Genomic DNA, 72,089 nt, shown 5'->3' on the forward strand with positions numbered 1-72,089 from the left:
TGATCAAGGGGAGTAACCAAGCAGTCAAGGAGGGGACCACAAGCTTCCAAAAGAAGGACATGCGAGGCAATGAGCTGGATGGTGCGTAACATTCTGTTATCAAGGACAACGTTCTAGAAAGGGACACGTGCTGCTATATGAGACGCAAGGACTGAGCCGAGTCATGAATCTGTTACAGAAAAGCGTCGTCATTCTAGAAGGAAAGCACGTAGCAATCAATGAGTCGCTCACTCTCAGCATGAGCGAATATTCCCTGCCAAAATCGTTATCCAGCTGGAGGTCGTGCCGAGCCTATAAATAGAGGATGTGCTTGAAGGGGTTGGCAGCGGAAGTGTGCAGAAATTTACCGATCATATAAACTTGATCTATTTAGCAGATTATTTAGACAAATTCTATTCGCATAATTATCACATGTATCATGCTCATAACTTGAATTAAAAATATGCTTTAGCACATAAAATCCCTAAAGCATGCTTACTACGGAATTAGCCAATTTACCTCGTAGATTCAATCAAGAATCAATGATGGCTTGCTCCGTCTCCACGTGAAGATCTTCAATACAAGACCTCGGATCTTCTGACTCGTGTCCCGGACTATACGCTGATATTTGTGTGGGCAAATCTCACCAACGTACTAGGACTCGAATAATGGAAAACAGAAACTGCTCACGGAGAGAGTACAAATTTCGAGCTCTCTTTTTCTAGAGGGGGACGAAAATTTTGTATATTAAAAAGTGTATCTTCTGTCTCCTTTATTCTCCTATTTATATAAGTCACATATTGGGCCCAGTCAGGGATCTAAGGAAGAATTTGGAACAGGCCTCACCCAATTAACTTTTTACTAATTAAATTGAATCCACAATTTAATATAAGCTTATATTGGAATATTACGAGCAGCCACTACAGAAGTAATATTGCACTGCCTTCCAAATCCGAAATTACAAGTATTCCGGGTTTCCTTTGGCAGACAAAAATTTAGGTGATGTATATAGGTTATGTGCACCGACAGTTAAAAACAAATTAGGTGGAAGAAAATCATCACCGTGAATACTCAAGAATAATTAATTGTATCTACTGCTCCAATTTCATGCGCTGAAAAATAGATCCCAAAAAATTGGGGAGAGATTAAACGGGCAGAGTGAGGAAAAGAGGAGATGAAACGACGAACTTTTATGAAATAGAATTTAGGTTGCTGAAATTTTTATGAAGTATAATTTAGGTAAAAATTTGAAGGGGGTAATTTAGGCAATTGATAAATGATTAGAGGGAAATAATATTAAAAAAGAACATAAATAAGATAAAATATCACAAATCCCTTATTATGGAGAATACGCATGCCTCGATCCTAAATTACGAAAGGCCAGTGAATTGAATCCCTAATTACGAAAGGTTAGCGAATTTAACCCCTTATTCCGAAATTTCTCTTATTTTTAGCGCTCCGCGTATCAATTCTCTACTAATAGAACATATATATATAATACAAAATTAATAATATATATAATATTATATCGCAGAATATATTAAAAGAATATATATATATATATATTATTTAATATATAGTAATTTGGTTATTGGCCCGAACCGAATCGAAAAACCGAATCGAATTTTAAAATTTTGGTTTGCTTCGGTTCACATATTCAGTTTTCGGTTTTTTTTGCTCGCCCCTAAACTTCCTACTAATAAGTTTTTGACCAATGAAAGCATATGAGGTTCCATTTTCAATTAGATATACTCCCTCCATACCACTATACGAGTCACTCTTGTTGTCGGCACAAGTTTTAAGAAAAGTAAAGAATAGTAGGTTGGAAAAGTTACTAGAATAAGAGACTCACTTTTTATACTTAATTTTATAATAAAATATGTGTGAAGTGAGTTAGTGAAATATGGTACCTACTTACTATTTATGGTAAAATGTGAAATGTAACTCTTATTGTAGGACGAAAGCATATAAACTATGAAAATATATCTATTTTTTAAATAAAAGACGTTATGTGTGATTGTGTCCCTTTGTGTGTACCCATGTGTCTATGATTTTGTGTGACTATTTGTGTTGTGTGTGCTTTATTTTAGGGGTGTCGAAACGGGTACTCGCACCCGATTTCACGGGTACCCAAACCCGAAAAACACATTTTATGCTACCCGATACCTGACCCGCAAGGCATTGCGGGTATCCCGATACCCGCATCAAGAATATTTTCTATGTTTTCTTTAAAAACTATGTTTGGATTTTATTGATTTAGTTCTTATGTTTTCTATATTTTCTTTAAAAATTATGTATTTAGATTATTTCATCATGTGTAACAAAACTCATAGAATTCTGAGGATGTGTTTGTAACGACTTTGGTTTATACAGTTCTTATTATTTATTCATTACTTTACTTCTATTCTAAGTGTTGGATAAAGAATCATGTTTGAGTGACACATTATGATCTATTGACGTGCAACAAAATTGTGAGAGGAGGTTTGCATGTTAGAAGAGTTTCGTTGACGTTACAATTAATTATCCTTAAAACTGCAATGTTAATTGAGAGCGAGAATATTAGGAGTCTTAAGAGCTTTTAAGAGTTACAAAGTGTCTGTGATCTACTTTGTACCGCATGGATAATATTTATGTGTTTCGTTCTAGTAAGTACGAACTGTGCTAGTGTGTTGTAGTTGGAACTTGTATAAATCATAACTATGAAAGCACATCTCTGGAATTCTCTTATCTCAAATATTTATCTCCGTGATTTTATCTGCATTTGTTTACTTGCTTTCTTTATTTTACAAATTTTACTTCTCAAAAACTAAAAACCTTTGTTTTTCCAAATAGTAGACAAAGTTTAGTAGAAGATAGATAGTTTGTGATAGTTTTTCCCGTGATCGACATCTGATACTGACCTTTAGCTATACTAAATACACTTTGTATAGTTGTAGGCTTATTTAGTGATAATAAAAAATGCATCAGTAGCATTTACTTGTTTTCTTATATTGTTGCCCTCTATGAGTGGCAGATTTTAGGGATTACTCCCAGTTAGTTAGGGAAGCTTGTAAATATGAATCCATGATTGTGTTTTGATTGCTATCCGTATTTTGGATCTTGACTATGTGTTTATTTCAATACGTGTTGGGTTTTGCTAGCAAACTTAATCCGGTAATAGCCCTAACTTTAATGTTTCTTTCACTTGGAGTAGAGAGCTAACATAGATAAGAAATCTTAGGGCTAAAACTGGTCAGGGGATAGTCCGAGTGGATCTTGGGTGTTAAATGTCCATAGACGCCAACCTCGAGCTTACTATGCATCTTGCGGGAATGAGGATTGGTGAGTAGAGCCTAGGAGACGTGATCAGCTTATCTTAGGTGTAAAATTCTACGATCAATGATCAGTTGCGTGAGAGCATAAATCAACACGATCCCGATTATTTAATGAAAATTAATTAGACATTAGGATTCATGTGAACAAGTGACCTGAAACAAGCTAGGAGCAGTCTCCTCTCTTTATCGTGATTTCCTTGCATTTCGCTTTCTCGATTCGTCCTTTACTCGCCTTCTGATCAAAAACCCAAAATCTAATAAATTTACTACTTTTTAGTTTGATTTTATAGCTTTATCAATTATCATCCCATGTGAATTCGACACCATTTATACTATATTGCACGTCTGTATACTTACAAATATAGTGTTTTTATTGAATTAAAACTTATTTTCTAAACTTAATTTGCATCCTAAAAATCACAATAACAAATAAGAAATAAGATAAGCAACTACTCTTACTTATCAAAGAAAGACCTTTTATGCAAATTATTTTTATGGACGTGTACTTGCAACTCTCTTTGTATTACCAGTTTGATTCAACCTTGAATCTTATAGTTATAGTTAGTTACTACTCTCTCCTTTTCCAAAGAATATGCACTTTGGGTTTAATATAAATTTTAATGCAAAATTGATAAAGTAAGAGACAGATAGAGGGAAAAAGTAATAAGTATATTATTAATGAGGAATGGATCCCACCTTATTAGAAAGCACATAGTTTTCAAAATTGAAAAGTGCATATTCTTGTGAGACAAACTAAAAGGAAAGAGTGCATATTCGTGTGGGACAAGCAGTGGCTGATCCAATGTATAACAATGGGGTACAACTGTACCCCCAAATATTTCCTATTTAACAATATATGGAGACATACTTTATACTCAAACTGATCTGGTGCAGTGGTTGTCGACCTCTAATGTTTGATCAGGGATCCAGGATCCAGGATAAAGTATGAAAGATAAAGAAAGAGTAAAGTATATGGTGAAATTAAGTAAGAGTGATTGAATATTTTATTTTTTGTTAAAAAAGAAATGAAAATATTAAATGAATTCACACCTTTAACAAATAATTTATGATAGTTATTATATTTCTCTTGATATAAAATTGGAAAAAATTTAATTTTTTTAATTATATCTGGTTCCTTTTCACATTTTTTTAAAATTATGAAACTTTGCTCAAATATTTTGTGTTCTTTCAAAGTAATTTTTTTATTTTTTTTAAAATTTTTACGTTTATATTTGTATAAGACATTCACAACTACTAAATATATAAGATATTTACAACTCACAATCTATTATTGTAAAATATTTAAAAACAGTAAAATAGAAAAAAATGATTAATTTTAAACTTTAAAGCCCTATGTCTCTACAGTTAAATATCGTACCCCCGAATCAAAATTTTTGGATCCACCATTGGGGATGACGAGGTATTACTCTAAAGTTCGATTATTGTAGCCAATAATTTATCAAACTTCTAATTCCAGGGAAGAGAAAAATATCATAAGATGGAGGACAATTTTCGAAATATCCTATGTGGGAATTTTGATTTTGTGACATAATATGGATTATTTTGATTTTATTCTATTCTTCTATTTATTATGTATTGTTGGATATTGCAACTATCTAATGCTATTTTGACACACGTCATCCACATAATTATCTTATTATCTTCCTTTATTCATCAAAGTCTTTAAAGATTATTAGTTAGTGCTACTATAGTGATTAGTATTGATTTGTCGTCTAACTTCATATTACAAAATTTGGCGTACTTAATTTAATTTACTTTTGTTTTTATGTTCATAAATAATTCGAGTACGTTGCTAGTTTAATGGAGTATAATTAATTTCGTTTTTCAAAAAGTGCAAAGACTTATATAGTATTATAATAAATTATCTTTTCTTTGTTCTAAAGGATGATTCATTTTTCTTTTTGGTTTGTTTAACCAAAAATTATCTATTATTAAAAATAAAAATATTTATATCCATACTTTATTCAATTTCTCTTACTTTATTCTTTCTACCTAACACGCAGAATAAAACTGCATAAAATCTCGTGACACCAAGAAATAGGGCATCTTCCTTCGGAAGGATGGAGTAACTAGTTAGTTTTCTGTACAAAACAACTTTATCAAAATATCTCTTGGGAAAATATCGACTTTAGAATTGACGAGACACAATTTTATATAAAGTATCAATAGTAGCTCTTCTCGTATGTTGATCCCCGCTAGTGATGTGAAGCTCTTCTCGTATGTTGATCCCCGCTAGTGATGTGACTTTATATTAGCATAAATCAGATGATAAGAATGAGATATTGAATCACGGGAACAACTAGTCAATCTGAGATCAATTCATAGTTATTAAAAATCAATTTATTGTAAGACAAATTTATGGGAACCATATTCAATCCCTTAATTATTTATCAAATAAAAAATTCAGTCATAATTATCATTTAGTTATTTTATTTTATGTTTTAACATAATTATCTCACTAGTAGATAGGTAGATCTATACTTTAGACAAAATGATTATCAAAGAAAACTTAATTAATATAGTTATATCCACAAGTAAGGATTTTAATATATAATTTTATTCCAAGATTAGATTAAAGGAAATCATAGTTTTACGAAAACCTAAATACCCAGTAGCTAGTTGTTGAGTTACAACACTAAAAAGTGTCTATGACCAATGGTCATCTAATCATGTTAGCTATAATCAATCTTGTAGGTGTAACATTGCATACATCAATTGAAGTCGTAACCCGCCAAAAGTATTAAGAATCAGAATAATTAAAACAACACTTAAATAGACATAAATAAGTAATTAAAATAACACAAAAGTAAATTACTTTTGAAACATATTATTTCTGTCCACCAACGGAAGTTTCATTTATTCCTGATGCGAGTTTTAATAATGTTGTTAAGAAAAGTGGGTGAAAGAAGGTTAGTATAAATATTAATTTTAAATGATATGAGTTGAAATGAATTAGTAGAATGTGAGGTCTTTTATAATTTATAGTAATAATGACGAGACTTCTATTAGTAGACAGACTAAAATAGACGAACCAGACTCATATTCTCATACGGAGGGAGTATAATCCATGATAAAAATTGGTTATGTTATGTATAGATAATTACACGGAAAATATATTTCAAAGATAGATGTATTCAGATTCATATGCTAAATAGTGTTCAAAATTAAAACACTTGTAGTCCATTGTATCTTGTGATCTAACGGTTAGATTAATGTCACGTGTCATCTAATAATGTAGATTATCTAATAATGTAACTTATCTAATAATGTACTATTTTAGTAAAATAATATAGCATTTTAGTATAATAGTGTAGCTTGGCTAATAATATAACATCTTAGAGCACTCACAACGGTGAGCAACCCACCGTCCGTCCGTCCGTGCCAGCGGCACGGAGACGGTGTCTGCCGCTGGCACGACGCTACTCGATGCATCGAGCATGTCCGTGCCAGCGAGCAGGCGATGTGGCAACGTGTGATTGGCCAATGGCATATTCGTTGGAAAATCTTTTTTTTTAATTTTAAAAAATCAAAAATAATACCAAAAATAAAAAAAATATTTTTCCAATCCCAAAAAATGCCCGTTTTTTGCCCATTTTTCTGTATTTTTTTGATTTTTTTGATTTTTCCCCCAAAATCATCTATAAATACACACATTCATCATCCATTTTTCATATAAAATCATCTCTCATTCATCTCTCATTCATATTTTTCATACAACTTATCTACACCTCCATCTCTCACTCAAAACCTCAAATGGATTTCACCCATCTCATTGCGGAAGCGGAGCGCGAAGAACAAGAATACTACGAACAACTTCGTGCCGCTTATGAAGCATATGTCGCAGCGAATACCCCCGCCCCTCCTCCTCAACCAACTAGATCAACTCGCCGCTACATCCATCGTGACCGGGAGGGAACCCACGAAAGGCTCGTTGCCGACTATTTTGCTGACCCGCCGCGGTTTCTGGCAGATTACTTTAGGCGTCGTTTTCGCATGTCAAAGCGCTTGTTTATGCGTATTGTCAACACATTATCCGCCCGTGTTGAATTCTTCCAAACAGGTCCAGATGCTGCCGGTCGACAAAGTATCTCGGCGTTGCAGAAGTGAACGTGTGCCATCCGATAACTTGCTACTGGGCAAACAGCCGACCTCTTCGACGAGTATTTGTATGCCGGTGAGCCTACTAGAATCCTTTGTCTGAAAAATTTTTGCGAGGGCGTTCGTACAGCTTTCGGTGATGAATTCCTTCGGGCACTCACCACCGATGATTGCCAACGGTTGCTTCGTCTTCACGAATCAGTCCATGGCTTTCCCGGAATGCTTGGCAGCATTGACTGCATGCATTGGAGGTGGAAGAATTGCCCGACTGCTTGAAGGGGGCAGCACTTAAGCGGCCACAAAGGCGGCGGCCCAACACGTATCCTTGAAGCGGTCGCCGACTACCTCCTATGGATTTGGCATGCATATTTCGGCTTTGCCGGATCCAACAACGACTTGAATGTGCTCTATTCTTCACCCCTTTTCAATGATGTGTTGAATGGTGTAGCACCGGCGATTGACTTCACCGTCAACTGAAATACATACCACATGGGTTACTATCTCGCCGATGGTATCTACCCAAGGTGGTCGACTTTCGTGAAGATGCTCAGCAACCCGCAAGACCCAAGATGGGTTCTTTTTGCGCAGCGTCAAGAGTCTGCACGGAAAGACGTCGAAAGAGCCTTTGGGGTCCTTCAAGCCCGATTCAACATTGTGAAGGCCCCGACTCGGCTGTGGTAAGTGAATAATATCACCGACATCATGTACACGTGTATTATCTTACACAACATGATTATAGTCGACGAAGGACCGAGAGCGGCTAGCTTCTACGACGAGGATGAAGCCGGAAGCTCAACCGCGAGGTCTCCCCCACGCCGAGGTGTGCATACGACGGTGGGTGAGAGGATCGAAACAAGGCACACAATGCGCGATACCCGAACCCAATGCGCGATACCCGAACCCACGTTGAGCTATAAGAAGACCTAATCAAACACATGTGGGTGAAATTCGGCAAAGAGTAGTGGATTTTTTTAATTTTACGAATTTAAGTATGTAATTTTTAATTTTTAGGAGTTTAATTATGAAAATTTTAATTTTTAGGATTTTAATTATGTGATTTTTAATTTTTAATGTATTTTGTAATATTATTCCGAGTATTTTTAATGTATTTTAATTTTGTGGGAATGTTTTTATTTAAACTGAATAATATAATGGTGGGACCCTTGTGCTCGTCCTTGCGGAAGAGCACAGCTGTGGGTGTTGTGCTCTTGCCTAAGAGCAGGCAGAAAAAGTGGGACCGGGCCCACAACCGTACTCGTTAGCAAGAGCACGGTTGTGGGTGCTCTTAGCCTAATAATGTAGCTTATCCCAACCATCCAATCCAAGAATCCAACGACTGTGATTTATTTGATGCTTAACATTAAGGAGTTGTGAGGACCCTAATACACCCCTATAAACATAAGAACAAATAATAATATCCGAAATGGATAAATTTTGCTTTTTTTCGTTTATATTCCTTGTTTTTCTGTATCTTCCGGAGATTGAGTAATGTGGTAGATTAATACTTCATCCGTCCATCAATATATGTTCCATTTTTGACCGGCTCGGGTTTTAAAAATTGTTTGACTTTGTAAAAGAAAGTGGTAGAAAAAGTTAGTGAAATGTGGATCCTAACTTTTTATATTGACTTTATAATAAATTTTGAATAGAATGAGTTAGTGAAATATGAGGAGCACTTGCTATAAATGGTACAAATGAAACAAGATATTTACTGACGGATAAATAAAAAAGAAAAAATGAGACATTTAATGACAGACCGATAGAATGACAGACTGATAGAGTAAATGATAAAATATCATAATAATACATACATTGGACAATAAATCCTTGTACTATTTGACACTTGGTCTATTGAACAATTATTTTTGGATGTGATATGATTCCAATCTGATAAATTATACTCCATGTTAAAATGAAAATTCAGAATAAATTGGAAAGAACTCAAGATTATTTTTGGATGTGATATGATTCCAATATGATAGATTATACTCCATGTTAAAATAAAAAATGAAAAGTGCGAGTATATGGAACGACGGAGGGAGTGCATATTTTATCAAAATATCGAAATTGTAGTCAACATTTCTCTTGACATCTGACTCGCCTGAGTCACTCTTTGGATTGATATTCATAATTTTTTTACATAACTCCAATTATAAAATATTCATAATTTCTTTTCATAGCTCCAATTATAACTCCAATGGATAGGCGCAAGATATCTATACAAAGATATTTGGATTAAAATATATCCTACCAAAAGTCTCCATCAATATAATGGAGCTAAAATTACATTATATCCGGGTGCGTTATAATGCTAATTTTTCTTAAATTGCTAACTTCCAAACTCATCAACATAGTATATTAAAAATGTCAACACGATCATATTAAAATGTCAACACATATTTGTGTTGATATTTTAATAACCGTGTTGACATTTAAATATTAATGTCAGCACAATGCATTAAAATATCAACTTAAGTTTATGTTGACATTTCATTATCATCGTGTTGACATTTTTAATACACTACGTTGATGAGTTAACAAGTTAGCAACTTAAGAAAAGTTAGCAACGGATCACACCCTATATCGCTATAATATACTTCATTTGTTCCATAAAAATATTTATTTTTTATTTTTTTCCAACCTATAAAAATAGTACAGTTGTATTTTTGGTAATTCTTTTTTCTCTAATAAGGTGAGCCTCATTCTCCACTAATTATACCTGTATTATTTTTCTTTGTACATCTCTTTTACTTTATCAATTGTATATTAAAATTAATAATATCCCAAAAATTTATATTTTTATTAGATGGAAGGAGTATAATTATTATTGTGAAGCTGGGTAGGCCCATGCATAACTTGTTTTAGTTAAAATTACGTCGAATCACTTAATACTGTTTAAATTACTAATCTAGGATCTAAAAAACATTTTCAATCCAAACTATTCAGCATTTGTACAAAAATGTACTGTAGTATTTTCGGGTATATCAAAATGGACGACTAATTAATTAAACAAATTGTATTGTGATAGGATGGATCAATCCTTACACATCGAACCTAAATTTATAGAACTGCCATTAAAATTATTGATTCGAAAACTCTTCTCGTTGGGGCGAAATTACTTTTTTTCTATATAGAGGGAATTGTTGCAATGAAAACTCTCTTAACTATAGTCACCATTTTGTAAAAGAAAAAAAGTATTTGAAACGTATTTCATATTTGATGATAAACAAAAGAACTGATGCTAATATTCAAACGGAATGTTGGAGTTCACATTCACATATTTTTATATATGAAATTGATAAATAAAAATAAAATTTAAGATATTATCTTGAAATCATTCTTATTACTAATAAGATCATGAAACTGGGGTGGATTACAGTCCTTGGTTCATAATGCAACTTATGTTTGTACCAATTCATATCAAAATTTAGGATGATCTCCCTCCATCCTCGAATATGAGTCATGCTTTTCCATTTTTACAAGTCCGCGAATATAAGTCCTGGTTCATTTTTGCTAGAAATGATAATAGGGTCTCACATTCAACTAACTCATTCAACTCACATTTCATTTAAAATTAAAATTAATATATACAAGTGAGACTTATATTCCATTAACTTTTTTCCACACACTTTTTTTAACATTTCGTAAAACCCATGTCGCCAAAAAATGAGACTCTTAATGGCGGACGAGGGAACGTTAATTAGAAGTTGTTAGGGTGATATCCAGTTCAATCTGAAGTAGTAAATGATACGAATTCATGCAGATATATATTTGTGGTTTTTTTTTTCTGATCGTGAAATAGATTATGTCAGTGTAAAGTAAAATAGTCTGCAAAACTGTGAACTGTAATTTTGTAAATTGAAATAGCAATAACTCCATTAAATTTGATGAGAATACAAAAGCTCAGACGGATTTTACTGACTCGATACATAAGTAAAAACAGAGATAGGAAAGTTTTACTTTCACCCCAAGGTGAAAAAAACTTACTATTTATTTTAAAGAAACATTAACGTAGACAACTCCTTCAAAACGATCTCTTCCAAATTCAAATTCAAATTCAAATTTACCTCACCCTGCAGCAACAACAACAACAATCAGTCAACATTTCTTTTTCGACACGAGATTTTATATAGGGTTAATAATAATTTCCTTTTTTAGAAATGTGCGACATATTGTTAAAAGGACAATGTGTCACTTTAAATAGGACAGAAAAAATTACTTGGCGCAGTCAGTGGAAGGGCTAATCTTGTAAGGAATGTTGACACCGCATTGCTTAGGGAGTCCGGCGGCCTTGTTGAGGTTGACACCGGAGTAGGAGCCCGCGAGAGATTTGAGGCACGTGCACGTTGCCTGGCGGTCCGGGGTGGTCTTGGCGGCCGAGTAGAGGCTCTTAACTCCGCCGCAACAGCCGCCAAGAGGGCCCCGGTTGGTTACATAAGGGAGGCAAGATCTCAAGTATGAGATCACCTGGCCACACCCGAGGGCCGCCTCAGCAGCTGGTGCGGCCGAGGCCACCAGCACGGCCGCGACAAGGGCCACGCACAATGCCTTGGTCATGGAAGCCATTGGTTGATAATTGATTTGGTTTTGTTTTTGAGTGATGAGAAGGTGAGATGGTTTGAGTGTGTGGAATTGGAGTGGTTTATATAGGAAAAAATGGTGATGAATTTTGGGGTGAAAAATTAAAATTATTTGTGGAAATGGGAAAGGTGGTTGTGTGGAATTAATGCTGCGTTTATTTTGGGGTACAAATTCATGACTGCAAAGTCCAATTTTGAGGCCCTGACATTGGATAAATGTGTGTGTGCCATACAATTTTATTAAAATTGGCTATTATTGATTCTTTTGAGATAACTCATATCCTCAATTTATTGACTTGTGGTGGTAGATTTTCAATCGGTGCGTGGAAATTGTTACGTGTTAGGCTTTTCTGCACTAGTTGTGCTGGAATTTACTATGGGCATATACTAGTTCCTTCGTCCTATAATAAATACTACTTCTGTCTCGTATTTGGAGTCACATTTACTTTTCTGCACTTCTTTACGATATTTGCTCTCTTACTTAATTATTTGTATACTTTAATTATTTATTAATATCATTTTTATAAAACGAGCAGAAAAGTAAATATGACTCCTTATGCGGGATGGAGGTAGTATTACATTTGGATAATAGTCGAAATTTTAAAAATTGTTATTTTGTTTATTGAGTGAGAGGGAAATAATATACTTATACTAATCTGACTGGGAATTTTTTAAAAAGGAAATGTGTTGTTTTTATTGAAACAAATAAGAAAAGAAAAGTGACATTTATTATAGAATAAATGGAGTAATGGTTTAATGTTGGGTAAATGTCGCAATTGTTATGTTAGGCTAACAAACATGTGACTATGGTCTAATTTTTTTTAATCTTCTGTCGGTGCAGAATAATAGTACTACTGGTTAAATGTGTCATTTTTTTTACCAAAAAATATAAATAAATAAATGAATAAATAGAAAACAGAAGATGATGGCTGCATGTGAGACCACATTTAATATGTCGATTCGGCATTTTTTTTGAGTAAAGGCCAAAACTGATCCTGGATATATGCTCATTTTATGATTTTAGTCATATACTTTATCTTTTGAATTTTTGCATCCTGAACATTTTAACTCGGATCACAATTGGTCCTACACTAACAATTCCGTCAATTTTTAAACAGTTTTAACCCGATTTTGACCGATTTTGATGGTTTTAACAGTCCTATTAGGGTTTAAACCGTTTAAAAATTGCTCAAAATCGGGTTAAAACCTTGTAAAAATTGACGAAATTGTTAGTGTAGGACCAATTGTGATCCGAGTTGAAATGTTCAGGATGCAAAAAAATTCAAAAGATAAAGTATAAGACCAAAATCATAAAATGGACATATGTTCAGGACCAGTTTTGGCCTTTATTCTTTTGTTTTTTAGATGGGCATGGGATGGGGTGAAGATTATATATATTCAATTTTAATTTAAAAGAAATGTAAAATCATTTTTTTTGCCATTTGAAAGTTAACATATGCGTGCTCTGGCAGCTACTAATTGCTTCTATATTCGACAAATTGGGACAATTTTAGTTAATTTATTAGAGAAAATGAAAAATGATCAACAAATTAATCAACGGTGTGAATCTAATAAATATCTTACGTATATTAATTAGTAGCTACAAAAATAGTCCAACTACAAAAATTATTAGTCATCGGAAGATTCAAAAGTAACTAATGCGTTTAGTTGGAAATCAGAACTAGATTGCTGTATATATTTATTACTCCATACCTAACAAATTATTGAAAATATATTTTTATTTATCGTTCGATGTATTTCCCATATATGTGTAGCGTAGCCTGTAATGCTTGAGAATTTGGGGGAGAAAGCATAGAAATTTGAAAAAGAAAACCTTGGGCTGATGCATTTTGTTTTGGACTATTTTATACTATCTTCGTCCTCGAAAAATAAAAACTTTTAGAACGACATGAGTTTTAGTGCACGATTGTTAAAGTAAGAAAGAAGAATTGGTAAAGTAAGATTGATGAATTTTTTTTTGGTAAAGTAAGAAACCGGAAGAACAAAAGTAATGGAAATAGTGTTAGTGGATTGTGAGATCCACGTCCTAAAATAGAAAAATTCAAAAGTTTCTATTTGTAAGGGACGACCCAAATGGAAATAATTTCTATTTTTAAGCGACGGATGTAGTAGTATTTAAGTTGTATGGAATAATTAATGAATCCCTTAAAGCCAATTCTCCTCCTCTTTATTCAAAAACCCGTGTCTTTGATAACGACACGAGTTTTAATTTAAAATTGATAAATCATGAGAGGATAGAAAGAACACACGTACACACAAACAATTTGTATTCTTAATCCTGCAATACATACACATATTTTCTCATAATATTTGAACAATTCAAAATTCGCTATATTAATCCACCTTAGGCCACCCACAACGCATCACGCTGGTGGCCCGTATTCCGTCACGAAGGAACGAGACTGCGGCGTGACGCGTTGACGCGCCCCGTCTCGTCTCTAGCCCATTCCGTGTTCCGTCACGGCGTGACGAATGGCGAGACGTCTCGCCCCGGCGCCGAGGCGACGTGGCGCGCCCCGGCGCCATGCGTGACGCCCACTCGCCGGCCCGCGAGTGGGCATCGTCAGCTGACGCAATAATTCATTTTTTTAAAAAAATTCGAATTAAATAAAAATATTAAAAATTAAAAAACGGTAATATTACCTTTTATAGCCATTTTCTATTTTTTTTACTCTATAAATACTCCTAATTCATCCTCATTTCACACACAACTACGCATTTATTCTTCCCAAATCATCTCCATTTCCTCTCCAATTTTCATCTAACATCTCATCACAAAATGTCCAGCGACGGAAACTCCGGCGGTGGCGGCTCCGGCGGGTGGGATCTCAACGCGTTCGGCGACTGGGGGAGCATGCACAATACATTGGGTGGTTCCAGTTCGTCGACGCCGGACACCCAGGGTTCGTCGACCCCGAGGGGTACCAACCACCCAATTTTGACGTGGATGCATACGCCCGTTCCTCCGCTCCGCGGTATTCGCAGTGATTATCTCAGATTCAGGAGGATTATTCCGTTGAACCCACTTCGGAAGAAGGCCGAGGCGGGGGAGGAGACCGATAAGGTGGAAGCTCCAGGGCGGAGGCGGAGGAGGAGGAGGATCTAGGCCGGCATCCGTACGGCCCAAAGAAAATCTGGCGGTGTACAGCGTCTCGTACGATCCCATAGTACGAAATCAATAACCCCGGATGTGCTTCTGAGAAAAGGTCACCTAGGCCTACCACCAGATTAAGCCGAAGGGGTCCCACCGCCGCACATATAAGATGCTCCGCGCTCACTTTGACCAAGTCGACAGGGAGGTCTAACGATTCTGCGCCATCCACAAGAATGAAGCGGCTCATTACCAAATAGGAGCCACGGGAGCCGACATTCTGAGGTCGGCCTTGCGGGTCTACTTCGACGACATCGGGAAACAATTCAAATATGTCGATGTTTGGGAGGTCATCAAGAACGAGGAAATGTGGGCCGGCGGTGTGCGGTCGAGCACAGGCTCGACCTCGAAGCGCACGAAGCACACGGGGAGTGGCCAATCTCGTCTGGTTAGGGAGGTTCGAGCAGCGGGCCACAAGAGTTTGCCTCGCAGGAGGTTGAGACCCTGACAGACGATGCTGGGGGGTCCTCTCGTGGGTGCCGTCGGCCGCAAGGGAGAAATGCGGCGAAGGCGGCTAGAGGGAAGAGGGGCCGAGCCGAATCAAGCCAGGCGGGCTCGGGCTCGGGGGACCCCCCAACTTCCTTATGGCCATGTATATGGCCGCCACAATGGCGGACACTTCCCGCATGACGCCCGCCCAATACCAAGCCTGGGTTAACGGAATTACGTTTATGGCAGCTCAACTTGGCATTCCGCCTCCTCACGGCTTCAGTGCACCTCCACCGCATTCGGGGGATGATTTGCCGGCGGAGTAGTTTTTTTATTTTCTATAAAATTGTATTTTAAATTATGTTATTTTTATTTTTTTAGGATTTGAATTAAGTCTTTTTTTTTTATTTTTTTAAATTTTAAGTTGATTTTTATTTTATGTTGTAATTTTATTTTATTTTTAATGAAGTGTGTTTTTTTTAAATGAATTTGGTTGGAAATAAAAAAAAAATGAAATTGAATGAATAGTAATTTAAGGGACAGTTAAGGGACGGAGGGTTGCAGGTTCCGTCCCTTAGTTAAGGGATAGAGTAAAAAAGTACAGTGAGGCCCGCGAATAGTAATTTAAGGGACGGTTTAGTGACGGCGTTGTGGATGCCCTTAAAGGCCATTGATAAGGCTCATTTCATGCATCGGTTTAAGGGTAAAATATACTCTACTTGATCGGTTTATCACGCAAAGCAAGTGTTAAATGTGCAGGAATGCCGCTTGACCAAGGCAACAAGGCCCAACTGATCAAGCGAGTACAATAGGCGAAAAAGGCCAGATTTCGGGGGAAGTTGATCAAGGGGAGTAATCAAGCAGTTAAGGAGGGGACCACTGGATGTCAGAAGAAGGACACGCGAGGCTATGAGCTGGATGGTGCGTAGCATTCTGTTATAAAAAACAACGTTCTAGAAGGGGACACGTGCTGAAATATGAGACGCAAGGACGGAGCTGAGTCACGATTCTGTTGCTGAAAAGCGTCGTCATTCTAGAAGAAGAGCACGTAGCAATCAATGAGTCGCTCACTCTCAGCATGAGCGAATATTCCATGCCAAGATCGTTATCCAGCTGGAGGTCGTGCCAAACCTATAAATAGAGGATGTGCCACCAGATGAAAAAAAGAATCCGATCATTTACTTTCCTAGAATAGCTTAGCTTAGCTTAGATAAAGTAATGCTTAGTTAGAAAGGGCGATCGAAGGAGCGCTGCAGAATACTTGATATCGGTCGGCGTTTTCTTAAGTTTTCCGCCGAGGATCTCCTCGGTTTTACTTGCTTTCGTAATTTCCAGAGTGTTAGCTTAGTTTAAATTTCACGTTGTACTGTTCTAGTTTAATCGAAGTTGTTTTCGTTTTCATCATCGCATTTACAGCTTTAGTTTCAATTTCGTTACGATGCACATGACCAGTAGTTAAATTTACATTGTTCAAGTTAGCCAGTTTATTTCTGCCTAGAGTAAAATCAGTAGTTAAAAACTCCCAAGTTAAAGCGTGGCAGCAGCCAACCCCCTATTCACTATTCACACACTTGATACACCAACTTCTCTGTGGGATCGACCCTGAACTTGCCGCTTTACTGTTAAAGTAGTGCAAAATTGGGAGTTATAAATTACTTTAATAGGAATCGAGTGAGAGCGAGATTGCATTGATCAAGTGGCAACGACATTTGCTAACTGATCCAACCGGTTCGGTTATCTTCCATATAACTTGATCCATTCACGCAACCTTCCGTTCGAGGCCTTCCAACCATCCTTCAAAATGTGTAACACCTAATTGAGAGCTAAGAAAAGTGGCATATTTAAGGCACTAGTTCCCAAACACAAACTTATTTTGGGAATTTTGGCGCAACATAACATGGATTGACATTTTGTAGAATGCACACAACCACCCGTTGACTACGCAATGAACCCTTGCGCAATTTCTAGGCATTTTAAGTTCAATCCCCTTTCCCACTTCAGATATACTCGTCATAATTCAAATCCTAGCATATTAATATGTTCTTTTAAAAGAAATGTATTAATATAACAACTCTCTTTATTCTAACACTATACTATAATTTTAGGCAATTAGATCTAAATATCATGAGATTCTCAAGCTGCCATGTGGTAGCCTATTTTAATTATATTGGAATATAAAAAAAATGCTATTAGACAAAATCGGTATTATCAAATTTCAGTCTATTACCATATTGCAGTGCTACTCTATGAATATTGCACTGTTACGCGTCTGCATCATTCGTAATAGTTTTTTACATTACCAGATTGCAGTGTTACTCTATGAATATTGCAGTATTACCAAGTAGTATTTGCAGTTTACATATTATCAAATCCGTTTCTGAATTAATTTTTTGAGAATGGACAAAAATACCCACGCCTGCAATATCCAACACATAAGACTGCAATCCGAATTCTATTTCTTCAATTCAATCATAGGCGTCCATCTTATAGATCTAAGAGCTATGATTAGTGGTATGTTGTCACTCTAAATATGTTGGCACCCTAATGCTACCCTTATATGATATCTTTATCTTTGGTTTGATAGACAAAAAACCCAATGGATCCACACAAGAGGGGATTAAAGGCTATCGTTATCTCATCCAGTTGAAGATTGATCCACTTAAGTATTTTCATTTAGAGTATTTTTATCAGAATATTTTTTTCAAGCCATATGCGGCTATGTTTTTAGATTTACTTCCAGCTAGTAATTAGCAAGAATTGTTTTGAACTTTATTTTTCCAGACAACTAAATTCAAATTTCCAGCTATTCAATTCGTTCTATTGTGTTTATATCTATCTGTGTTATTTAGAAGAGGTCTATCCAACATAGTTTTGGCATTACTTATGATATTTCTTTTGTTTTTAATAAGGAGAAAACATAATTAAAAGCACTATGACTAAATCCAATTGTGAGATAGTATATAATAGATCTTTTAGTTTACTTGTTCTCACGGCAGTAATTTCTAAGGATAGAAAACTACGGTTGATCGTGACTTAATGGGGATTAAAGAAACGAGAAAGAAAGAGAAAAAGTGTACAACTTGACCCTAGCTGGAAATCGTAGAAGTAACTTGAATAAAATGGGATTAACTAGAAAGAATCGGATTATTTTCTCAACAATGTAGCAAAACTTGACGGAAATAATATCTCAATGGAAGCGTTCAAGAGCTAATAATGTCACATGTGAACATGACACATTCTGAATATTTAAATCAAAGGTATAGGACTATTTTGGTCCTAAACATTTTTATAAAGTATGCATAGCTAAGTTGACACGTGCCAAAATATACTTTTTAATATCCCAATCTTCCTTTTTCTTAAACCAACAACCAAGTATTCCAATTAGAGAAGCCCAAACTCTTGATTCCTCTTTTCTCATCCGGATAAACCATCCCACCATACACCACATAAAAGCATCATTGAAGCGAGCCAGACTTAAACTTGAGAATTCACTCTCCACGTTATCCACCACTCCATTCCACAATCATTCCTTAATTGGGGTTTGGAGCAAGTCAAGAGGAAAAGATCGAAGACTTCAAGATTCATCCTTCGGGTTTTATCTTGATTGTTTTTAAGGTTTTCATAGTCCCTTTGTCCCATAAAAAATGAAATGTTTTTCTTTTTGAGTTGTTCCATTAAAATTGAAACGATTCCTAAAATGAAAACAACATCATTTCTCATTTTTCATTTCTCTTACTTTATTCTCTCCTCGTTAACTCACAAAAAACACTACATAAAATTCTGTGTCGAAGACCAAATATTTCATTTCTAATGGGACAGAGGGAGTACTTGATAATGGATTTTGTCACCTCGTCTATAGATAACTAATTTGTTGAATTTTAGGGATTTGAAAGTAACTATTTATGTTTATTTGATTCCTATTTTAATATACTTATACTCCCTCCGTCCACCATTTATAGTCCATTTTGATTCGGCACAAGTTTTAAAAAATTGTTTGATTTTATAAAGAAAATTGGGAAAATGAATTAGTGAAATATGGGCTCCACTTTTATATATATTTTAAAAGAATGTGAGTGTAATGGTTTAATTGAATGGTGGGCCCACTTACCTAAAATGGAATAAACAAATGGGACATTAAATTATGAACATTTCGAAACGGAAAAATGGACTTTGAATCACAGATAAACAGAGTATTTCCTTCGTTCAATTCTGTTTGTTAACGATTTGAGTTGCGTAACAAAACTTGTATGATTTGATGGCATGTGGGGGAATTGAAAGAGAATCCATGTGTTAGATTATAATTGATGAGTCTATAGTTAATATCCTAACAAAGGTAAACCTAAGAATGATGACTTTTTAAGGGTCTAATTAATTTGATGACTTTAAGGGTCTAATTAATTTGTTTGGAGTTAGTGGCTAAGATTGACAATCTTGATGCTAGTAATTAGGTGAATCTTACTAGTAACCACAAAGTCGTTATTTGGACAATCTTGATGCTAGTAATTAGGTGAATCTTTCAATTAATTGCTCTGTTTACTTGTTTTACATAGTTTAAAATCAACTAAACCCCATATGCTTACTATTGGCTATACTAAATCTACTATGTATACTTGTTGATATTTTTAATGCTAATAAATTGAGCATCAAGAGAATTATATACATACATTAATAATCTAAATATAGAGATTCTAATACTCTATTCGTCTCATTCAAGATGTCCACCTTTCCTTTTTAGTCTGTGTCACTCAAAATGTCCGCTTTCTATATTTGAAAATAAATCTGTCTCTCCTTTCTCCTTACTAAAATATTTAATCACATTTTTCACTCTAGTTTATAACATACAACTACTCGACCTAAATTCTAACCGTTAGATCACAAGATCCAATGGACTGCAAGTATTTTAAGTTTTACTTATACTTAGCGTTTGGATATGAATACATCCCTAGGTCCCTATATATATATATATATATATATAGGGTCATGATCTATGGCAAACACCTCTTAACCATATAACTAGAGAACAAATCATAGCCACAAGATCAAGAAAATCAATGACTAGTATTAATATATGTGATTTTTGAATTTAAAGGAAAATCAATTCCCTCTTATCACAAATAAGAAGACGGGGGTATAATTGTCATTTAACAAACAAAATAGATCAAACAAAGTGATCGAATCGGACGCCGAGGTGTTCTCGGAAGGAGATGAATTTCATGCTCTTCGCAGCGATTCGCGTATTCTTCTCTCAGATTCCAGCAATAGACACGACGGTCGATTCCGGTGAGAGAGAAGAAATAATCTGGAGCTTAATCGCACACTGTGATGAATTCGAATTGGATGATTCCAGAATAAATATCTCAGAATTAGATACCTTCGTCATTTCTGATTTCGGAGTAGATACATTCGTCATCTCAGAGGGGTATATTTTATTCATAAAATCATCGCCAAAGCTAATTTTCTGAAATATTATAATCATATTGGTTATATTTTATGTTAGGGGTATATTTTAATCATAAAATCATCGCCAAAACTAATTTTCTGAAATATTATAATCATATTGGTTAAACTGAGTCAAACGCAATATTATCATGAAGCATAATAATAAATAAGAGTGAAGTAAAATCATGCTAAGAGTAATGTGTTTTGTAAACAAGAGTGAAGTAAAATCATGCTAAGAGTGATGTGTTTTGTAAACAAGAGTGAAGTAAAATCATGCTAAGAGTGATGTGTTTTGTAAACAAGAGTGAAGTAAAATCATAATAAGAGTGATGTGTTTTGTGAACAAGAGTGAAGTAAAATCATACTAAGAGTGATGTGTTTTGTGAACAAGAGTGAAGTAAAATCATACTAAGAGTGATGTGTTTTGTGAACAAGAGTGAAGTAAAGAGTGATGTGTTTTGTGAACAAGAGTGAAGTAAAATCATACTAAGAGTGATGTGTTTTGTGAACAAGAGTGAAGTAAATCATGCTAAGAGTGATGTGTTTTGTGAACAAGAGTGAAGTAAAATCATGCTAAGAGTGATGTGTTTTGTGAACAAGAGTGAAGTAAAATCATGCTAAGAGTGATGTGTTTTGTGAACAAGAGTGAAGTAAAATCATGTTAATAGTGATGTGTTTTGTGAACAAGAGTGAAGTAAAATCATAATAAGAGTGATGTGTTTTGTGAACAAGAGTGAAGTAAAATCATAATAAGAGTGATGTGTTTTGTGACCAAGAGTGAAGTAAAATCATAATAAGAGTGATGTGTTTTGTGAACAAGAGTGAAGTAAAATCATGCTAAGAGTGATGTGTTTTGTGAACAAGAGTGAAGTAAAATCATAAAAAGTCTACAAAAATAATATGTCACCCTTTAATTTATGTAGTATTTATATTTCCCCATTTCAATTTCATTTTCAACATAAGTAAGCTAAGAAATGTAAAATAATCAAATATACCCCCATGAAATAAACTATTTATGGAATTAGCCGATGCATAAAAATAAAATTGACTGTAAAATGTAGATTGTACACAACAATACATGAAGAAGAACAAAGTAAAAAAAAATACAGCATTTATAAAATTTACTGAAAAATATAGAACATACTTAGCGATGGCGATCAACGTAGGAAAAGCGCAACAGCAATAATTAATGAAAGCAATGTCGAAAAACACAGCAACAACTTAGTTCAATCTTGATTATGAAGAAGACATCTTCCTGCAGTTGGTCCTGATCTCTCCTCTGCCCCCCGTCAATGGCGAAATGTTCCCCATTTTTACCATCGACTTAGCAAACTGGTCGAAGAAGAGTTCCTCGCTCTCTGTGTATCTCTTCACCAGCTCCAGTGATTCTTCACTCTTGGTCACCAGCACTTCATCCGCCGCGCTTCCTCAAATTCTCCTCTCATTTTCAGGAGAATGATCCCCGCCGTCACAGGATTTTCTGCGGAAACAATTTCGATCCCTCCGCCGCAAAAATGGGGGTTTCCCGACGACTCCACCTCCGCGCCGCCGCCGCCGCCGCCGTGTTCCTCACCTCCCTCGCCGCACTTGGACGCAGATTTGGAAGGAGAATCGAAGCAGATTTGATAGCAGAGAATGGAAGGAAAACCGCATAATTTGAGTGCATAATTAAATTTCATAATGTAATTTCCAAAAATACCCTTTGCCTATTTTGTATTATTAAAATAAATAATATTTGTTTCATTAAGATGTGTGGCTGAGATTTGTTCTCTAGTTATACACTTAAGATTAGTTATATCTTGATCACTAACTTATATATATATATATATATATATATATATATACTGGGGGGGGGCACTATGGTGCCATCATAGATAGGGTAACACCATACCACCAATATAGTCCGTTAGATCTGGAAATCAAATGCCCAAGATTAAATTTCGCGAACAGACTACAATTTGTTGTCTAATGTATTAGGAATTGTTGTCGTGTATTTTAGTCATTTCATAATATTTTAAAATCAAAATTGGGGATATCCCCCAAAAATAGCGGGACTCTTCACATCCCCCTCTTTCTCTCCCATACCGCCATTACTCTCCCTCCAACCATCCGCCAATTCACAAATTGAGAGAAACCCTAACTTCACAAGATCCCGCCGCCTCCGCCTCTACACCGTGAATTGGCGATTAACCCTCACTTCGACTGCGATTAACCCTCACTTCGACGGCGAACTAGAAGCAACTTTCCGATGGCGAACTCGAATCACAATTGACAGAGATATTTTATATTTCCGACGGCAGTATGGTTTTTTATTTCTGGAAATCGATTTTCAGAGATGCAATGGTGATATGAAGGTTTTTTTTATAGTCGCGAGTTCAGTTTTTTGGTAAATTTTTAATCAGTGTTTTTGATGTTTTTCGCAATTGTATAGCGATTTTGCTCGGTGTAATGGTAATTTTGCTATTGTATGGAGATTTTGCTTTATGTATTGGTGATTTTTGCAATTGTATGATGATTTCTTCTAGTTTTATCGCGATTTTGTTATATGGATTTGAGGTTTTTTCAAGATTTCGGTTGATGTTTTGGAAAACCTAGTTGATGTTTTGGAAAACCTAGATAAAGCTCGGTTAGGTATTGGAACTTAATTTCATACATAATTTTGCATTATATTGTGCTACAAAAAGATAGGACCGATAGATGTGGAGAAGATGGTTGCGGAGTACAAGAAACCATAAACAATGAATGAACTCAGTACTGAAACATGTAGCTTTGCAGTTTTATTTTGGTGTAGACACTGTGGGTGACTTAATTTGATTAACTTTTTTTCTATAGTTGTTTTGACTTCAGTTAATTATAAAATGCTTGCATGCTTGAGATTAAATATAGGTAAAGAATGCATCTCAACATTATACATAATATTGTTATTAGGTGCACTGCAACTCATATAACCGTGTACTACAATCTCAACACAAACTAAGTTGTTCTCATCAGTAATATGAAAACTGCAATATTGTTGTGGTAACACTGCAACATTCATTGAACAACACAACAATATGATAATGTAAAAATTTGTAATTAAAAATGATTGAAGTTACACTTATTACTGAAATGGAAGACAACCTAGAAACAATAGTATAAAATTAATAATTAATCCTTTTGGAAATAATAGATTGAAGCAAATAGTGTGGTCTGCAATCGTTACATTATGACTGCAATATGGGGATACTAATACTGTAATATACAATGTATAAGACTGCAATATGGCAATACTAATACTGCAATATACAATGTATAAGACTGCAATATGGCTACTAAACAGAATCAGAAACAGAGTAATATTCAACCAAAACCTTCTCGTCAATCAAAATCACAAAATACTCTTCGATCTGACAAAACTGACAAACAATCCATCACTAAATATGACAATAATCCATAGAGCGACAGACAACACATGAAAAAGTGATCTAGAATTGATAATGTAACGAAGCCCACCTTCTGGAAAAACATCCAGATCAAAGTTGATAATCGATTCACCCATATTCGAACGAATTTGTGGAATGAATTGAAGAGAGAACAAAAATCGATTGCACAGGTGGTGTGATGAATCGCACAGACCATGTGATTGAATAGGTCAAATTGAGATGAACTCAAACTGAATTGAACAGATTGCGTGTAATTTGGCGATAGATATTGTAGAATCGGGAATCAAAATCGAGATTGGTTGAAAATTTTGAAGAATCTAGCGTGAACTGGGTTGAGAATGGAAGGAAAGTGGCGCGAATTGTTTCTATATCATATGATAAAGTAATTTACTAAATTGCCCTTCAGCCTTTTAATATGATTAAATAAAAATAAAATGAGTTGCCATGTGGCAGCTTAGTAACCATCTGATTTCTAGATCCTAGGGTTAATATTGGTGGTATGATATCATATTAAAAGGTATTGTCATTTTAATACACTACTATACTAATATGCTAACTAATTTTAAAGTGCTAATGTACCTCTAATCACGTGCTGCCACGTGGCACAGAAAATGCAATATTGTAAATATTAAAATGCAATATACATTTGTAGAAACTGTAGATGGATTTCGTCAGATTGCATTTTAGTTGTAGACAGATTGCATTTTGTATTGTTGAGTTTTGCATTTTAGATATAGACTGTTTAATTTGCATTTTATATATTGACAGATTGTATTTATATACAATGTATTTTGCATTGAAGACAATTTATGTTAAAATGCAAAACTCAACAATATAAAATGCAATTTGCCTAAAACTAAAATGCAATATACGGAAATACATAAATAGCTTCACAAATGTATATTGCATTTTAGTGTTTTCAATATTGCATTTTTCGTGACACATGGCAACACATGATTGGAGGTACATTAGCACTCTAACTAAGGATGCGCCCTAGTCCTCCATATATGTATATAGGGGAGCGTTATTCTCCTATTCATCCCTTAGATCCTTTATTCTTCTTAATATGGGCCGTTAGATCTCATTCATCAACGGTCCAGATGATCTGCATTATTACACTATAATGGTGCATTATTAGTCGGTGTGCATTATTCAATTGAAAATCTGCATTATTACACTATAATGGTGCATTATTAGTCGGTGTGCATTATTCAACTGAAAATCTGCATTATTAAATGACACGTGGCACCAATCTAACCGTCGGATGATAAAATCGTGGGGCTGAGATTAAAAAGAACAAAGAACAAAAGATACAAAAAGGATATATAGGGGTGCATTAAAATGATAACCATATTTATGGTGATAACCATATTTATGGTGATAACCTAGGCATGCACAACGGTTCCGAACCGCCGGTTCCGGTTCATGAACCGGCGGTTCACGGTTCATCATATGCATGAACCGGAACCGGCCCGCCAACGGTCCCGGCGGTTCCGGTTCAAAAAACCGCCGGTTCACGAGGCGGTTCAAAACTGCCGGTTTTTTGCCTGAACCGCCGGTTCCGATTCATGAACCGGCGGTTCAACCGAAATTTTTTAAAAAAATATTTATTTATAAAAAATGATTTTTATATTTAAAAATAATTTTTACAAATAAATGAATACAAGAAATTCATAATAGCCCATATATATTTGATGGGCTTGCGAATTTATGAAACCATTCTTGGTTGTTTCTCTTTTATAGAGACATCCTTGAATGTTTTATGTTTCACTTTCGATGTGGGACAAAGTCATTCTTGGTTGTTTCTCTTTTATAGAGACATCCTTGAATGTTTTAGGTTTCACTTTCGATGTGGGATAAAATCATTCTTGGTTGTTTCTCTTTTATAGAGACATCCTTGAATGTTTTGTGTTTCACTTTCGATGTGGGACAAAATATGTTGAAGTATTTTCTTTTTTAACTACATGTTTAGAGCATTCATTTATCTTTTTCCAATGTGGGATACAAAATTTTCTTTTGTCTTCTACCTTCATGTTTTGTATAATATATAAACAAAATTATTATTCAAATATATTATTGATTGATGAAAATAAAGAACTATTGAGAAATATGAGTTGTATATAGAAAATATTGATTTGTATAATAATTATTGTTAGGTTTATATAATTTGTATAAGAATTATTCTTTTAATGTGTATAATATTATTTATTAGTTAACATATACATAAATTTATAAACATAAGCAAATCATTAATGATAAATAACTAATGAATAATAGTTTATGTAATAATATTTGTTATTAATTTATAATAATAGAAGATAGAGTATTAATATAGACGAAGAATGATGGACGATCTATCATATACTTATAAATAATGACTTTTATCCCACATTGAAAGAAAGAATAACACATCCAAGAATGTGTAACTATAAAAAGAATAATCCAATACACTCTCTTCCAATTTAAATGCTCAAGTCCAATATTAAGTATTGATATTTTAAAAATCAAAAGGTTTAACTTGAAGTAGTGTTTATTAATTTTTATAAATAAAATGTATTCATTATAAGTTGTAATTTTTAGTCTTATTTAAATTTATTATCAATAAAATTATAATTTTCACCTTATTGTTTGAAATTTGTTTAAGCACATTTTATACATAATAAAGACTAAAGAGCAAAAAAAAAATACTTTGTACTTAAAGTTGGATTTGATTTTTAAAATGTCAATACTTGGATAAGAGTATATCGGATTTGATTTAATTTGGAAGAGAGTATATTGCATTATTCTCTTTTATAGTTACAAATTCTTGGATGTATTACTCTTTCTTTCAATGTGGGATAAAAGTCATTATTTGTATGTTTATAATAGATCGTCCATCATTCTTAGTCTATATTAATACTCTATTTTCTATTATTATAATTTAACAACAAATATTATTACGTAAACTATTATTCATTAGTTCTTTATCATTAATGATTTGCTTATGTTTATAAATTTATGTATATGTTAACTAATAAATAATATTATTCACATTGAAAGAATAATTCTTATACAAATTGTATAAGCCTAACAATAATTATTATACAAATAAATATTTTTTATATACAAATCATATTTCTCAATAATTCTTTATTTTTATCAATCAAGAATATATTTGAATAATAATTTTGTTTATATATATCATACAAAACATGAAGAAAAGTAGAAGTCAAAAGAAAGTTTTGTATCCCACATTGGAAAAAGATGAATGAATGCTCTAAACATGTAGTTATAAAAGAAAATACTTCAACATATTTTGTCCCACATCGAAAGTGAAACATAAAACATTCAAGGATGTATCTATTAAAGAGAAACAACCAAGAATGATTTTGTCCCACATCGAAAGTGAAACATAAAATATTCAAGGATGTCTCTATAAAAGAGAAACAACCAAGAATGATTTTGTCCCACATCGAAAGTGAAACATAAAACATTCAAGGATGTCTCTATAAAAAAGAAACAACCAAGAATGATTTTGTCTCACATCAAAAGTGAAACATAAAACATTCAAGGATGTCTCTATAAAAGAGAAACAACCAAGAATGTTTTCATAAATTCACAAGCCCATCAAATATATATGGGCTATTATGAATTTCTTGTATTCATTTATTTGTAAAAATTGTTTTTAAATATAAAAATCAATTTTTATAAATATCTTTTTTTTTTAAAATTCGGTTGAACCGGCGGTTCAAACCGGCGAACCGCTGGTTCACGGTTCAACACTACTTCGACCCTGAACCGGCCGGTTGGAACCGGCAACCCGCCGGACGGTTCAAACCGCCGGTTCCGGTTCATGAACAGGCGGGCCTGAACCGGCGGTTAACCGCCGGGCCGGTTCGGTTTGTGCACGCTTAGTGATAACCTAATAACCTATCATTTTATGGGTCAAAAATATCATTTTTACTAAAAATGATATTTATACACTATAAAATGATATCAGCATGCATAGAATGACACTTTTAATCCATAAAATTATATTCTATTTTAATATATATATATATAGGGGCGTGATATACTACAAACTCCTTTAGTGTACAAACTACAAACTTAAATCTCAACCACTATTTATAATTAATCTACGGTCTTAATATATGGGATCTTCAAATGTCAACGTTTCCTATAAATCAGTCAGCAGAGGGTAATTTAGGGTCAAAAGAAATAAGTTGATATCATTAATTTTGTTGAGATGATGAAATCCCGTTAATCCCGTTAATCTCGTTTTCGCTTTATAGTTCGTTTTTTTGTTTGTTTTGTTGAGAATTCCACACGAATCACCTAGCCACCCCCCGCCCTGTTATTTTTTCTTTTGTTCTGAGGTTGGAATTGAAATCCCATTGTTGTGAAATTTTTTCATAATTTTTTTTGAAATTTTAGGATGGATGGGGTTGAAACACGGTGTTGACATTGAAATAATATGTAAAATATGATATTAGATGGCGTTGACATTGAAATAATATGAATTAAATCTTTTGTTTGGTGTTGTAATCGACATTATTCATTGACATTTTTTGTGGGTGCTCTCATTGATCTTTTCTGGGTGCTCTCATTGATATTTATTGACATTTTGTGCTGACATTCCAGGTTGAAACATGCTGCTGACATTAACTACTAATATTTTGTCTTTGAAATATGCTGTCACCACATAATGGAATACCGATGTTGCTGCTCTCATTGATCTTTTGCAACTTTCAGTGTTTCAATACACATGCTACATTGATATTTTTTAACAAATGACTAGATGATATTTTTTAACAAATGACTAGTTGAAAATGCACATTAACATTTCTTAATTTGATGTATGTGTTTTCATGCCAGAGTGGCAGTCTGCCTATGAGCGGTGGAATGTGTTATTGACATTATTTTTATCTTTTGTTTTTTTTGTTGGTCTTTGAAATAATATGGTGTTGACATTGAAATTATATGTAAAATATGATATAAGATGGCGTTGACATTGAAATAATATGAATTAAATCTTCTATTTGGTTTTGTAATTGACATTACGCATTGACATTTCTGTGGGTGCTCTCATTGATATTTTTTGACATTCTGTGCTGACATTCCAGGTTAAAACATGCTGTTGACATTCTCTACTAATGGTTTGTCGTTGAAATATGCTGTCACCACAGAATGGAATACTGTTGTGGCTGCTCTCATTGGTCTTTTGCAACGTAGCATGTTTCAATAAACATGCTACATTGATATTTTTTAACAAATGACTAGTTGATATTTTTTAACAAATGAATAGTTGAAAATTCACATTAACATTTCTAGTTTTGCTGTATGTGTTTTCATGCCGGAGAAGAACGCTGAAAAAGAACGTCGGAGAAGATTTGGGATATGAATTTCAACAGGAGATCGAAGTTTATATTGCAATGTTGAATAATTAAGATATGTTATATTTTATGGCTGAATGAGTAATGTAATCTCTTTCCAAAAAATGATAATCATGGTAGTTTGGGAGAATGGAGGTAAATTAGGGCGTCATCATTTACTAATCACGCCTAGGAACGGTTACAAACAATTCTGGTTATGATTATACCAGATTGGAGTGAAATGAGGATGTATGTAACTGCTGGCAAAAAACGATTTCCATATACACCCCCGCTGACATAAATTGTACTGCTCGGTGACATCGAATTTGTAACCTCCTAACAGCCGTAGATTAGATACAATGATGGTGTGTGATTACAGATTGTAGTTTGTATTATAAATGGGAGTTTGTATTTGATCACACCTCTATATATATATATATAGTTGTATTCAAATCCTTTTCCCCTTATTAATCCTTTCTCCTTCTTAATCACAGGCGTTGATTTATGCTGATCTAATGGACTAAATCTTTGGCTGAAATGATCATATTTCATGAATTTTTAACATGAGAAGGGCAAAATAGAGAATCTCTATTGGAGTTAGTTATGGAATGGTCCATGATTTCTTCCGTTGAGGATTTCTGCAATTTTCCATCAAGATTTGTTCAGATTTCGTTTAATTCTTTCTCCATCGACGAGAGCAAGCTCTACGATCTGTTCAGCCACGTTGCGCCCGTCGCCTCCCTCAGGATTTGCAGAGATGTGACGCGCCGATCGTCGCTCGGATATGCCTACGTCAATTTCAATTCTCCGACCGACGGTGATCGTAATTCATTCTGTTTTTTCATTAGCATGCATCTCCAATTCATTACTCCACATATTTTTTTTGTTGGAATATCATTGAATTAATAGTGATGATGGTGTGATTTGATTATTCAGATCCCCAATCTGAATGAACTGTGTGTGTACAATTTTCCAATTCGTATTTCCTTATGAATTATTATTCTCATTTAGCAGCTTATAAGTGATGATAGATACAATTCCTGAGTGAAATGTTTTATGTTTGATGGCTTAAAATTGTGATAATGTTCAGGTTCTAATGCAAAAGATGCTTTGAATTTCACTCATGCCAATGGAAAGCTAATCCGGATAATGTTCTCTCACAGAGATCCTAGCCTCCGGAAAAGTGGATATCCTAATCTCTTCATCAAGAATCTGGATCAAGCAATCGACACAAAGGCGCTCTTCGAGACCTTCTCTGCGTTCGGAACTGTGCTCTTTTGCAAGATCGCAGTCGATCACAACGAGAACTCGAGGGGCTATGGCTTCGTGCAGTTCGACAAGGAAGAAGCCGTGCAAAACGTACACATAATGTACATATTGTATAGTATAATGCGTAGTTTAGTTTCTGTAATGCATTATTTGTGATATGCAATGAACATTTATACTGAAGCGTTTAATTTAAGTTGTATCGTCTTTCGATGTTTGGCGCATATTTCTTGTTTTCCCTAAGGGTTTAACAAGCCTAGGGGCTAGGGTGTAGTATGTTCTAAGTCTAAAAAACGTTGTCCAAATACACGAGCTGCAGTAATTCGTCTGGGGTTGCACATAATGTATATTTTGTATAGTATAATGCGTAGTTTAGATTCTATAATGCATTATTTGTGATATGTAATGAACATTTATCCTGACCCGTTTAATTTAAGTTGTGCCGTGTGTCGTTGTTTGGCGAACATTTCTTGTTTTCCTAAGGATTTGATAAGCCTAGGGGCTAGGGTGTAGTATGTTCTAAGTCTAAAAAACGTTGTCCAAATACACGAGCTGCAGTAATTCGTCTGGGGTTGCACATAATGTATATTTTGTATAGTATAATGCGTAGTTTAGGTTCTGTAATGCATTCTTTGTGATATGTAATGAACATTTATCCTGACCCGTTTAATTTAAGTTGTGCCGTGTGTCGTTGTTTGGCTAACGTTTCTTGTTTTCCCTAAGGGTTTGACAAGCCTAGGGGCTAGGGTGTAGTATGTTCTAAGTCTAAAAAACGTTGTCCAAATACACGAGCTGGAGTAATTCGTCTGGGTTTCCACATGCATAACGCGTAGGCATATTTTAAAACAGATATACATAATGTACATATTATGTAGTATAATGCTTAGTTTAGTTTCTGTAATGCATTATTTGTGGTATGTAATGAACATTTATCCTTACCCATTTAATTTAGGTTGTGCCGTGTTTCGATGTTTTACGCACGTTACTTGTTTTCCCTAAGGGTTTAACAAGCCTAGGGGATAGGGTGTAGTATGTTCTAAGTCTAAAAAACGTTGTCCAAATACACGAGCTGTAGTAATTCGTCTGGGGTTGCACATGCATAGCGCGTAGGTATTTTTTAAAACAGTTATACATAATGTACATATTATGTAGTGTAATGCGTAGTTTTAGTTTTTGTAATGCATTATTTGTGATATGTAATGAACATTTATCCTGACCCGTTTAATTTAAGTTGTGCCGTGTTTCGATGTTTGGCGCACGTTTCTTGTTTTCCCTAAGGGTTTAACAAGCCTAGGGGCTAGGGTCTAGTATGTACAAGAGCAACCACATGATGCATAACACAGGATAAATAATGCATTCAAATAACCAAATAATGTACAGAATCACTCAAGTAATGAACATACAAATATTGCATTCATTATTAGACTCATGTACAACAACAGTCTAATGATGCATAAAACAAGATAATTAATGCATAGAAATAGCTAAAGAATGTACAAATATTGCATTCACTCTTAGACTCATGTACATGTTCCGTAAGGCTTCCTTCTTCTGTGGAGTTAAACCCTTTATACAATTCAGAAACTCTTCCGGAGCTGTACTAGTCCCGGCCTCTGATAATCGCTCTCGGAATTTCTGGGCAATTTCTACTGGCAGTATATCATCGACCGCCTCGTTGATGTCCAATCTTAGCTGCTTTGATGTTGTACAACATACAGTATAATAACATACAATTAGTTACATAATGTACAGACTGAATAAAATAATGTGGACAGTTAAACTGCATTCACTTATACACCCTTGTACAGAAGCATCAAAATAATGCATAAAAACTGATACATAATGCATTTTAATAATCAAATAATGTTCTAAATAAATCAACAAATGCACCATGAATATTGCAATCACCCATTATCACATGTCCAACTACAATCACATAACACATAAAACATGATAAACAATGCACTAAAATAACCGAAGGGAGAGAGTGAAAGATGTGTGTTCGTGTTGTGAAAATGCGATGTGCTATGCTAGGTCGAGATACCAAGTCCTATGAATCCACTAGATCACTTGGTCTAGGAACTCAATGGAACACGGAATAATCTGTCGTTGTACACACAAAACTCCCCTTCAAAGATCCCTCAACCCGAATACTATAGATTAGTATAGAGAAGCAGGGGTTGATCCCACGAAGATGGACACGTAAGAAAGCGTTTAGAGACTCTTGACAAAGGCAGCTGCTGCCACGCAAACTGGGTTGAGGTATAACTACTACTAGACCTAGGCAAGAAATGTAAACACTAGACCTAGGAAACTGTAAACATGCTGAGATCAAACATCATCAAGACTAAGGGATATTAAATTCCCTTCCTAGACCGTGTAAACGGCTACCTAATAGAACCAGACAGGAAGCATATAACAGTGGGGACCATAATTCCAGAATTAGCAAGTACGGCAGAAAGGCTGCAAATAACAAACTGAAACTCTAACTAACAGCGACATGCATTTTTTTAACTGAATCAAAAACGAAGATGAAGAAAACAGAGCACGTACCTAGATTCAAACAGAATATAAAAGTTGGGTCGTCGAAAACTTGCAACAAACCAGAAATAACAATGATCTACATATACTCGACGGAATGAAATGAAAACACGAAGGCTAGGCATAAATTTAAACCCACTCTGCTCGGATTCACGTCGGATGCTTAATCCACTCCGGATCCACGCGATCCGAACCAAACAACAACCTCAATCAACTCCATAACTTCCGATCTAACAGATCTAAACCGATCAATACCGAATTCAAACGATTCCACTTAACTCAGCTACAACACCAAATTCAAACCTCCGATTCAACCAACAACAAACTCTGATCAACCCGATCCAGCCATTACTCTGCACAGATTCAGTGAACAATTGCGAAACGCATCCAACACAAGTAAACTAACTCAAACTCCAGATAATCACAAAAAGGAAATCAGAAATCAACATCAACGACATGACAGAAAATTAAACTTGCATTAAACACAGAAATATTCGGTAATAAAAACAGAGGGCCGAGCTCCGAACAGCGAAGCTCGGTGAAATCCACAAAATACGAGAAAATTAGATGGAACTTGTTTCTTCGCCCTCGACAGGACGGTGTTACAACCCAACTGAAATGCTAGAAAGCGAAAAGTGAACCCAAAATGCAAACCCCCAGAATTTCCCTCTAAAGAACCCAAGTGTGTAAAAGAAAAAAGTGAGCTACGAGCCACAGACTGTTAATGAGGCCTCCACCCAGAAGATCCCTCCAGAATGCATGCTTCCTTCCTTATATAGGTGCGGACATAATCTTCTAGAAGCCTTCGTAGAAATCTCCATTCTACCCTTCAGCTCCGAGATTTCCTCCGTCTTGCAATTTGCTCCACAATGCTCACTCATTCGCCAGTTTCCTCGGACCATGTGATTGTCCTCTCTCTTTCCTGAACCTGGCGAAATTCTTCTACACACCTGGCTTAAAACGTGTGTTAGACCCCGTAATTATATGAATTTATCCCCTAGACCTATGCATGAAATTAGCCTTATCAAACTGCTCACACTTAAACCATGCTTGTCCTCACGCATGAAAGATAAGAAAAAGAAATAAGGTGAATTTCAATGCACGGTTCCCAAGAATGACTCTTCAAACAACACTCGAACAAAGAACAGACTCCTGGACCTAGACATACTACAGACTCAAATGATAAACACAAAGGAAAACAAAACACATAAGCATGAACCAGTTTCAACCTTTAGGCGATCGTCCCTCTTAAGTTCTATCCGATCGTCTACAATCTTCAAATCCTCCCATTTCCCTCTTCTGCCTAAACGGTCTATCAGTTTGTCAAGATAGCCTATCGATTTCCTAGCTGTTAGGTTCGCTCAATCACTCATTCCTCACCTGGGATGTTAGGATCAAAGCGCTCTAAAGTCAAAGTTATACCACTGATGCGTCGGGTTATGAGAGTTTCTCCTTCTTACTACTTTTTTCTATTAATTTCCTGGGTCAGGTTACTATTGCTTCCTGCCCTTAAGGAATTTTTCCCTTTTCCTATAACAGATTTTTTTTTCTTCTTTCTTTCTCTGGACTTCGTCCAGCTTATACCTCCAAATTTTTTTTTGTTTCTTTTTTTTTCAATTTACTCCTTCCCTGGACTTCGTCCAGCTTATACCACCAGTTCCTGGACTTCGTCCAGCTTATACCTCCATAACCCCTTTATTTTTTTTTCAACTTTATACTCTACTCCCTTAGCATCAAGTGGCAGCCCATTCTTTCATGTTAGCTCTAAGTGTTTAGGCTTATAACTCGCTCTTATAGTAGGGATGCACAACTAGGTTATCTAAGGCATCTTCTATCGTCCTTACTTCATTCAGGCCGCATTAAGCTTATTAAGGAAAAAGGCATCAAAGTTTATGTGCATCCTATCTTCAATCGCTCTCACTAAGGGGATCTTGCCTTATTATATCACTAGCTCATGCGATACACAAACACAAAAACCTAGGCTAGACCTAAAGACGTCTAAACACATACAAAACAAAAGAAACTGCACTTACTCCCTCCCCCTCCCACTTCACTCCGGCTTGTCCCCAAGCGATCCTAGTGAAGTGGGGAACATGGAAGTAAAACAGTACAAAACCAAGACAAAGCAATCAACCAAAAAAAATGCAAACAAAACACAAACTTCTCACACTTAAACCGAACATCGGGCTAAGTGGAGAAGGTACAACACACATAAGCAAAACATGCTTTAAAACAAAAACAACCTCTTCTCACACTTAGGCCAAACATTAGGCTAAGTGTGTGAAGGCACAACACAGATATATACAAGTTAAAGCATCCTGAGCACAGAACACATAAACTGAAAAGAAAGAAGAAAAGAAAAACAGAAATGGAAAAGTTACTTAGTTTTGGGGGAATCATGTAACACCCCGACTTTTTCTACTCTTTTTATTGTGTTCTTGAAAGGACCGTCGTTTGTACACTTGAAAATTTTTTCGACCTTGTTTCTTTTGTCGAGAGAATAATTTTACAATTTGGCTTTGGGCTATTAATTTTAAGAGTGTTGGGTCATCCAAATTTTCTTATTCTTTAACCAACTTAGCCAAACTCTACAATTTACATGTTGGGCCCAATTTCATCAAAGAACTTTAAGTTTCCAAGCCAATTCATTTTATTTGGAAACCACACTTTGAAGCCCAAGTTTTTTTCTTCTTCTTTCGTTCTTTCTTCTTCTTTCTTCCCATGACCGACGGTTTTCTTCATCCCCTCATGATCGACGGTTTTCTTCCACTCCCCACTTCCTCATCATTACCTACACCCTCCCCAAGCCCTCTAGCACCACTCACTACTTTCATTTGGCAAAAAAAAAAGAGAGAAGAGTGAGGCAGCGGCGATGAGGAAGAGAAATGGCGACGTTAGAAGCGTGAGGGCTCCGGTTCAATCGAACGCAGCAACGTCAGTTCAGCGGCAACGATCCAGCAGTGGCGACGAACAGTGGCCCCCTTGCTGCGTTTTGAAAACTGAAACGAAAGAACATATTTTTTGAAGGAGAACTTATCTTTCGGGGCGGTTCGGAGTTGGTTCGGGGCTGTTCGGAGATGTTTCAGGGGCTGCCGTGTCGTTTCGAGGTTGAATCGGTGAGGAACGATGGCTGTCCGAACAGCAAACAGACAATGCAGTGGCTAATTGCGAATGACGGCGACGCTGCGAGACCTTCGACTGCACAGCAGCGACGACGCAGCAGCGCCGAGCGTCTGTGGTGGACACGGGTGACGAATCGGAGTCAGCAGCGGCGACGTCGGCGGCGAACAGGCTGACCAACGGGCAGTAGCCGACGACGACCGATCTGGACCGTGAGTTGCAGAGTTTACAGTGGTGGAACAAAACGAATTGATAGAGAGATGAGTGATGGTGGTCGAAAGAGGAAAGGGAGCGACGGCGGAGCAGCAACGTTCGTACAGCAGCGTCTCCCGGCTCTGTGCAGCAGCCAACAACAGCAACAACGTGCAGCAACGGGCCGAACAGCGATGGCACCGCTCGTCTGCTCGACGAATTCCGAACAGTAAGTTCCGACACGTTTTTGACCGACCAAATGAACTCCGATTTGACCAATTCTTTTTCCTGAGTAAACTTCATGATGTCTTCTATGTTGTGTGTAAATTTCAACCCTTTTGGACTAAAGATGAATTTTTAGTGAATTTTTGAAGTTAACTGCGCAACTCTGCCGAAAATGTTTTCTCGACCAGTAGGTTACGTGGTTGTTTTAACTGACCTAAAAGGGGTATTTGGACATGAAATTTTAACTGGAAGTCCTTTGATGAGTCTTCTGTATTGTGGTAAAGTTTTAGCCCCAACGGAAGTCGGATGATTTTTAAATGATTTTTATAAAATCGTTGCGCAGTGCTGCCAGTTTTCAAATGAAATTATATATGTGATGAAGTGATAGGATATGCAAAGATGTATGTTATGATGTGATTTATGTGATTGGAAAATATGTTGATATATGTGCTATGTAAATTTTTAAAGGTGAAACATCGCAAGTGAATCGTGATCGCAAGGGAAAGAAAGTGTTTTCGGATTAAGCACTCGAGGTGGGCTTTCAAACTAAAGTATTTTCAAGAGCTTTCGATTTAATATATTGGTTTGAGCATCATTTTATGTGACGAAATTCCTTTTAACTGAGATTGCAAGTATTATTAATTTTATTCGATGATGATGTGATTTATGTGCTTAAAGTGAAATGATTTAAGTGAAAGTGATGTTATGTGATATATGTGTTGATTTATCGAGTGATTTGTGATTTGCTCGACTTGTTGATGTGATGTGAGATGATGCTCGACCTTGACAGAGAAAAAAATGATTTATGCTTCAAATATGTTTTTGAGGAAAATAAAGTTTCAAAGGGAATGTCATGCCATGCTTTTGTTTGAGAAATGCCTATCTGTTTGTTTAGCAAGGGAGTTGTCCCTACTAGACCTATTGAAATCGAATTCGGGTCTGCCTAGGAAGTGAGTTCCTACTCAGGCTAGTGTACACCACGTAGATCGTGCGCTATCTCTTCGAGTTGGCCGGTCTAGTGACTTTGAATGTGGCCGCATTCCTTGTCATGTATGTTGAGATTGTTGAGACGATGTTGTTGAGGTTGTTGAGATGATGATGTTGATGATTGCTTAGTGGGGAGTGAGTCCCTACTATGAGTTTAATCGAATTCGGGTCCTAGCAAGGGTGCGTCCCTACTCGGACTAGTGTACACGATGAGGACCGTGAGTCATCGAACGGGTTGGCCAGTTTTCGTGCCCGTGGAAGTGGCCCCCTTACACGGCACCCTAAAGAACATATATGGCAGTTTCTTAAATGAGTCAAGGAGAAATGGTTGGTTTGAAATGATGAGGAAAAATGATTTGAGGATGAGTTGAAAGTTTGTGTTTGAAATATTTTTAGTGTCTCGGGCCTTTTCAAGTTAAAACCCCGAGGTCACTCAATAGTGGCATGATATACACAACTGTTATAAAAAATTGTTTTGGCATTTGTTCACTGAGTGCATCAAGTACTCAGCCCTGCATGTGTTTTCCCTATGTGCAGGTTGAGCGGTGACGAGCGCGGTGGGTGTTGAGCATAAAAGTGAAGAATGTCTATCAAATGTTCAGAATATGTTGTGTCTTCATACATAGCATTATTCTACTCTCGAGACGCTTCCGCTATATATTGGTACTTTTGAGTTGTCGATTGTAGAGATACTCTGATTGTATTCGAGCTATTCCCATTTGTTTCGGGCTATGGTCGAGTTGTGTTGTTTTCCCCCTTTCTTCCCCGCTTCTTTAATCCTCCCCTAGTCGCGATCAACCGTGTTTTCTATCCTTAGAAAAAGCGGGCGTGACAAATCAATTCGGGGTCTGGCCCCCGCGGGAGCCAGACTAGGGTGGTACGTACGGTCTGGTCACTTTCGCTTTTTTACGTGCCGGTGAGTCCGGTACCTCTTTCACTTTCTCACTTGGTCTGGGTATTGTTTTCTTCACACTTATTGGCTTTGAGGCAGATGGAACAAGTAGGGGTTTTGATACAGGCGGAGGAAACTGGGGAGTTAAACTTCCTTGCCCTGGCTGGGTGGACACCGAGCTGGGTCCAGTGGTAAATTTCGCCTGGGTCGCGGAGCAATTCTCCTTCACCCACTTGGTCATCATCATCATCAGTTCGATAGCCTCCTTCATCTGACCACTGTGTTTCGACGACATCCCCACCAATTCCTTCACACTACCCCGTAGGGCCACAATCTCCTCTCTAACCATCTTGATTTCAGATCGCATCCATCCCACCTCCCTTCTTATCTCGTCAACTTCAATCTTGGCACCTGCCTCCACACTTGCTGGTTCCTGCTTGACCTGGGCTTCAGACCTGCCGACTTCATAAAAGCACACCTCATTCCCATGCATATATAAAAAAAATAATCGACATTAAAAACTTCCGGGGGCAAGCACATCTCCACATCAGAGCAAGATTTGGCTATCTTTAGAATCATGTTGCGTTGCAAATAGGCCCCTAGGAGATGGCATGTATACATGTGTCTGGAAGGCTTGGCGGTCATCTGATGGCATGCCTGAGCTAACCAGTAGCCCAGGTGGACTCTGACTCCCTTGGCCATGCACCAAGTGAAGTAGAGATATGCCGTAGTCAAGGCAGCATTTGCAGTGCCCATCAGATTATAACTTATGAAGGTCTGAGCGAATCGCAGGATCCGGTTCTCTATGTGCGAGGCCTTCGAACAACTTGTTTTAAACTGACCCATCTTCGGGTGGGTTATAAACTCCCAAGCGCTTTGTGGTTTGAAATCCGGGGTAAACTTAGGCGGACCTACCATCATGTCAATCCATAAGCCCTCATCATCGTGTGTGCGCGATAACAACCCCATGCGGAGCGACCACTCTCGGATGCTCATTTCTTGCTCCTCGTTGAAAAGGCGGAAGTTAATAGAGTCGGCATCCAGATCAGTTGTAGACTTCAAACGAAAGGTCGAGAAAAACTCACGCACTAATGCAGTTGGGACTTCAAAAGAGCTGTGCTTCAGCAAGCAGTCGAACCCGATCGCGTCGATGTACTCTCGGAATTCATCGTCGGAAGCAATCTCCTTTAGTTTCGCGAGATCATATCTCTTCCCGGACTTCGCGTACTTGCCCTGTGCACTCTTCTCTTTATATGTTGCTGCACGCTTGGGGTCAGTGAACTTTCTCATTGCATCAAGCAACTCCTGGGCCAACCAGATTTCAGTGGGTTCGAAATTGAGCTCCTCCTCAAGTTCCTCTTCGGATTCGCTAGATCGAGTAGGGCTGTTTGACTTAGCAGCATACGGAACCTTAGCGGGTGGAGGAAGAGAGGTTTCAACAGATTTTCCTTTCGATCTCTTGGTCAAGGAAGGAGCGGCCTGTTTTCCCCTTCCTTTTTCTTTCAACCGTCTGGCGGCGTTCTTCCTCGTTACTCTCCCCACCACTGGGTCTAGGAGAGTTGTCCTGCTCACGGGCTGCGGTCTCTGGATCCAGCGCTTCTCCTTCTGTCTGCTGGACAGAGTCGTCAATTTCATCTATTAAGCTCCGGCGAGCTTGTCTCCGGGCTTCCCTTTCATTTACCGGTGAAATCGTCCCCTCCGGGACATCAGTCAAATCCATGACTAGATTTACCATGTCGTCGACGGTTTCCTGTACATCTTCAGTAACGAGGGCCACGCCTTCCTCAGACAGCAAAGGGTTTGCCCCCGTGATATAAACAGGGGTTTCCACCCCAACCAAATCTTGTTCATTGTGGGTCTCAGTACCCACAACCTTTTCAGGGGTCCTCCCCTCATCATCGTTCTCAACAGAGACTTGGGCCTCATCGGCCCCAACGCTTTCTAGGGTTTCTACCCCAGCAAACTCTTCAAGAACATCAAGGGTCGCTCCCTCCAACTCTTCAACTGGGGTTTCCCCCTCTACATCAACACTAGGGGTTGCTCCCTCTATAGTACCAGTAACAGACAAATTAGGGGTTTCCCCCGTAGAAACAATAGCATCAGAAATCACCGAGACTCCCCCCTCAACAGCCTCCACTCCAGCAGGGATTTCCCCCTCTGAAACTCCAATAGTAATAACAGGGGTTTCCCCCTCAAACACAGATGCTAACCTCTGGTCGTCGACCGTCAACTGTTCCAACCCAGCCGTCAGATCTGCCTCACCCCTTGCTCCTTCCTCATTCAGGGTGCCTTGCTCAACTGCAGTGATGGTCGAGTCTGTAATCGCAGGTATAATGTCACCTGGAATCGCTGAAACTTCGGGAAGGACAGGCGGTGGCATGGGGGTTGTTGCGCCGGGTGGCCTAGTCTGCCCCATCATCGCCGTAAACATGGCGAAGGCCTTCATTGCCTCTTCTGGGCTGCCAAATTTCTCCATTAAATCCGCCATGAACGAGGCCGCACCAGAATCAACGGATGTGGAAGAGATTCTTGTGTTTGCTGCGTTGGCCATAGTTGGGATCTGGAAAATTTCTCAAGAACTCCTAAGAAAAATACACCGATTAGGGTTAGTAAAAAATGAAAATTGCGAGAGAGAGTATTTTTTTTAGATAGAGAGCGAATATGAAATGGAAAATAAAAGTAAAAGCACGGAAATAGCCGGTAGGTATGGACTGGGACGGTTTTGCAGGCGGTTCGCAGGCATGACTCGAGCAATTGTACGTCTCCCTATAAATTCATCATTTGAAATTCGAACCGGCGCCACCTCCCTCCAAAATTTTTCCTCAATTCCCTGCCCCATGTAAATGCTCTCTGCAATTCCATACTTAGAAGAAAAGAAAAACGAAATTGAAACACCAGATTCATAGATCAAGGATCTAACAAATGATAACTCAAGTTGCCTTCGGAGTCTGGTATTTCAAAAATATATTTGGAAGATTATTATTTTTTACTTTGTTTGGGATTTTCTTCTTTAAAGAAAAGCGATTAAATATTTACACTTTCTTTCAAGTATTCTTGAGATTCCCCGGGTCAGGGTATGGATAAAAAACTTCTCAATTTACTTGACCCAGGATTTCTCCAAGAACACTTCCTTCCTAGACTGGTTAGGCGATATCAGGGAGTGCGCGTAGAGGTACTTCATCCACTACGCACAGCTCTGAGTTATCCCTGAATACCTTCACACGATGACCATTGACGAGGAAAGACACAGAATTCGAGGCGCCTCCTTGGATCTCCACTGCTCCATTTGAGCGAATGCCAACTATAGTATATGGTCCGATCCACTTGGATTTTAGGTTTCCAGGCATCAACTTAAGCCTGGATTGGAACAGTAGAACTTTCTGCCCAACTTGTAGTTCCTTGGTCCGGAGATTCTTATCATGCCAAAGCTTAGTCTTCTCTTTATACCACATCGCTGACTCGTAAGACTCAAGCCTCAATTCTTCCAACTCCTGGAGCTGCAGTTTCCTCCCTCCCTCACAAGCTTGAGAAAATCACGTTTCTAGGCTACTTGGCCTTTAAAATAACGCAAATGTACCCATTTTGTTATCAATTCCATTTATGGGAAAAACGCCGATGAAGTTGGCGTGTTTATAAGTAAAAACGCCAGTGTTATTGGCGTGTCTAAACGTAAAGACGCCAACGAAGACGGCGTTTTATACTTGTGCCGTATTTTGGGCGTATTCTTTCCAATGATCATACACGCCATTGGTGTTGGCGTGTAGTATATAAAACACGCCAATGACATCGGCGTGTTTAAAAGGAAAGACGCCAATAACATCGGCGTGTTTAACCAAAAAACGCCAATTTGAGTGGCGTGTTTTAACAGGCTGATATAGCAGCAGCCTCCACCCCCAAATCGCGAAAACATCACAGCCACACCACACTTTGCGATTTTTCTCCAAGCAGCGCCAATCTCCGCGAATTCGCCCTCCTCTCCGTGATTTCGCCCTCCATTCATCAATCGGTGCTATTCTTCCCCAGATTCATATATTTTCTTCGGTTAGTATGCTTATCTTTTACATTATTAGAGTAATTGTTGGATAGTTAGCTAGGGTTTGTAATGGGTTGTGAATTGAGTTGAAATATTATGCATTTTGGATTGGTTGAATGACATTATTGTTGATTATTATGTTGGATTGTTTGGGTTTAAGTGAATTTGTGTATAAATTTGATTATAAACCTAAACTCTAGGGTTGTTATAGCTAAAAAATTGGGCAAATTGTTTTGGTTTATGTGGGTTTTGGTTGATGTATGTTGATTAGTTTGAATTGTTAAATTTGTTTATATTGTTAGGTTTGTCAAATTGAAATTGGACAAATTGAAATTGTTAGGTTGGACAAATTTGTAATTGAAATTGTCAATTTTGTGTAGATGAATTGTGTTATGATTTTGGATGTGAAATGTTGTGTAGGTGAATTTGTGTATTGTGAATTATTTGATTTTGGTGTTCCATTTTGTGAAATTGGATTAAATTGTACGTAATTATTGAAATGATTTATGTTTAGTAAATGTTAAATTTGGATTATGAATGATGTGTAGGTAAATTATGGCATCATCTTCGACTTCTGCTCGTCGGCTTGCGTGTGGTCCTGCGGATCCTTCTGTACTATATCTTCAGAGACAACACGTCTCCAATAACATATGGGCAGGAGTTCCATCCGAATACGTACGCTGCCGACGATATGAAGGAATAATTTGGAATGTTCCCATACATCACCGTGTTTTGGCACTAGTGGACCAGATGGGGTTCGGCGGTTTATTGAGGTGTGGTCAGCCAAAGGAAATTGACCACCATCTTATCACCGCTTTGATTGAGCGTTGGAGGCCAGAGACTCACATGTTTCACTTCCCAGTCGGTGAAGCGACTGTAACATTGGAAGATGTGGAGGTTTTATGGGGCCTGAAAGTTGATGGAGAGGCTGTGACGGGTTACATCCCCCCGACACAACCAGGATATTGGCAGGACAGGTGTTTGGATTTTCTAGGATTCATACCGGACGCATCCGAGTTGAAGGAAATGGCTTTTAAGCAGACAAGCTTATCGCGTCAATTGAGGATTGAGCTGAATGATGAGCACGAACACAACATATATGCTCAGCGGGCTCGTATCTATTGTCTGCTATTACTTGGTGGTCTGATGATCCCGAATGCCACCGAAAATAAAATTTCGTTCTTCTACCTGCAATTTTTCATAGATATAGAACGGTGTTCTACCTATAGCTGGGGTGGTGCGACGCTTGCTTGCTTGTACCACAATTTGTGTGAAGCTGCCGTTGCTAAGAGGACGGATGTTGGGGGAGCCTTAACTCTATTACAGCTGTGGGCTTGGGAGAGAATCCCAAATATTAGACCGAGGATGCTAGATCCCGTGCATACAGACTATCTACCATGTGCAAGCGCGTAAGTTGTTCATTAATTCATTTTTTAAGCTTTATGTTCATAAATCTTTGTGTTATTCGCTCATAATTTACATTTTGTAGATGGAATGGTCCGGCGTCGTATGTAAAAGCACCCGGACATTGTATTGAAAATTTCCGAGATCAGTTCTCCATGATGCATGCCAACCAGGTACTTCATATACTTATAAATTGTTTTTTGTTTGTTGTTTTTTATTGAAATTAATTTGAATAAATTTGTGTTACATGTAGTTTAACCAAACCTGGTGTGCATGCTGAACAGGGCTTCCACGAAACGACATCTTCTCATAGATTCGCGGTAAATTATTCATACATAACCACTTCACAACGTGCGCCACTTTGATAATTGTAGGTGGAGACACTTCACAACGTGCGCCACTTTCTAAGTGGCCAAGATACGACAGAACATCCGGCTTTGGGAACCATTTCGAGGATGATTGAAGAAGGACTGCGGATATCCGGGGAGGCTGAGCGGATGGACTACCGTCCTTCGCAGCGCTCTGCAATGGACGTGGACGTACCCGTAAGGCAAAAGGCAAAACGACGAATCAAGAAGAAAACCGCCTGCGGAGAGTCGTCATCTCAGCCCGTACACCGCTCCGATGACGATTTTGTGGAACCACCTCCACCTAGATCTGCTGTTCGAGGCCGTCATTCTGTCAACTACACCGGTGGTACCGGAGAAGATATTGGCCTCAGTGATGTCCCCACTTCTCCACTGCGGTCGTCTGTGCAAGATGACTTTTTTGGGGTGGATCTAGAGAACGCTGTTGTTCAAGATACTCCTCCCTCAAGGATCCCTAGATCCACATCCAGAATTGGGAAGGGGATACGGGGTTTGTTTATGCGGAAACGGCGAGATGATTAAACTAATTTGATACATTCTATTTATATTGGTGGTTTTTCATTGATTTGAACTCTTTATATTAGTAATTTGATAAATCCTCTTTTTCCACGTATTCATATTGATATTTTGAACTCTTTATATTAGTAATTTGATAAATCCTCTTTTTACACGTATTCATATTGATATTTTGAACTCTTTATATTACTTATTGGTCGACGATAGGAACAAACATGCCATTCCCAGTTGGCCGTTTTATATCGCTAAGATTTTGTATAAAACGCCACTCCAATTGGCGTTTTTAACTTGGGGAAAATTTGGCCAAATTTTGCTACGTTGTAGCGGACATTCTGCATAAAAACGCCGACGACAGTGGCATTTTTTCCATAAGACGCCAACTTTATTGGCGTTTTTCAACCACTGTTTCTCCAACCGGAATGGATGTTCTTGGAGCAACAAATTGGTCCTCATCCGACGAAGCACCATCTGAATCTGTACTATCCGGATCGACATCTTCAGAATCATAAGGTGATTCTGAAGTCGGCCTTATCAGGACCAATTATGTCCTCAACCACATCACAGTTGTCACTGTCCCCTAAATGCACGCCTCCAATATCAAAATCTTGTGTTGTATCGAAGCATGGTTCTTGGCCTCTCGTAGACGTACCAACATCAAAATCTTGTGTTGCAGCCAAATATGGTTCTCGGCCTCTCGTAGACGTACCAACATCATTACTCATGAGATGATGACTATGTTGTTGAGTAATTGACGAATACTCAACATACAATTCAATTTGAACTCATGTAGTCATACTCTCACTAAACATTAGTGGCATGTATACTTCTTCTAGTAAAATACCTATATACGTGATTGAAGATCCATAGAATATATGACGTTTCCATACTATTTGAAGTTTGTTTTCAAATATGTTTATCCCCATTCTTTCACAAATCGTTTCCACAAGCTTTTCGTAGGAAATACTTTCATCCAACATAATCAATCCTTTTGCAAAAGGAGGATCATATGAAATAACTGTTCCGGGAATTATATTTCCACCCCAAAATAAATGGACACACCACGTCATACTATCTGCATTAATGTCAAACACAAATATTGGTCAAAAATATTTCTTTACAGTACACTACAATATATACTATCATAACAACCTATCAAATATGGGTAAAAAATTAGATATACTACAACATATAATACCATAACAATTGGTCAAAATATTTCTATTATTTACAATACAATTTATAATACTATAACAATCCATCAAATAATTATATAAATTACACTACAATATATACTATCTTAATAATCCATCAAATATTGGTAGACTAATGTTTGGAAGAATGAATTAAAAATTAGATATACTAACCGATTGCGAGTACTAATATTTGGAAGAAATGAGCCAAAATAGAAATCTACACGCTTCAATCCACCACCGGGTTGACCCGACCAAGGCAAGCGTTTTCGCGTTTTTCAGCTTTGGGAAGGTTTTTCGCGTTTTGGGGAGTGAATGTGACTAGGGTTTGCGATTTTGGGAGAGATCTGCGTAATATGGTTCAACCGGAAAACGCCGATCAGGTTGGCGTTTTTTATGTTAAACACGCCAATGTCCTTGGCGTTTTATAACTTAAACACGCCATCAAGATAGGCGTCTTTACTTTTAAACACGCCAACTTCGTTGGCGTGTTTACATTTATGTATTTTGGTTAAAAATACGAGCAACATACGGTGTCATTTTAAAACGCCAACTGTGTTGGCGTGTTTGCGTATAGACACGCCAATGTTACTGGCGTTTTTACTTACAAACACGCCAACTTCATCGGCGTTTTTCCCATAAATGGAATTGATAACAAAATGGGTACATTTGCGTTATTTTAAAGGCCAAGTAGCCTAGAAACGCGATTTTCTCCACAAGCTTGAGGATTCATGTTAATCTCCTTGACCGCCCAGTATGCCTTGTGCTCCAGTCCAACCGGCAAGTGGCACATTTTGCTAAACACTAACCTGTAAGGAGACATCCCAATGGGCGTTTTATATGTTGTTCTGTAAGCCCATAGTGTGTCGTCAAGCCTCTTACTCCAGTATTTCCTTGACGGATTCACCGTCTTTTATAGTATTGCTTTGATCTCTCTATTTGATATTTCCGCCTGACCGTTAGACTGAGGATGATATGGTGTGGACAACCTATGGTGGACTCCATATTTTTTCATCAAAGCTTCAATCGTTCGGTTCCGGAAGTGAGTTCCTTGATCCGAAATAACAGCCTTAGGCACTCCATACCTTCCAAAAAGATTAGACTTTAGAAATTTTGCCACCTCACCGGCCTCACAAGAGGTAGTAGCCTTGGTCTCTATCCATTTCGACACATAATCCACCGCCACAAGGATATATGTGTTTCCGTATGAAGAAGGAAATGGCCACATGAAATCCATTACCCATACATCGAAGATCTCACAAACAATCACAGGGACCTGCGGCATTTCGTCCCTTTTGGAAATTCCCCCTGTCTGTTGACATCTTTCACAATTTTGACAAAACTCAAAAGCATCCTTATTCAATGTAGGCCAGTAAAAACCACTGTCCAACACTTTCCTCGCGGTCTTCCTAGGTCCAAAGTGACCTCCACACGCTAGGGCATGGCAGTGATTGAGCACATCTCACTGTTCCCATTCTGGAATATACCTTCTAATTACCTGGTCGGCTCCCATTTTCCATAGATACGGGTCGTCCCAAAAGTAGTACTTGGCTTCACTTTTCAGTTTCATCTTCTGAGCTTGGGAAATTTCTTGTGAACTGGGCACCTCGTTAGTGACCAAGTAATTTGCTAGGTCTGCGAACCACGACTCAACATTTATCCGGCATTTCCCTTTTTCGGCATCCCCTGGACCTATTAACGCCACAATCTCCTCCCAGCTGATAGGTCTAGGAAATTCTTCCATATGGTACAAATGTTCCTCGGGGAATGCATCTGGGATTGCTTCCTCGGTCTCCCCCTGGAAAATACGACTCAGGTGGTCAGCCACCTTGTTCTCAGTTCATTTCTTGTCTTTAACCTCCCAATCAAATTCTTGTAGCAGTAACACCCAACGGATTAATCTAGGCTTGGACTCCTTCTTCGCCAGCAGGTACTTAATAGCTGCATGGTCCGTGAAAACGATCACCTTCGATCCCAGCAAGTACGGGCGAAACTTCTCAAATGAGTATACTACCGCCAACATTTCCTTTTCAGTGGTGTCGTAGTTCTTCTGGGCTTGATTAAGCGTTTTCGACGCATAAAAAATCACATAGCTTTTCCCATCAACTCTTTGACCTAGCACCGCCCCCACTGTATAGTCGCTTGAGTCACACATGATTTCAAAGGGTAGATTCCAGTCGGGCGCTCTAATAATGGGAGCAGAAACCAGTTTATCCTTCAGTAGCTGAAAGGCCTTCTTGTACTCTTCATCAAAAACGAATTCCACTTCATTATGCAACAAATGAGTAAGCGGTTGAGCAATCTTCGCGAAATCCTTAATGAATCTTCTATAGAAGCCCGCATGCCCTAGGAATCCTCTCACCTCTTTCTGATTCGTCGGGTATGGCAATTTTGAGATCACATCTACCTTCGCTCGATACACCTATATTCCCCTCTCCGAGACTACGTGCCCTAGGACAATTCCTTCAGGGACCAAATGCTTTTCCTGGCACCTCCTCAACACTACATCCAAACAGGAGTCAAAAGAATTTCCATACACCGTAAAGTCATCCATGAAAATCTCGATGCAGTCCTCCAGTAGATCCGAGAAAATACTCATCATGCACCGTTGAAAAGTGCCTGGCGTATTACACAGACCGAACGGCATCCTTCTATAAGCATACGTTCCGAAGGGACACGCGACTGTAGTCTTCTCCTGGTCCTCGGGATCCACATAGATTTGGAAGTATCCACTGTATCCTTCTAGGAAACAGAAATATTATTTTCCTGCCAGCCTCTCCAGCATCTGATCAATGAATGGAAGCGGGAAATGATCTTTCCTTGTAACTTCGTTCAGCTTTCTATAATCAATACACATCCTCCACCCAGTAACAAGTCGAGTGGGAACCAATTCATTCTTGTCATTCTTGACAACCTGAATCCCTGATTTTTTTGGTACCATGTAAACCGGGCTGACCCACTCACTGTCCGGGATAGAGTAGATAATTCCCAAGGAGAGTAACTTCAAGACTTCTTTCAGGACTTCCTCTCTCATATTCGGATTAAGCTTACGATGTGGGTCCCTGCAGGCTTTTGCTCCTTCCTCCAAGCGGATGTGATGCATGCACAAATCTGGACTAATACCTACCAGGTCAGAGAGAGTCCATCCAATAGCTTTCTTGTTTCTCCGGATCACCTCTAGCAGTTCCTCTTCTTGTCCTCCGGTCAAACTGCTATTAATAATCACAGGGAAGGTTTCATTCCCCCCTAGATAAGCATACTTGAGGCCCGGTGGAAGTGTTTTTAGTTCTTTCTTTGGGATGTTCTTTTCTTGGGGCAGGGGATTTTTTCTATTGTTTCGGTAGTCATTTCCTTTGTCGACCCGGCAGAACCATCCACGCTCGCCACATAAGGTGCATCCCTTGACCTAGCTAGTACGGGTTTTGCACAGAATTCCAGAATTGCTTCAGCTAACCCTTCATCTGATAATTCACTCGTTTTCATGGCTTCACACCAACAGGCTACTTCTCTATCAATGGCATGACTCATCTCGGAATTCTCGATCTGTACCTGCATTAATTCTGTCACCAGATATTCCTGGACCAGGGGGTTAATGACATCTATAGCATGCAAATTTTCCATATCAAGGTTCTTCATCGCCCCGTCTATGTTGAATGTATACTTTTCCCCATTGTAGTCAAGGCATATAGTTCCATCAAAAACATCAATTATGGTCTTAGCTGTGCGAAGAAAAGGTCTCCCTAGAAGTACTCCGCCTGACTCTGCAGACTCATTGTCACTCATCTTTATCACATGAAAATCAGCTGGGTACAAGAAATCATGTACTCTGACTATCACATTCTCAAGCACTCCTTCAGGGCAGATACACGACCTATCCGCTAGTTGGATCACAACTTTCGTGTCCACCATGCTTACCCCCACTAATTTCTTGTATATGGAAAGTGGTAACACATTTATCGACACACCTAGGTCACACATAGCATGCTCGATTTTAACATCACCAATAGAGATGGGCAAGGTAAACATGCCTGGGTCATTGCATTTCGAAGGCATCTTCCTCTTCTGAATCACAGCGGAGACGTTCTCACCTATCAAAATTTTTCCACTGGGTCTAGCCTTCCCAGCTATAAATTCCTTGATGAATTTGCTAAATACTGGCAATTTCAGAGCCTGTAAGAACGGTAGATTGATTTCCAGCTTTCCAAAAATATCCATGAAGTCTACCGGCTCTTCCTTCTTCTTTTTAGCTTCCCCCCGGCTTGGGAAGGGTTTCAGTTGCTTCCCTGCTCCTATAGAACTTTCAGCTGATAACTCTCCAATTTCCTTTCCTATTGCCTCACTTCCCAACTCCGGCTCTGGATCGAGGAAGAATGGTTCAATTGGTCTAGGCAATGGTCTCTCCAAATCTCCTGCCTTAAGGTCATCTTTAACCAAGGGACTATCTCCCTTCAAGTGTCTGGGTCTAGGAATTGTATCTTCTCCCTCCATGCCTTCCTTGGGGTCTGTCGCCTCCTTCCTTCTTACCACCGGCCCTTCATATCCTTTCCCGGATCTCAGGGTAATTTGACTTATATTAGCTCTATCAGGTGGCCTTACTGAGGCGGGAATCTTGCCTTCATTTCCCCTCATCTCGCTCAAGGAAGTGGCTATCTGTGACAATTGCTTTGCCAGCATATCCATTGCTGCTTTTTGCTCCTATTGAGCGTCTTGAAGCTTGTGCACTACGTCATTGTTCGATTGCAAGTTGTTCTGCATATGCTGCTGGGAACTGACGAGGTCATGTACCATATTGTCGATACTCTTTGGTGGCTTCGGGGGCTGACTGGGCCCTGGCCCTATACTCAGAGTCGGTCCACTCACTTGATTCTGACGAGCGTTTCCTTGACCTTGGTAATTGTTTTGAAAATTCCTCTGGTGCGGTGGTACATAGGGGTTCCCTTGATTATTCTGGTTTCTGTTTCCCCAGCTAGAGTGGTCTCCTTGGTTCCGATTGATCCAGTTGCCCTGCCCTTCTTAGTTTCTTCCTAACCAGTTACCTTGTCTCTCGGGCTGAGGTACAAACTGCAAATTCTGTTATGGTGCTAGCTGGTTCTGTTCGTTGTCAGTCCATCTGAAATTGGGATGGTTCCTCCAGGGTGCATCTCTCTGTCTCCATGGGTTCCAGCTCCCATCGGGATTCCAACATCCCATTGCATTGACTTGGGCCTGATAATCTCCTTCATGGGTCCCGTAATATTGTTGAACTTGATTATCTCCTGGACCAGGAGATTTCTCCTTTCCTTGTGAAGCTAGTGGATTTGACTTTTCAATAGCGTTTAAAAGAGCTTTCTCGAGTCTGTCGATCCTTGCTTCTACTTTCTCATCTTCTTGCTCTCTCATAGCTTTTACCGATCCTCTCCTTACTGCATTTCTTGGGTTATCATATGCCTTCTTAGCGTCTATCAACTTCCCCAGAATCTCTCTTGCTTCACTTCCTTTTTTCCTAGTGAAATTCCCCCCACTCGAGGAATTCATTAAGTCCTTAGACTCAGGGGTCGCCCCTTCGTAAAACAGAGAGTATGTCTCTGCCTCTATCATTAGGTGATTCGGCATGCATCCAACAACCCCTTGAATCTCGACCAATACTGACTCAAAGATTCGTCGTAATCCTGCTTACACTCTAATATTTCCTTTTTCAGCGCATTCGTCTTGTTGGACGGGAAGAAAAAATCTAAGAATTCCAACTTGAAGTCCCTCCATGTGCGGATAGAATCTGTGGGCAACCTCAATAACCATGTGTTGGCTTCCCCCTTCAAGGCAAACGGAATCGCATGCAGGGGATAATCCTCCTCAGTCGTCTCATTCGGCCTTTTCTGTATGCCACACAAATTACTGAATTCATTCAAAAACTCATACGGACACTCATTCCTTCGCCCAGAGAATGTGGGTAGGATGCCGAGCACGTTTGTCTTTATCTCAATGGACCTCTGTCGCGGATTCAACACTATAGCTTGATCTGGCTCTCCATCTAGATGAGCAGTAAGCGAGCCGATCTCTGGATCTAGATCGATTATGTTCGCCATGTCCCCTGTTTCTTCCTCCTTTGTACTTGTTTCCGAAGATGATTTAGGATCCTCCCTTCCTGACGAGTTCCAATCCTCTTCACTTTCCGAATCAAACGGAAATGGATCTCCCGTAGATAATCCCGATCTGGTGGTGACCGTAGATGTTGTGTTCTTGACTTGCCCAATAAACTGATCGTTCCTCCACTCAGATGAGTTACCACAGTATCCAAGCCGTGAGCCCCTGCTCATAAACTAGAAATAAAAGAAAAAGAAAAATTAAGAACTATGTACGCCAAAATCCTCTAAACACAATCACAAATTACGCCATCCATCCCCGGCAGCGGCGCCATTTGAAGGGAGAGAGTGAAAGATGTGTGTTCGTGTTGTGAAAATGCGATGTGCTATGCTAGGTCGAGATACCAAGTCCTATGAATCCACTAGATCACTTGGTCTAGGAACTCAATGGAACACGGAATACTCTGTCGTTGTACACACAAAACTCCCCTTCAAATATCCCTCAACCCGAATACTATAGATTAGTATAGAGAAGCAGGGGTCGATCCCACGAAGATGGACACGTAAGAAAGCGTTTAGAGACTCTTGACAAAGGCGGATGCTGCCACGCAAACTAGGTTGAGGTATAACTACTACTAGACCTAGGCAAGAAATGTAAACACTAGACCTAGGAAACTGTAAACATGCTGAGATCAAACATCATCAACACTACGGGATATTAAATTCCCTTCCTAGACCGTGTAAACGGCTACCTAATAGAACCCGACAGGAAGCATATAACAGTGGGGACCATAATTCCAGAATTAGCAAGTACGGCAGAAAGGCTGCAAATAACAAACTGAAACTCTAACTAACAGCGACATGCATTTTTTTAACCGATCAACACCGAATTCAAACGATTCCATTCAACTCAGCTACAACGCCAAATTCAAACCTCCGATTCAACCAACAACAAACTCTGATCAACCCGATCCAGCCATTACTCTGCACAGATTCAGTGAACAATTGCGAAACGCATCCAACACAAGTAAACTAACTCAAACTCCAGATAATCACAAAAAGAAAATAAGAAATCAACATCAACGACATGACAGAAAATTAAAGTTAAATTAAACACAGAAATATTCGGTAAAAAAAACAGAGGGCCGAGCTCCGAACAGCGAAGCTCGATGAAATCCAAAAAATGCGAGAAAATTAAATGGAACTTGTTTCTTCGCCCTCGACAGGACGGTATTACAACCCAACTGAAATGCGAGAAAGTGAAAAGTGAACCCAAAATGCAAACCCCCAGAATTTCCCTCTAAAGAACCCCAGTGTTTAAAAGAAAAAAGTGAGCTACGAGCCACAGACTGTTAATGAGGCCTCCACCCAGAAGATCCCTCCAGAATGCATGCTTCCTTCTTTATATAGGTGCGAACATAATCTCACTCATTCGCCAGTTTCCTCGGACCATGTGATTGTCCTCTCTCTTTCTTGAACCTGGCGAAATTCTTCTACACACCTGGCTTAAAACGTGTGTTAGACCCCGTAATTATATGAATTTATCCCCTAGACCTATGCATGAAATTAGCCTTATCAATAACTAAATAATGTACAGATCCGGTCAAGTAATAAACATACAAATATTCCATTCACTCTTTGACACATGTACAACAACAGTCAATATAAGGAATACCAAATAGATATATATTGTACAGATAATTGCAACTAATGAACATCAAAATTACAATAAAAACTTTACCAATGTCCAACAACAGTCATAATGTATTCATATAGGTAAATACTGCAATAATATATAGTTATAATACAAAGTTTATAACAATTAATGCACATACACATTATCCTATATAAAACAAAAGTAAACATAATTCATGCATATAGGCAAATAATGCAATCAAATATGCACGTAATGCAGAGATTATATGATGTAATGAACAAACAAATATTTCATGTGTTGTTTGACATTATAAAACAGAAATGACCATAATGCATGCACATAGACAAATAATATAGTCACATCGGCAAATAATGAAGAGATTATATCAAGTAATGAACAAACAATTATTCGATCTACTCCTTGACAATATAAAATAAGATTGACATGGTGCATGATACATGATATATAATCAATAGAAATAGACAAATTAATGTACATACTCATTTAATTAATGAGCAAACAACTTTTGCATTCGTTAATTTAACAATGACCAACGGCAGTTTATTGAAGGGTTTACCTTTGAATATAATGTATTTAAATAGGCATATAATGCATATATTATAACAAGTAATGCACATACACATATTCCATTTACTCTTCGACAATTAAAACACCAGTTATATGATGCATGATATAGGATATTTTGATGCATATAAATACTGATATGATGTGCAGATCCATTAGAGTAATGAACACACTAACATGGCATTATTATATACAATAATGTCCAGCAGCAGACAGATAATGGCTACATAAGTAAAATTAATGCACACAATTAGGAAAATAACGTACAAACTCGATTAAAACATGTGGGCATAAAAAATCAAATATATCAAACACAGAAGCAGAACAACAGTCCAGGTATTCAAAATGCAAATGAAAACAGGAGCTCACCCTCTTTTTGCGATTGTTGCGAATTTGGCGGACGTCCTCTTTTAGACATTTTGAAAACTGCACAAGACACCAAACAAATAAAACCCTATAAAATTTCATCAACAAATTTGCGCAGGTGATGGTAATCGGGTGAGTCGTGGTGTGGGTGATGTGTTACGTGCGAAAATTGGGGAAAAGGCTTGATGAAACTCATTCAGTAAACCATTAAAATAACATTCGACAAAACCTAAATCCTCTTTACCTCTGACGAATCTTGTGCAAAACCGGAACGGTTGTTGGACCCTAAATCAGACACCGACTGCAGTTCCGAGTAATCGGAGCAACCTTGCGAAGGGGCGGCTAGGGTTTTGAAAGGGTTTGGAAATTGGGGAGACGAATCGGTATAGAGATTGTGAGTTAATAGGGTTGGTGATGAATGATGTGTAGACTAGATGGAAGGGCGTGGGTATATCCCGCTAAAATTTCGCAATTGCCGTTTTCAGAGGTTTTTTAGTGTACAAATTTACTACTTCACCCCCATGATGCACGAAAACCACCAAATAATGAACTACGGGATCATTATCTATGCGTGTCATCTGGATCGTCCATCCTCCAGATCCAACGCTACAAATTGATAAGGAACTTAAATCTAAGGGGAGAAAAGGAGTTTAACACTACCCTATATATATATATATAGGAAAATGATCAATACAAAACTTGATCTCAATACAAAATCCAGACCAAATCCTGACCATGAGATTTGACAATCCAATGGTCAATAATTAAACAAAAACACGGAGGGTCATTGTAAAGCAGTTTTAGGTCATATTATAAACTTTGGATTTGAGGTCATGTTAAGATCATTTCATGTCATCCTTACTATAATGACGTAAAAATAAGCTTACAATGACCTAAAAATGACTTTTGTATGCTTGGTTCTGCATTTTTGTATTAAGAATGCTTTTGCATGGATCAAAACCCTATATATATATATATATATAGGGATGTATTCATTTCCTTTTTGTATCTTTTGTTCTTTGTTCTTTTTAATCTTAGCCCCACGATTTTGTCATCCGACGATTAAATTGGTGCCACGTGTCATTTAATAATGCAGATTTTCAGTTGAATAATGCACACCGACTAATAATGCACCGTTATAGTGTAATAATGCAGATCATCTGGACCGTTGATGAATGAGATCTAACGGCTCATATTAAGAAGAATAAAGGATCTAAGGGATGAATAGGAGAATAACGCTCCCTATATATATATATATATATATATATATAGTTAGACACGAATTTAATCTATAATTAGTAAAGTAAGATAGAGATAGAAAAAGAATAGTGAAAGTAGTGTTAGTATAGAGTTAGGTCTATATTATTAGCAGTGATGTTGAATTAACAAAATTATAAAGTTCATCATTTTTAGGAATGAACTCAAAACAGAACTAGTTCATGAAGATGAACTCGAAACAGAACTATTTCATATTTTTCATGAACGAATCACTTATATAAATACAATTAACGTGAAATGTTATTATGTGTACTGTTGATTCCTTAGTTGATAAATTTGGTTTTCAGGTTTATGTAATTCAAAAAATCGGACATAATGAATAAAAAATTAGTATCCTTAGTTACATTGATTTGTGGCTAGCATTATAGCAATTGTTAGTTTTAGTTTGTAATGATGTTTTGTCTCGATCTATTTTAAAGTACAAGTTCAAAGCATGACCTATCTATAACTTGTAAGGATGTTTGCCTTCGAAATATGTATACACTTAGGAATCAAATACTCTTTTTTCGCAATAGAATATATCATTACCTAAAGTATAATATATTTTTTAATTTTTTTAAAAATATTATATTGTTAATTCAACACTGATTTTTTAAAAATTTTGCGAGTAAAGGCTAGGATATGATCCCCTTATTCTAGTTGTACAATTCCCTTACTAGTGATTAGCTGCCGGAAAACATAAAACCAACAGAATCTTTAATTGATTACAAATGAATCAGTACAATTGGATTAAATAATTTAGAATCATGTTAGTAGTAGCTTATCTCTATTGTATGTCTAAATTTTTTCATTGCTTTTATTTTGTTTTATTTTTCATCGTTAGCTTATCTCCGTTTTTACCAATTTACAGTCTCTTCTTAGGGGTTTTCCAACCAAATCGTCTACTTGAGAAATCAACCCCTAATTACTATTCCCTTCATCCCATAAAGATATTTGGGATAGCATAGGTTTTAATGCATAATTGATAAAGTAAAAGTGATATACAAAAAAGTAATTGAAGTATTGTTAATGAAGAATGAGGCCCTTCGTATTAGAGAAAAAAAAGTAACCAAAAATAGAAATGGACTATTTTTTGTTGGACAGAGCAAAATCGAAAAAGTCTCTATTTTAATAGAACAGATGTGGTATTTTTTACGTTATTCTTTTGTAGATTAGAATTATTTTTATGGGATTTATTACTTAATTGCTACATATTTATATTTTATATCTTATAATTTACAAAAAGGTATTTCAAATATAATAAAAATGAACTATTTTTGGGGACGAGGGAGTATATGAATATATTTATTTGATATATCATAAATACTCCGTATTAGCAATTTTATTACTACTAGTTTACTAATCATTTAATTTATTAATTATAATACTTACTACACAAATTTTTTAGTGTAAATTATTTCCATGTACTGGAAGAAAAGATTAAACAGATAAAAGCACACAAAGCAAGCTGATTTCAATATTAAGACAACAACAAGTACATTAAATACTTAGACAGAAGACAAAAACCCTAATTGATAACCTTAATTATTCTAGTACTATTAATACTCCTTCGTTGTACGGTCTTCTGCTCCGTCATTTGAGGAAAAGCCCCAATCACTCTCCACCATCCTAGCGAACTCTGCAAAAACAATTTTTCAGAAAAACGTGTAAAATAGTGAGATTAAAATAAGTTACTAGGAAATACTCTTCCGATTCCAATAAATACGAAACATTTAGTTTTCAGTAAGATATTTCATGCAGTGTTACTTTGTGAGTAAACGAAGAGAAAGTAAACGGTTCCAATAAATATAAAACATTTTGTTTTCAATAAGATATTTTATTATGTAGCGTTACTTTATGAGTTAATAAAGAGAAAGTAAAAAAGTACTATGAGATAATGTTGTCATTTTAGAAAATGTTTCGTTTTTAAACAGGAGGTGAGGTGCTTACGTGGAGCAGTCAGTGGAGGGGCTGATCTTGTAGGGAATGTTGACGCCGCATTTGGAGGGGAGAGCGGCGGCGTTGGTGATGATGGCCGGCGTGGCGGAGTTGGCGACGGACTTGAGGCACGAGCAGACGGTCTGGCGGTCCGGGGTGGAGGTGGCCTGGTTGTAGAGCGACCTTATCCCCTGGCAGCAGTTCACCGGCGGCACCTGCGCTCCCCCGTACATCACGTAGTTGATGCACGGGGAGAGGTCCGTCATCACCGTCGAGCACGACACCGCCGCCTCGCCCTGCGCCGCCGCTGCCGCCGCCACCACTGCCATGATTAACATTATAATAGCTTTCTCCATTGAATATTTTCTAACTTTTTTTGTTGCTAATGTTTGTTGCAAAATATCTGAGGTTTAGCGGTGTTTAAATAGGGGATTTTTGGTGGAAATAGGAAGAAGTGCTACATTTATGAGTTTAGATAGATTTGTAGTTGTTGGTAAGTAGTTGGATTTCATCAATGTGTTTATTAATGATATTAGCTGATCACTCACTATATTAAGAAAGATCCGTTCACTTTTTTTTTGAATTGTAAAGTCCTGTGCATGTTAATAATGGCAACACTATTTTCATTTGTTTATATCAAGTGAAGGGGGGGAAATAAATAGAAATAGGATCATTAGATTTTTATAGTTGATGGTGATTTTAGACGCATTAATATTGTTGTTGACATGGATTGTCTTACCTGACTAAACACATTAATATCATGTTTTTGGCGGTCAACATATACTCCTTCCGTCCGTGAAATATTGTCCAGTTTTTTCATTTTAGTCCGTCTGCAAAATTTTGTCCACTTTGTTTTTCTTTTTAATTTTTGGTAAATGATCCACACTTTCCAGTAACTCAGTACACTCACATTCTATTATAAAATCAATATATAACTGTGGACCTACAATCCACTAACTTTTTCCATTCACCTTTCTTCACATTTCTTAAAACCCGTGTCCGGTCAAACATGGACAACATTTTACGGACGGAGAGAGTATTCATCTAAATTTTTATTTGGGTTATCAAATCATACATATTAGGTAGTTATCGAGTCAATCATTATCGACCCAAATCAATAAGGTCAAACCCATCCCAACCCGAAATCATCGGGTTGCAACTTAACAGATTCGTGCGAATTATCGTGTCATCCAAAAAAATATCAACCCTCTGCTAATAATAGTAGTAACTTATCATACAATATAGTTTGACACGACATGAGAACTACCAAAACATAATATTATACGATTAAAACATGATACTACTTACATAAATAACAGAGAGGTAAATAACCACTAATCTCCATTCCTTCTATGAGGGGCTTTTCTAGAAGCCTTGAGACTCATTCCCCACTATTCCCTGTTAAATGGTATAGACAACATATTTAGAGAAGAAAGCAATGGGAGAAGATTATTGTATTTTGATTGAATGATGAAATGGTACTCAACACCCATATATTTATAGGGATGTTGGTGACTTTTGAGATCCTACAATAAATGTATATTCATGGAACTACACTACTATTGGAACAATGCATGCACATCTTCAATGCTTCTTGGAACTCTATTCTTCTTTAATGCTTATTGATACTTCCCCTTTTCTCAACACTCCCCCTCAAATTGAGTGGTGGGATCTCCAAAACTCAATTTGGAAAGCACATCTTCAAAGCTCCTTGAGTTGACTGCTTTAGTTAGGATGTCGGCAAGTTGATCCTCAGAGCGAACAAAAGGGAGTTCGACAATCCCATTCTCAATGTTTTCTTTGATGAAGTGTCTGTCAACCTCCACATGCTTCGTTCGATCATGTTGTACTGGATTTTGTGAGATGCTTATAGCGGCTTTGTTATCACAATACAACTGGCACTTGCTTGGAGGGAGATTAATCTCTTTCATCAATCTCCTTAACCATAAAATCTCGGTCAACCCACTTTTAATCCCACGAAATTCTGCTTCGGCACTCGAAAGAGCCACCACCTTCTGCTTCTTACTTCTCCATGTTACCAAATTACCTCCAACAAAGGTAAAGTAGCCTGCTGTAGACTTCCTATCGTTTGGGTTCCCTGCCCAGTCAGCATCTGTATAACCATGAATCTCAAGATGCCCATTTTTAGCGAACAACACTCCATGCCCTGGAGTTCCCTTCAAATACCGACAAATCCTAAGTGCTGCCTCCATGTGATCTGTCTGCGGCTTATGCATGAACTGACTTATGACCCCAACTGCATAGGCAATATCTGGCCTAGTGTGCGAGAGATATATGAGTTTTCCGACTAGTCGCTGATATCGACTACGGTCAGCCAACTTGGCTCCTTCTCTGATTTGTAATCCGTGATTAACCGCCAGAGGAGTGTCTGCTGGTTTACATTCCAGTAGGCCAGTCTCTGCTAGGATGTCCAAGATATACTTCCTTTGTCGCAGAAAAATTCCTTTGGTTGACCTTAGCACTTCAATCCCAAGAAAGTACTTGAGATTCCCCAAGTCCTTCATCTCAAATTCCTGAAAAAGATTTTTCTTTAATTCCTCAATCTCTTCTAGGTCGTCACCTGTAATAATCATGTCATCAACATATATGATTAAACATGTGATCTTGTCACCCTGCTTCTTAAAAAATAGCGTATGGTCTGAATTGCTCTGTGTATATCCATAGCTAATCATTGCCCCAGCAAACTTCCCAAACCATACTCTTGGAGATTGCTTCAATCCATACAAGGTCTTCCTCAATCGGCACCCTTCACCTGCTTTAAAATCTGTTGCAAAACCTGGGGGTGCCTCCATGTAAACTTCTTCTTCCTTCTTCAACTCTCCATGTAGGAAGGCATTCGTCACATCAAACTGGTGTAATGGCCAGTCCCTATTAGCAGCAATGGATAACAACACCCGAATTGTGTTCATCTTAGCTACTGGAGAGAAGGTCTCAGAATAGTCAACTCCATATGTCTGAGTATAGCCTTTTGCGACAAGTCGTGCCTTGTACCTTTCTATCGAGCCATCAGGTCTTCTTTTGATAGTGAAGACCCATCGACAACCCACTGGTCGTTTCCCTTCTGGTAGAGCACATTTCTCCCATGTGTGGTTTCGAATCAGTGCATCAATCTCTTTCTTCATTGCTTCCCTCCAATGCTTGAATTTCATAGCTTCTTCCCATGTCTGTGGTATTTCTTCTTCCTCATATAGTGCATTCTCGAAAGCCCGAGCCATCTCTGATAAATGGCCTTTGGCTAGGTTCACAACAGAGTACCGCTTTTTCTTGTCAATCCTCTCTGGCGTATACCTTTTGGGTGGAACTCCTCTGTTTAACCTTGGTGGAAGTATGTACCTCCCAGTGTCAGGGTCAACTCCTTCGACCTCGACTTCCTCAATTTCCCTTTCTTCGGCCTCAATTGAATTTTCTTCTGCACTTACAGTGTTAGCCAAACAATTATCTGTATCCACAGGATTACTTACATTGGATAACCTTAACGGAGAAATATTTGAGGCGATGCCACTTTCTACGATGGACTCTACCACATCAGAGACTTGCTCAGCGGAATTGCTTACTGTTTTCTCTGATAGATCCGCATCAGGATTGCTTGGCGTTGGCAGTGGCATTGAGATCCAACTTAGCGGGTCCGTATCATTGTTATCCCTAACATTACTCTCCCCCTGACCGCTAAGATGGGTAAAGAAGTACTCAGTTTCAAGAAAGTTGCAGTTCATTGTAACAAACATCCGGTTGGACTTTGGATCGAAACACCTATACCCCTTTTGATTTACCCCATATCCTACAAAAACGCATTTGATAGCGCAAGGGGATAGTTTAGTTCTTTCATGTTTAGGAATGTGGACAAAAACGGAGCATCCGAAGACACGAGGTTCAAGAGTCAAGGGCGGAGGAATTTTTGTGAAGGTGGACAAGACTTGTAGAGGAGTTTTGTGTTTGAGAATACTTGTGGGCAATCGGTTTAAGAGATAGGCTGAGGTGGCAATGGCTTCTGGCCAGAAGTGTTTCGGGGCTTTTGACTCTATAAGCATAGAACGAGTCATTTCGAGGAGAGATCGATTTTTCCTTTCAGCCACACCGTTTTGTTCGGGAGTATGAGCACATGTGGTTTGGTGTATAAGACCTTTGTTTTGGAAGAGTTGTTTCATGGTAGAATTAACGAACTCCCCCCCATTATCTGACCGAAGGACCTGAATGGTTTTGTGAAACTGAGTTTGGATAAGGTTATAGAAATGGGTAAAGTGTGACAAAACTTCAGATTTTTGTTTCATGAAATATATCCAGGTCATGCGAGTGCAATCATCCACAAAAACTAAGAAATATCGAAAACCTTGCCCCCCAATAACTAGTGCGGGCCCCCAAACATCAGAGTGTACTAAGGCAAATGGGGTTTCAACACGAGTATTACTTAATGGGTAAGAGTTCCGATGACTTTTGGATAAAAGACAAGTTTCACAGTACATGTCATGCTTAGGAATAATACTAGGAAATAATAATTTTAAGTAACCGATAGATGGATGACCCAAGCACCGATGCCAAAGCCAAGCTTTCCGGTCAGCTGATCCGTGAGTTAACATGGCAGTCCCTTTTTGAGCTATCTCATCCACATAGTAAAGCCCATCACGTTCAGTGCCACGTCCAATTATCTCTCCGGTTCGGATATCCTGCAACAGACAAAATTATGGCTGCATTAGTAACGTACAATTCAATTCCTTTGTGACATGACTAATGGATAATAACTTATGAGACATCGAAGGAATATATAGACAATTTGATAACTGCAAAGTTGGGGAAATGTTAACGGTTCCAGCCCCCTCAACCACCGTAAATTCCCCATTGGCAGTTTGGATATGAGATTTTAGAGGTTTCTGAAGGTTGGTAAGGTCTGAGGCATCATATGTTATGGTATCGGTTGCCCCACAGTCAAAAATCCATTTATCATTTTTCTCATGGCCATTAGATACTGCACACACAACTCCAAGCTTCTCGAGAGGCTGAAATCGATTTTGGCAAGTGGTTTGGGAAATTATGGAATTTTCAGGAGATTTGGGGGCTAATTGTGACTGAGAATTTTGGTGGGGTAAAACCTGCAATTTCCCAAAGATTTGGGGGCTTCCAATAAAAGAGCCCCCTAACCCTAATCTACCTGAATCAGGCGCCGCCTCTCCCCTCATCAATTCTTCACTCCAATCGTGAATTACACTCCCACTTCCGCTGGCAACGAAGTTTGCTGCCCCGGTTGTGTTCGCCGGCTGAGCAGCTTCATTTCTGGTCCTTCCTCCTGGCTGGACAGCACCGGCGGTTTGCACGACCCCCTGCACGGCGTTGCCTCCGTCGCCTCCAACTGCTGCGGCGGCGTGCCCGCCACGGTTCCAGGGTGTTTGCGGTTGCGGCGGCTTGCCGTGCTTCTCTTCCCACCAATCTGGATATCCAACTAGTTCAAAGCATGAATCTTTTGTGTGTCTTTTCCGTTTGCAGTAGGAACACACCAATTTTGACTTGTCTTCTTCATCACTTCGCCGATTTCTATCATTGCCACTGCCGCGACCACCACTGTTGCTGCCGCGACCACCACCGTTGCTGCCGCGACCGCCACCCCGAGAGCCGCCGGTAGGGTTCTGCCACCCTCGGATGGCGAGGCCAGTTCCAATTCCATCCATGGCAGCTGCTCCGCCGGTGTTTGCCTGTTGTAACACTCGGAGTCGTGTCTCCTCCTGCTGAATCAGGTTGTACGCATAGTCGACGGAGGGAAGCGGGTCCATTTTCAGTATCTCCCTCTTAGTTGTTTCATATTTGCTATCAATTGCATAGAGAAACTGACATACTCTCTGATCTTGTATGAATTTGTTATGAATCTCCATATCCTCTGGACATTTCATTGGGTTCGTCTGTTTTTGGTCGATTGAAATCCAGATCTCTCCCAACCGGCTCCATATTTCTTCTAATGAACTGCTTCCTTGTCTCAGTGTGGTTGCTTTGAACTGAAGATCATACACCTGGATTTTATCTCTTCCGCTCCCATATGTGACGGCCAACGCATCCCATATATGCTTTGCCGTCGGATGTTGTGAAACTCGACTGACCAGTCGAGGCTCAATGTTTTGTACTAACCAAGTGATCACACAGTGATCGGCTTGTTCCCATTGTATGAAGGCTGGATCGGTTCGCGGTGGGGAATGAGGCACTCCGGTGACGTGAGATACCATTCCCCGACCGCTTATTGTCGTCTTCATCAATACGGACCAAAGGGCGTAATTTTCTCCATTCAACTTATTCCCACCAATGTGGAGGGGCTGCGTGTCAATTCTGAATGGCATGGCAGCTGTTTCTGGTGGATTTGGTTGGTTCATCGCAAAACTATTGCGCATAAAGTTGGCAAATTGCCGGGCAAATTCATCTGCCATAGATGAATCTGAGGTTTCGGTTACTATATAGTTGTCATTTGACATTTTGGCTTATGGTTATAGGTACAGCGGAAAAAGGAAAAACAAAAAAACGGGAAGGGGCCGAGAAAGGTATCAAGGACGATGATGATACCTTATCTGAGTCCAAACCCGCTCTGATACCATGTTAAATGGTATAGACAACATATTTAGAGAAGAAAGCAATGGGAGAAGATTATTGTATTTTGATTGAATGATGAAATGGTACTCAACACCCATATATTTATAGGGATGTTGGTGACTTTTGAGATCCTACAATAAATGTATATTCATGGAACTACACTACTATTGGAACAATGCATGCACATCTTCAATGCTTCTTGGAACTCTATTCTTCTTTAATGCTTATTGATACTTCCCCTTTTCTCAACACTCTATCAAGTCCATCATGCATCATGACCCCTTAATTCATAACCATCTCTACCATGCCTCTCTCGGCTATGTCCTCCCATAGTGCTCATAGTTTTGACCCTCCTATTTTGATTCTCCGACTCCCGTTCACCTCATCCTCTAGTATCCCAAGATAACCTCCTTTCACTCTCTAGTGGTCTAAGTTGCTAATTAAAAAAAAAATTAGAGTTTTTAATCATAGGAGTGCACCTACACAAGCAACAAACAATACATTAGGAGTTATTCAAGTGGGGTTAGCAAAAATCGTGAAGAGGAAATTACACAAAAATCGAGTAAGTAACGATATCAATCCCTTCATATATTTGTTTTATTATAATTTCCTTCGTACATGTTTATAGTTGTTATGATTTTCTCGGTCTTCTTGTCGATAGAGAGCTCATTCTGATGGATTCTAACATTTAAAGTAATCGATTCAAATGTTATTTAAATTATTAAGTCATTGTTCTATTCGAATTTTTTACTTGAATTATTCTTGTACTCAATGCATGAGGTGGGCTACAGCTTTACATTAGTCTACATACTCCCTTTGTCCGCCATTAGGAGTCACAGTTCACTTTTACTATAAATTCCACTAACTCATTTCACTTACATTCTATTATAAAACTAATATATAAAAATGAGCCTCATATTCCACTATCTTTTCTCACCCACTTTCCTTTACATTTCTTAAAACTCGTGCCTAACTCAAATGGGACTCCTAATAACGGACGGATGGAGTATATCTTATGCAATAACCTAGGGAACAGTTGAATGTAGGTTTGGTATTAATAATATTAATCCCTTCGTCCGCAAATAGGAGTCCCATTTTTCTATTTTAGTCCGTCCGCAAATAGGAGGTCGGTTCACTTTTACTATAAATGGTAATGGGGTCACACCTTCCACTAACTCATTCCACTCATATTTCATTTAAAACTGATATCCACAAGTGAGACCTTTATTCGACTAACTTTTTTCCACCCATTTTTCTTAACATTTCTTAAAACCCGTGCCGCCAAAAAATGGGACTCCTAATGGCAGACAGAGGGAGTGCTTCCTCCCTTATATTTGTCAATTCGATCAGTCCGCAAAATATTATCAACTTGATATTTTCTTTTATTTTTGGTAAATGAAACTCACTTTTCACTAACTCATTATTACACACGTTTTATATTAAAATTAATTTATAAATATGGAACCTGCATTCCACTAACTTGTTCTTCACATTTTTTAATACCCATACCGAATTAAATGTGGACAACATTTTGCGGATAGAGTATCTCCTTATCTACATGGACTGATAGACATATGACTATCAATCCCATGCAATAATTACCATGATACACTTTGCTTGCCATATGATATAAGCTAAAATGTAGTACTAAAAATACTATAGTACTCCCTCCATCTACCGAATGTTGTCCATATTTATCAATTTGGTCCATCTACAAAATATGTCCACCTAGTTTTTTTTTCATTTTTAGTAAGTGGACTCTATTTTTTATTTAACTCATTATACTCATATTTATATTTCATTAACTTTTTCAACTCTGTTTTTTCACATTTCTTAAGACTAGACTCATGTCAAATTAAATGTAGACAATAATTTGATAGACGGAGAGACTATATAAGAAATGAGTATTAATGATTCATCCATGGGCACACCCAAAGTGTAAGGGGGAGGGGCTTAAGCCCTCAATGAAATATTTTTATAAACTTTTTTCTATTAAAATTTTTTGGAGTTTAGTCAAGTTTAGTGTAAGTTATAGTGTAAAAGCCCCTACAATACTCAAAAATATACATTAAAATAAAATTTAAAAATCTCAGCCCCTATCGATGATTATTTCTGTGTCCGCCCCTGGATTCATCTATCTCACTTAGGGCATCCACAATGGCTTTCGCCCAGCCATAGCCCAGCCACAAACTCCTTCTGCCAGATCATCAGCACTAAAAATCCTTCTGCCACATCATCAGGACAAGCAAATAGCCCATCAATAGCCTAGCCACATCACCCCTAATTATATAAAACAAATAATTGACAATCACAAAAAATACGGAATTAAATTTACAACACAAATACGGAAAAATTCAATTATATTATTAAAATTAAAAAGTACATTAATTAAAAAAATTACATTAATTTTTAAAAAGAAGGTACATTAAAAAATTAAATAATTAAAAAAAAACTAACGCCGTGCAATCCTCCGCGCCCACAACTCTTCAATTAAATCCTTTTGGAGTCGAATATGAGCATCCACTTGGCGCATGTCGGCATGTGCTTGGAGGAGGCCGGCTTCATCGTGTGGGACCCCATTTCGTACGTTGGGGGCGGCTATGCCGTGGCTTGGACCGACTTTATTATCGTCGTTGGCCTAACTAGTCAGTCGTACACCTTCATCTTCGACAATCATGTTGTGCATGATAATACAGGCGTACATTATATCAGCAATGCAGTCGATATGCTACAAACGCGTTGGACCCCTAATTGCCACACATCGAGACTGGAGCACACCAAATGCGCGCTCCACGTCCTTGCGCGCCGACTCCTGGCGTTCCACAAAGTAGGCCTTCCTCTCATCCGATGCGCATCTGATCGTCTTCAAAAAAGACGGGCCACCTAGGGTATATCTCATCCGCCAAGTAGTAGCTAATGTCATGCTGGGTCCCGTTGGCGACAAAACTGATGGCCGGACCGACGCCCTGGCACTGCTCGTTGAAAAGGGACGACGAGTTGAAGACGTTGAGGTCGTTGTTCGACCCGACTATCCCAAAATACGCATGCCAAATCCATAGCCGGTAGTCAGCAACGGCCTCCAGGATCATCGTGGGATTCTTTCCCTTGTAGTCGGTTGTGTAGAACCCCTTCCAGGCAGCGAGACAGTTCTTCCACTCCCAATGCATACAATCTATGCTGCCTAACATACCCGGGAACCCATGCTTCTCCCCGTGCATCTGCATCAGATTCCGGCAGTCTTCGTGAGTAGGGCTTCGAAGGTACTAATCACGGAAAATTTCAATCACGCCCTGGCAGAAATACTTCATACAGTCAAGGGCAGTCGTCTCACCGATGTGGAGGTACTCGTCCCACATGTCTCCCGCGCCTCCGTAGGCCAACTACCTGATTGCCGCAGTGCACTTTTGAATAGGTGTGTGGTCGGGTATGTCAGCCGCATCGTGCCTGAAGAGGAAATACAGATATCGCTGCTCCAAGACGTTAACAATACGCATAAACAGGGCTCTGCTCATCCTAAAACGGCGCCTGAAATGGTTGTCGTTGAACCGCGGCTCCTGTGCAAAGTAGTCTGCGTATAGGCGCTGATGTGCAACTACGTGATCACGTTCAATCACTGTTCGGCGGTGGACAACTGGTCGTGGTCGAGGTACCGCCGGCTGCAAGGCCCTCTGCATCAGCCGATCAATCTCACGGTTCGTATAGGCCTCTAACGCTTCGTTCATTCGACGTTCGTACTCCTCAGCATCCCCGCCACTACCACCAACGTTGCTCATTTCCCGTTGTTGATCTTGTACAGAAATTAAGATAGAGAGAGTACTCGTTAAAACAAGTGGTGCGAATGAAAATGACGTGCAAATCGCGTATATATAGTGTTTCGAAAATAAAAAAAAATTAAATTGGCTCGCCGACCGCTCGCCGGTCCGCCGCCTACAATGGCGGCGAGCGGACCGGCGAGCGCATCGGCAAGCGCTCGCGGATCGGCCAGTGCTAGCCGATTTTTTCGCCGAAATGGCACTCGCCGGTTCCAATAGTTCTGCGAGCGGACCTATAGTATATGCTTAATAATAGTTCGACAAAAATCAAATTTTACCATGTCGACTGTCGTAATATTTTTCCATTTGTATTTAAGTCTGAAAACACGAAAGCAACCTCTTTAGACAATTTTATCTTTTTTACCTAGAACTTTCCATAATTTTTGCAAAAATTATGTCAATAGTGTTCCGTTTGTTGTAAATTTTCAAAAAGGTTTATGATATCTTTATTAATTTTTCTAGAAAGTTTGTTAATTATCTTGATATGTACGAATTTAGCTATAATTTTAAAAATATTAACAATCTCTCTTATATGAAAATTGAATGCAATTTTTTTATTTTCGACGGTTAAAAAAACAAACAAAACAGTAGTTATGATGATGTTAAATGCCTTTTCCCACTTGTGGAAGTTTATTAATTATTCACTTGTAAATTATAAACTATATGTGAATGTTTATTTAAATATTATGATTTTTTCAATGAATAAGTATTTACAAGCCATAAATTAAATTCTAAAATCATAAATTTAAATATAAAATTTATTTGAGGCAAACAAGCTAAAAATTATTCAATTAACGCAAATTTAAAACAAATTGGAAACATTTATAAACTGTGTATGTATATATATAGTTGTTTTGTTGACGAAAGTCAATATGGGACACCATTGTCTAACCTTAAGTTAGAGAATAATTATTGTATTTTGCTGGTGCTGTCATATTAATTACGCATAGAAAGTGGTAATTAATGCCACGCTGCGTCTATTAATTGTATGATTATGAATTCACCTACCTAATGCTTGCCACCCTCCCGCGTGGAATTAATGATGTTGGAGAAATATAATTTTTTCACATTAAAAATTTCAGATAAATCTCTATAGATGCCATTTTTCAAAGTTGATTACAATATTTTAAAAATCGAAGCAGCAAACAAATTTATAAAATTATATATTCATGTTTCAATTATTCGAACTGGTTGAATCATAGGCATGCCAAAATACTATAGCATACATATATATGTATGTATTTTATTATAAATAATATTAAAATTTAATAAAGGATAACATATAGCTAACTATAAATTATGAAATTTAATTAATTACTTTATATATAAATCAAATTGTTATTAATTTTATAATTTACTATGTTATTTTATGAAATATCAATTTGTTCAATTATCACTACTTCTTATACATAAACATATATAGGCGCTTCATATGTATTTGTAAAATTTATAATAAATATTTACTAATTTTATTGAATCCCATCGATTTTAAGGAATTAAAAATATTGCTAATAGTAGAAATAATTTTTTTCAACCAATTTTATTTCAACTAAGAGATAATAATCATGATATCGTTTCATCTGAGTACTTAAATATATCAGCAAAATACTGAAAGAAATGTATTGAAAAAATATTCATATTAGGTGTCGCACATGTCATAAACTGTGACAACTTTACAGCTATATCCAATTAAACATAAATGCCTCACTCTTTTCTTTATGACCAGGGCAACTTTACATCATTTACATCAATGTCAAAAATATTTTGACTGAATACTGTATTTGTTAATTGAATATAATATACTTATTGAAATTTTAATTTATATTTATTGCGATTCTATAAGATGACTTGAGTTCATAATACATTGATTATAATATTAAACGTAAAATTAATATAATTAACATAATCATAACACGAGTAATGATATGCTACGTACCTTACGTGGCTCCTTACATGAGCACCACTTTCTATATTAAAATTTTAATTTATATTTATTGTTATTCAATAAGATGACTTGAGTTCATAATATATTGATTATAATATTAAACGTAAAATTAATATAATTAACATAATCATAAAATTTTAATTTATATTTATTGCGATTCTATAAGATGACTTGAGTTCATAATATATTGATTATAATATTAAACATAAAATTAATATAATCATAACATGAGGAATGATATGCTACATACCTTATGTTGCTCCTTACATGAGCACCACTTTCGTTTGACGCACGTTTAGCTTTGTTTATTTCGATTTATATACTTAGTTTGATTCTAATACATTAAAAAATGTTATTGAAATTTTTAATTTCACAAAATTAATAAAAATCAAAGCTTGATTTGCTATTTTATTCATTTATTTGAAATTATAGATCAAACAAGCAAATCGAGCTTTTATTTTTATGAATTTTTTGAAATTAAAAATTGTAATAACATTTTTTAATGTATTAGAGTGAAACTAAATATATAAATTAAAACGAACAACGCTAAACGTGCGTCAAATGAAAGTGGTGCTCATATAAGGAGCTCACATAAGGTATGTAGTGTATCATTCCTCATCATAACATACAAATTCCATATAAATCAAGATCTTCGGAGCCATGATCAATTAAATTCATTTGATAAAAAAATATTTTCAAGATCACTAATAGTATTAACATAGCTACTTTTTTTACCTCATATAAGTAATAAGATGGCCTCTTCTTTATTCTTTAAGGAATACAAAACTTTATATAATTTTATTGTATATGTTGACTAATTAGATCAGAACAAATTAGAAATAACGATTTTTTTTAATAATGAATTATTTTGACTGAAACAAACTATATATATAGAGGAAAATGGATATATTAGTAATGAGAGAGTATAAAACATAGGTTTTATAGAATCATACAACAAAATTTAAAACACTAGGAACACCATATCATTATTTTTAAAAAGGACAAACTAGGAATTTCACTTCATCTTAAGTCCAACACCATCACCTCCAAATTCAAACAACCCTGCAAAAGAAAAACATTTAAAATTCATTCACTAGAATAATCCAAATAAATAACACAAATAAATAATACCCTTTGCATATTATACCCATTTCGTCCACCATTTAAAGAGTCATTTTGACTCACATGAATTTTAAAAAATTATTTGACTTTATGAAAAAAGTAAAGGGAGTAACTGAGTGTAATGTGGAGCCCATTTTTTATATTAATTTTATAAAATAATTATGGGGGTAAAAAAAGTTAGTAGAACATCAGGTTCTATACCAAAAGTGAAAAAAAAAGTAAATAGT

General features: G+C 37.6%; 4 protein-coding genes across 4 annotated transcripts in view; 1 reads left to right on the forward strand and 3 right to left on the reverse strand.

Annotated features, from left to right (window-relative positions):
• Positions 1–11,261: 11,261 nt before the first annotated feature.
• Positions 11,262–12,034, reverse strand: LOC121792078 (non-specific lipid-transfer protein 2-like). The gene is made up of 2 exons (XM_042189875.1): positions 11,632–12,034; positions 11,262–11,485 (listed from the first exon to the last, which is right to left on the reverse strand). Exons 1-2 carry the CDS (start codon positions 11,976–11,978, stop codon positions 11,476–11,478), a joined length of 357 nt encoding a protein of 118 aa, XP_042045809.1. The 5' UTR covers positions 11,979–12,034; the 3' UTR covers positions 11,262–11,475.
• An 18,374-nt stretch (positions 12,035–30,408) lies between these two features.
• LOC121777352 (polyadenylate-binding protein-like) lies at positions 30,409–38,834 on the forward strand. Its single transcript, XM_042174593.1, has 3 exons — positions 30,409–30,628; positions 30,896–31,164; positions 38,763–38,834. Exons 1-3 carry the CDS (start codon positions 30,409–30,411, stop codon positions 38,832–38,834), a joined length of 561 nt encoding a protein of 186 aa, XP_042030527.1.
• A 19,069-nt stretch (positions 38,835–57,903) lies between these two features.
• Positions 57,904–58,825, reverse strand: LOC121763485 (non-specific lipid-transfer protein 1-like). Its single transcript, XM_042159508.1, has 2 exons — positions 58,414–58,825; positions 57,904–58,102 (listed from the first exon to the last, which is right to left on the reverse strand). Exons 1-2 carry the CDS (start codon positions 58,755–58,757, stop codon positions 58,093–58,095), a joined length of 354 nt encoding a protein of 117 aa, XP_042015442.1. The 5' UTR covers positions 58,758–58,825; the 3' UTR covers positions 57,904–58,092.
• A 12,816-nt stretch (positions 58,826–71,641) lies between these two features.
• The window catches only part of LOC121771249 (non-specific lipid-transfer protein 1-like), a 928-nt gene continuing 480 nt past the window's right edge, over positions 71,642–72,089 (reverse strand). The window contains exon 2 of the mRNA XM_042168034.1: positions 71,642–71,802. Within this exon, the coding sequence (XP_042023968.1) occupies positions 71,793–71,802 (10 nt within the window). The 3' untranslated portion in view covers positions 71,642–71,792. The remainder of the gene's footprint in view (positions 71,803–72,089) is intronic.

Source organism: Salvia splendens, chromosome 2 (genome assembly GCF_004379255.2).
Source record: "Salvia splendens isolate huo1 chromosome 2, SspV2, whole genome shotgun sequence".
Lineage (NCBI taxonomy): Eukaryota > Viridiplantae > Streptophyta > Magnoliopsida > Lamiales > Lamiaceae > Salvia > Salvia splendens.

Bases quoted from the DNA above. Each gene is read 5' to 3' on its own strand.
- LOC121792078 (XM_042189875.1), bottom strand. From the start codon at position 11,978: ATGGCTTCCATGACCAAGGCATTGTGCGTGGCCCTTGTCGCGGCCGTG.
- LOC121777352 (XM_042174593.1), top strand. From the start codon at position 30,409: ATGGAATGGTCCATGATTTCTTCCGTTGAGGATTTCTGCAATTTTCCA. The intron at 30,629-30,895 runs GTAATTCATTCT...GATAATGTTCAG, and splicing joins TTCTCCGACCGACGGTGATC to GTTCTAATGCAAAAGATGCT. The intron at 31,165-38,762 runs GTACACATAATG...CTTCATACATAG, and splicing joins AGGAAGAAGCCGTGCAAAAC to CATTATTCTACTCTCGAGAC.
- LOC121763485 (XM_042159508.1), bottom strand. From the start codon at position 58,757: ATGGAGAAAGCTATTATAATGTTAATCATGGCAGTGGTGGCGGCGGCA.